We start from the raw sequence: 72089 nt of genomic DNA on the forward strand, positions 1-72089 counted from the left end.
TAGAACATATATATATAGAACATATATATAGATAGAACATATATATATAGAACATATATATAGATAGAACATATATATAGATAGAACATATATATATAGAACATATATATAGATAGAACATATATATAGAACATATATATAGATAGAACATATATATAGATAGAACATATATATAGATAGAACATATATATATATATAGAACATATAGATAGAACATATATATAGAACATATATATAGAACATATATATAGAACATATATATAGAACATATATATAGAACATATATATATATATATATATATATATATATATATACACACACTAGTTCAAGAAAAAAAAAAACATGTCTTTGAATGCAAAAGTATTTATTTCCTGGTAACAGAATCATAACATTGTGTTATAAACGCCCACTAATATCACCCATTTATAAGAAGTTGTCATTTCTCATGGAAAATTCTTGATTTAAAATTAAGAGATCCTATTTATAAAGCAGCTATAGACCCTGTCTTATTTATAGACTATTGTGGCAGAAATTATTTTTACACATTTTATGGATCATTACTCTCATAGCATTAATGTAACATTTTAAGTTGATTTTTCCTTTCTTTTCTTTTTGATTATAGACTAATACGTACCTTTTTGACAGAAACATAAAACTCAGGCAAGCATAAAGTAAAAAATAAAATTATTTCCCTATTCTAAAGCTCTCAACTACCTACAAAAGGTTTAATTGTTTTTCTTCTCACTGCAAGTACAGATTGGATTGCTATGGATTTCATAGATGTACATATTAAGAGTTACTATAAGACGTAAATTAAGATTTCTACAGATATTTATAGACATAGATTTAACAATGCCATTCTTACTCATGAACACTCACATACAACTGAGACACACTCAAAGATAAGTAATGATAAGTAATTTATGTATTTATGTTTTTAAGTAAGTGAGCAATGTTGTAAACTTTCTATTTAAGAAACATCTCAATGGCCATCGTCATCATGTTGAGAGTTCTAACAGATTAGAAACACTGAAATTTGAGAGTTTGTCAAGGTTGTCAATGACATATTAACAAATTTCGGTCTTAAATAGATCTTGAATTGATTGATAAGCCAAGAAACATATAAGATTATAAAGTAACATTTTCTACTAATCTTAACATAAATAGATCAAGTTAACATGAAAATATTTTTAAAACGTACCATCATAAGCCAGGCTTCATATTTTCCTTGAAGAAATGTTAACTGCCCTCGGGACATTTATATGCACACATTAGATATGGTTTGAATAATTTCAGAAAATATTTTAATGGCATGTCCTTTAATAACATCAGGAGGTACTTTCTTGAAAAGAACATGTAGTTAATATCTTTGAGCACCTAGATTTTTGTGTGCGTGTGGCTTAAAAAGTTCTTGGGAACCAAAGTTCTCACAAGCAACCAAAATTAGATATTCAGTAACATTCTAAGATTGTTTCTTAGTGACCAAGAAGTAGAAAATTTGGTATGTCTCATCATTAATGGGAAGAATGGTGAAAACAAAATTTGCTTCAAGGAGAAAAGTTATTTCAGCAGAGGTTGGCAGTAGGGGAGAACAGAGTCTCACTCTGTTGCGCAGACTAGAGTGCAGTGGTGCAGTCATGGCTCACTGCAGCCTCCAATTCCTGGACTCAAGTGATGAACTATTCATCACAGCCTCCCGAGTAGCTGGGACAACAGGCATGTGCCACCTTACCCGGCTAATTTTGCTTTACTTTGTTTTTGTTTTTGTAGAGACAGGGTCGCACTATGTTGCCCAGGCTAGTCTCAAACTCCTGGCCTCAAGTGATCCTTCTGCATGGGCCTCCCAAAGTGCTGGGATTACTGGTGTGAGCCACTGTGCCTGGCCCGATTCATGGAGATAAGTCCTTTAGAAGTGTAATGGCATTCTTGATCCACCTGATGTACATCATAAATTTATTAGAAGGTCTTATTACACTTTTCTAAATGTGAAAATGTTAAATTTCCCCCAGTTCAGCTATTTTGATTCTACATTTGACACATAAGACAAAAATATAGATTGGTTTCATATTCGGGTGTACAGGAAAGCTTATAGATTTAAGATGGGAGCACATTTAGAAATTTGGCTCCAAAATGTGCTTACGTCCTATGTCTACGTTCTTTCTTTTTTAAGCCTCCACAACATTGTACTCCATATTTTTTTGTGAATAATGATCTGTTTGTTGTGTATACAAGATGTATCATGTACAGTAGATATAAAATGGGAGATATTTATAATGAAAGGAAAATATCTTTTGATAGTTCTACACAAAGAAATATTTACGAAATGTGTTTCTGAAGAAAAATACATTGTTAATATTTATAGAGACATCAATTCATGCAGATTTCTAAGTTTGATTAACTTCATATCAATAAGCAAGCAGGGAGATGATGTGTGAAATTAGGAGATAAGTCACTTATATTTGCTATACCAGGATGATTTTTATTTGATTAGACTAATTTCAGGTATAGAAGTTCAGCTTCATCAGAGGAAGTATGCATGTGTAATAGTCTTCAATAAAAATCCAAATTCATCCTTACAAAGCAAGTATAATGTAAGTGGTCTATAGTTCATCAATTCTGGCCTTGATTAGTACAAATTAGATAATTCGTGTTACATATATTTGGCTTTTTTCTTAGTAGCATACTGTAAAAGTGGTACTTAGCATTGGTTCCTCTTTCTGCTAATTACGGAATATTGGACAGGCTCTGTCTCTACAAAAAAGCATTAATTCTTGAGGACAAGATCACGTTCATTCCAGCTTAATGCCCTGCATGTCAGAGAATATGGTTAAACATCAATATCCTGCCTCTTAATTGTCTTTCCTGTCTACCTAGATGAGGAATACCGTAAACATTGTTTCTTTTTTTATTTTTTGCAGAGACAGGGTCTGACCATGTTGGCCAAGCTACTCATGAACTCCTGGCCTCAAGTGATGCTCCCTCCTCAGCCTCCCAAAGTGCTGGGATTACAGGTGTGACCCACAGCGTGCCTGGCCAGGAAATATTGTTTCAATGCTTGACACTAAAGCAAATAGATGTGGTCCCTGTTAAGAGGAAATATTTGAGAATCAGAGCAGTGCATACACAGAGAAGGGTTCCCAGAGCATGCATGAAACACAATCCTGGAAAGAGGAAATGCACAATTTCCACAACCACCTGCAGAACATTCTTGCTCCTAATGTGGCTGTCTGTATCATTTTGCCCCTTGGGGATCCTTATATATCCAGTGCCTTTGAGGTTTTTTAAAATGCTATTTTATTTTAAATAAATTTTATTGTGTATATTTAAGGTTTACATCATGATGCTATGAGATAGTAAGATGGTTACTATAGTGAAGCAAACTAACATACCTATCATTAAGATGTTACTGTCACACAGTTAAAGTTTAATGACAAGATGAACTAAAATCTACTAATTTAACAAAATCTCTAATAAAATGCAATTTATTAACTGTAGACCTCGTGATGTACATTACATTTTTATACGTGTTAATTCTACATATCTGATTCTTTGTATCCTTTGAGCTACATCTCCACAGCCCTGCCCCTGATAACCACTGTTTTATTCTCTATTTCTGTATATTTGACCATTTTTTTTGTTTCATTGTTTGTTTTAGATTATACATAGGAGTGAGATAATGCAATATTTTCTTTCTGCATCTGGCTTATTTCCCTTAGCATATGGTCCTCCAGGTCCATTCACGCTGTTTCAAATGGAAAGATTGCCTTCTTTTTTAATGCTGAATTGATAGATACATAGATAGACATAGATATATTGATGAGAAACAGATAGATAGACACATAGGTAGATAGAAAGTTAGATTAGATACACAGATAGATAACAGATTAAACAGGTAGATAGATATAAATAGGTAGATAGCAGACAGAAAAATAGGTAGATAGATACATAGATTAGACAGGTAGATAGATTAGATAGGTTGATAGATATGATAAATATTATAGATATGATAGGTAGATAAGTGGGTAGATAGACGTAGATAAGATAGGTAGGTAGACAGATGATAGATACACACATAGATAGGTACATAGATGATAGATAAAGTATATGGATAAATAAATAGATGATAGATAGATAATAGATAGATGATAGATAGATAGGTAAGTAGATAGGTAGATACCAAATTTTCTTCAAGCATGCATCCATTGATGGACACTTAGGTTGGTTCCAGATCTTGGCTCTTGTGCTTAGTGCTGCAATGAACATGGGAATGCAGATATCTTTACAAGATGCTGATTTTCTCTCTTTTGGGTATATACCCAGCATATGGATTGTTGGATCATATGGTAGTTCTATTTTTAATTTCTTTAGCAACCTGCATACTGTTTTCCAGAATGGCTGCACCAATCTACATTCTTGCCAAAAGTGTGCAGGTGCTCCCTTTCCTCCATATCATCATCAACATTTGTTGTCTCTTGTCTTTTTGATAGTAACAATCGTTTTGCAGAGATCTGCCATTGTGCAATCCAAAAATGCACATAAGGATATTAGAGGCAGCATTTTGGGAGCTGGTACCATGTCAGGTAAAAATAAGGGCCACAATGCAAGACTTTCCAAAGAGTTCTCCACACAACCTGCACTCACAATGTACAGCATTGAACTGGGCAACATAGTGAGGCCCTGTCTCTACAAAAAAATAAAAAATATATATAACCTGGTGCGATGGCACATGCCTGTAGTCCCAGCTACTATAGAGTCTGAGGCAGGAGGATTGCTTGATCCCAGGAGGTCGAGGCTGCAGTAAGCTGTTATCACGCCACTGAACTCCAACCTGGGCAGCAGAATGAGACCCTGTCTCAAAACAAAATAAAACAAAAAGAACGTGCAGCATGCAGGAAAAAAATAAAGGTCTTATTGAAATATTTGCTGAGAAAATCTTACACATCCTATCCAATCCATGAAGAGCTCTTATGTTTACCAGGACAACTCTGGAAGCTCGAGAGTCAATAAACATGTCATAGCTTGAACTAACGCTTCCCAGAGCTATTTAGTTCAAAAATGCTGATCTTTTCTTGTCATTTCTAGTAACATCTATGAAGACCTGAAAACATTTTCAGAACCATTTATATTGCATTTATTAAACTTACAATTTAAGTCAATTAGGTTCAAATGAGATTAAAGCTGGTGAATTTTCTTTCTTCCCAATCCAATTTAAACAACATATGTCTGGAGTCTTTCTCTCAAATGTCATTAAACTGTAAATTATTTTACAACTTCTCTCCAGTGAATAAGTGAAAATATGAGTCCTGGAATTTGTATAATGTGCACATTTGGATGAATACTAATTTTTGAAATGTAGATGAAGTATTAAGATGAAACAATGAACACCTTTATATTTAGTATATCTACACTAATTTGTGTGCGTATATCTGTGAAAGTATTATATATACTTTATATAATATAGAAAATAATTGCTAGTAAATTCATAAGTTGCCTTATTTCCTTACAGTCCTACTTTGCCACCTCATTTCAATGTTCTTTTTAATCTTGTGTTTTTACAATGAAGGACCCAGTGTCTTAAAATATAGTAGGAAAACTGGAAATTCAAAAAGATTTTTTAATCATTGTTACATGCTATTGAATGGTTTCCAGAAAAATGTGTATATTGAAATCCGAACCCCCAAGACCTCATAGTGTGGCTGTATTTATAAATAGGGTCTTTAAAAAAGTGATTACGGTAAAATAAGGTCACCAGGGTGGGCCCTGATCCAATAAGACTGGTGTCCTTATAAGAAAACAAGATTGACTGGGCATGATAGCCCATGCCTGTTAACTCCAGCATTTGGGAAGGCTGAGGAGGCTGGATTGCTTGAGTCCAGGAGTTTGAAACCAGCCTGGGCAACATGGTGAAACTCCATCTCTACAAAAAATTAAAAAAGAAAAAAATTAGCTGGGCATGGTGGTGAAGCAAAGGTTGCACTGAGCCATGACAGTGCTACTGCACTCCAGCCTGGGGAACACAGTGAGAACCTGTATCCAAAAATAATAATAATAGGCCAGGTGCGGTGGCTCAAGCCTGTAATCCCAACACTTTGGGAGGCCAAGGTGGGTGGATCACTTGAGGTCAGTTTATGATTTGTTGTATATTTCAAAATAGAAGAGTGTATTTGAAACCTTCCTAACATAAAGTAGTGATAAAGGTTTGAGGTAACTGATATCCCAATTACCCAGATTTGAACATTACACCTTGTATGCCTGTATTAAATATCACAAGTACCCCATAATATGTACAACTATGATGTATCCATTAAAAATGTCTGCAATCCCAGCTACTTGGGAGGCTGAGGCAAGAGAATCACTTGAACCTGGGAGGCAGAGGTTGCAGTGAGCCAAGATAGCACCATTGCACTCCAGCCTGGGCAACAAGAGTGAAACTCTGTCTCAAAAAAAAATAATAATAATAAATTTTAAAAAGAGGAGATTAGGACATAGACACCACACACAGATGGATGATCATATAAGGACACAGAGAGAAGATGGTATCTGCGAGCCAAGGAGAGAGGCCTGACAAGGAACCAGCCCTGTGTACACCTTAATCTTAGCCTTCCAGCTGTGGGGAAATAAACATCTGTTGTTTAAGCACACTGGTCTGTGGAACTTTGTTACGGCAGCCCAAGCTGACTAATACTGTGGGTATAAAGAATTATATGAAAAAGAAAGTTATATCTGTCCTGTTCCACACTATGAGTTTTGTCTGACATGTGTAAATTCAATGTTTTTACATACATATCCGACTCTAAAATACATATGCCCCACAGACATTTTAATAATAAACATATATATATAGGTATATTTCTCTCTCATTAAATTTCATACATAAATAATAGTTACATTTTGTAGCCATTTCGATTTTTCACTTGTATTTTTCCAGGCATTTTGATCAGAATTTGGGGGAAGACATATCACACACAGTGATGTGTGAAATATTATTTTCATTGATATTGCCCATCTCAATATGAAAATGTGGTTATGATAATCAGGTGTTATAATTACAGGGGAGGGATTGTGACAACCTCATAGCCTTTAGAAACTAAGGATGTTAGTTAATTATATGCACTAATTAGCCAGATTGAGAAATAATCGTGAATTTATTCATACCAGCCTTTGGAAACATAAATTAGAGGAAATGGAAAGTATGAAGACAGTTAATACAATTCATTGGCCTTTAGTATCCAGAAGCCTCATGTGTGGAACACCTCCTAAAGAGTATGGCTTGTAGACTTAGAGCATACTGTTATTTCATCGCTGGAGGTAGAGATCACCAAGGAAAGGTATTTCTTCCTAAACAGTTCTTAACCAAACCATAGATAGATAGGTAGATAGATAGGCAGATAATAGGTAGTTGATAGATGAATAGATATAGAGAGATGGTAGATAGATGATAGATAGTAGATAGAAAGATGGTGGATAGATGAACTGACAAATATAGTTAGATGATAGACATAGATGATACATAGATATAGATAGATGACAGTAGATAATGACAGATAGATAGATAGATAGATAGATAGATAGATAGATAGATAGATAGATAGATGCTGATAATAGAACAGAGCCTATAAGAAACAGAGCCAGGCTTCAGAAAAAAAAATATTGCCCCTAAAGTATGCAGTGAATGAGTAGGGGATTGAGAAACAAATTCATTGAGAAGAGTAACTTTGCATTATTATTTTCCATGAATCACTTTTAAGAAAAAGATACACATAGGCTAAACTTTTTTTGGCAGCCAAACATTATTTGTTTTCTATTTTTGTTTTCTTCAGTACTTAGATTACCACATGATGAGAAGGATATACATAGGCTAAACTATTTTTCAGGCAGCCAGTGATTTTTTTTTTCAGTATTTAGATTACCATGTGAGAAGGACAGATAATCAGACTCACTGCCACTCAATTGTGGAAAAGTTCACATGTTGTGCTACATATTAGATACATGAATTTGCAATGAAGCTGAAGACATAAGTATAGAATGTTGTTGGTGTCTGAATGGACAGTAAGTCATAGGTGGTGGCATATTAACCAGTCGGATAGTTGTCAAAGCTAATGGTTTGCAAACACTGACTTCTAGAGATTCCTGAAAGTTTCAGCATAATAAAAGAAATGCCTATGAAATCTGTGAAAATGTTTAAAATGTAAGAAAGAGAAACAATCTATACAAAGATAAATGGGAAATGTACTCCTGTTAAAAAGACTTAGAAATGGAAATAGAAGAAACCTTAGATGGTTTTGAGTGACCAAAACAGAGAAAAGATAGACTTAGTGAAGCAAGAGAGAGAGAGAAGGGAGTGCAGGCCAGGGAACCATGGCTCATGCTTGCATCCCAGCATTTTGGGAAGCCGAGGCAGGAGAATCACTAGGGTTCAGGAGTTGGGGACCAGCCTGGGCAACATAGCAAGACCTTGTCTCTACTAAAAATTTTAATAATTAGCCATGTGTGGTGGTAGACACCTACAGTCCCACCCAAGGGGAGACTGAGACAAGAGGATCATTTGAGACTAAGAGGTAGAGGGTGCAGAGTGAGCCGTGATCACACCACTGTACTCCAGACTGAGCAACAGGGCAAGACTCTGTCTCAAAAAAAGGAGGGGTGGAGGGAAGGAGGAGGGAAGGAAGGAGAACAATGAGAGAGAGAAAAAGGAAGGGAGGAAAGAGGAAATGAGGGAAGAAAGGGAGGGGAGAAAGGAAGGAGAACAAAGAAAGGGAAGGATAAAGAGGAAGGAAGGAAGGGAGGAGGGAGGGAGGGAAGGAAAGAGGGAGGGAGGGAATGAAAGAAGCAAACAAGGAAGGAAAGGAGAGAGAGATGTGGCATAGTATGTAGAGAGTGAACACTCAGCTCTTATTAGTTCTTTCTAAAACTGCCAACCAACAGTGTCCCCCCACCTCAGCACGGGGGCCACCTAGTTCCACTGCCCTCTCTCAGTTCTCTTTCTGTCTCCATCTTCTGTCTGTCAAAGTTCTTTGACACCAGTGTGAGGAAATGTCCCTGATTGTCTTCACCCAACATGACCTATCTCTCCTTGCCAAACAGTTGCTACCATATTCATCTCTCATTTATCCTATGCCAAGAAACTTGGTCATTTGGTTTAATGGAAAGGGACATCGCAGAGCTTTACTTCTATCTATGATATGTGTTCATCAGAGAATTACAAAACTACTGTGAACATACACTTCCCATAAATAAATATACGGTACTTGCTATGTTCAGAAAATGTCCTATGCACTTTATAAATAATAATTTAGATGATTGTATATTTTTATCTTGTATTAATCATAGGTAGTTAAATCAACTTCATGACAGTTGAAAAGATCGAGTGATGTTAAATAACTAGATAATATATGTATACAATATTGCATATAAAAGTATACAAAACATACTTATATCTTATATGTAATTATTAATACTTTGTATTTAATATAATAGTAATACATTCCTGTGAAATAGAAATTCCAGAGCAATCATGGCTGACAGAGTTTATATGCTTGAGATACCAGAATGCCCACTGATATTTTATCAGCCAATTTCTAATTATGGGTATATAAGTGGGAGATAGCAATACATCACACAAGATCTGGGGTAAGCATTGTATTCATTATTGTGCCACTTAAAAGATATCTTCACCTTATAATCAAAATAAACATCTTTAAAGTATGGAAGGAGGGAGTGATGATTGAATTGTCTTACTGTGTTTTTAAAATAAAGTATTAATAAAATGTGACGTTCTTATGCCTAAGAGAGTAAACTGCTATTTACTGTTGAAGACAGAAGCCTTGAAATGACTTCTATTCAATGTAGACATACCACTAGCTACTTACACTTTAAGCATTGAGCATTTAAGCATCCATATGTCTGAGTGTAGCTGTTTTCTCAACACAGTAGTCCAAAAAACAAAGAAAGAAAAACCAAACCAACCCAAACTCTGACAGCACCGTAAGCATGTTACAGGTAAATGCTTATGTTTACAATGGCTACTTGGCATTTCAAAATGATTACAAATTGCACTGAACAAGCTAAGCACTAATTTTGCATTTCAGCGATCTGCCTTTCAGTATTTACATCATATCTAAAATAATTTATCAGAGATGGCTGAGTGGTTCTGCATGTCAGGTCCATGTGGGTCACTGGTTCACTTTTGAGTCATTTTTACTGGCAAGAAATTGCAGCTCTTAGAAATTTATGCTAGCACAGTATACAAGCAACATTAATTACCCTTCCTTAAGATTAACAATTTTTAGTTTATTATTAAGAAAGGTAATCAGATTACTGTAACCACTGACAAGCAATTAGTTCCAAACATTACATTTTTAGCATGTAGAATGAAGTTAACCCAGGGATATTTCTGTATTTAATGCAGCACAGTTTTATGATTTCCTTCAGCTCTTCACGTTTATCCAGATTTTCCATACTTGTAAACAGAGCATTTGCATACTGTCCCAAAATCAAACTACGTGTTAGTGAAAATAATTGGCCTGTTCACTACTTTTTTATATGACTGTTTTAATCATTCATCAAAGTGTGTGAATTTCACCAACTATAGCCAACTGCATATAATTTTATTGATTATTTATGTTGAGCTGTAAGTAAAAATGAGCAAGAGCTGTAGTCATCCAGACTTAGGACACAGAAACGTCAGAAAGAAGAGCTTTTCCAATTTCAATGCAGGAACTTCTTCTCTCAAACTTCAAGCTCTGCAGTTAGTGGATTACAACAGCAATAGCCTTTCTTCACTTTTTTGTGTCTGTTAGGTATTCATGTTAAACACAAGATAAATTATCATTTGATTAGTAGTTTATTCAGTACTTTCCGTTACCTCAAGATTCATGTTGTTTCATCCTAGCTCGGAAAATAAACAAACTGAGGTAGAATAAAGGGAACAAAAACAAGAAAGAAATGAAGTCAAGAGTGAATTTGAACAGAATGAAATGTGAAAAATGAAATGGAAAAGGGGAAGAAAAATATTCACTCTTTCCTCTGGGTTTTACAGAGAATGTGAATTTTAAAGCCACATACTAAAATGCCATCTGAAATAGTAAATACCAAATATTTTGTTCTCTTCAACTCACTTCCATTTGTTTCTTTATTCTTCAAAGTTGTCTTTCACCACAGTCTACCATACACAGAGGAAGGCCATTTCCACAGAGGTGCTCGGATTTTAAGGGCAGTAGAAATTTCCCTGATCTAAATTGGCCACACAGATGTCTGAGATGCCTGGGACATCAGTCATCCCTTGGCTTGAGAACTTGGAGGCTGTCATGTAGATGAGAATGTATTTCATGAAAATGAAAAAAAAATGCAAGAAACAAAAGATCTGGGTAGGTGATTGCTCAAGTTTATGTTTCTGGACACCTATTATTTCTACTTTTTGCAGAGAGAATAAACAAAGGAGAGAGAGAGAGGTCATCTGTGGATTGTAGCTTGGCCAGTGTCCATGAGTTCCACTTTGCCTATGATGTGATAAGGTATAGATAGAGAGATGGATAGATAGACAGACAGATAGATGATAGCTAAATAGACAGATGATAGATGGATAGATGATAGATAGTTGATAAATAATAGAGATAGACAGGTAAACAGACAGAGATGATAGCTAAACCGATGATAGATAGATGATAGATAGATGGATAGATATATGGTAGATAGGTAGGTGATATAGATAGATGATAGACAGATAGATAAATGATAGACTGATGATTGATAAATGACAGACTGATGATAGATAAATTATAGATGATAGATGGATAGATAGATGATAGATATAGATAAATAGATGATAGATGATGATAGATGACACATGGGGATAGATGATAGGTGGATGGATAGATATTTGATAGATAGATGATAGATAATAGATAGATGGATAGATGGCAGATAGATAGTAGATAGATGGCTAGATAGATGATAGACAGATGGTAGATGATAGATAATGGATAGGTAGATGATAGATGGATAGATAAATGGATAAATAGATGATAAACAGATAAGGCCAGGCGTAGTGGCTCACACCTGTAATCCCAGCACTTTGGGAGGCTGAGATGGGTGGATCACCTGAGGTCAGGAGTTTGAGACCAGCCTGGCCAACATGGTGAAACTCCGTCTCTACTGAAAATACAAAAATTAGCTGAGTGTGGTGGCACATGCCTGTAATCCTAGCTACTTGGGAGGCTGAGGCACAAGAATCGCTTGAACCTGGGAGGTGAAGGTTGCAGTGAACCAAGATTGTGTCACTGCACTCCAGCCTGGATGATGGAGTGAGACTCTGTCTCAAAAATAAACAAAAAACAAAAAAAGATAAACAGATGAGATAGATAGATACACATAGATATAGATAAATGTAGAGAGATAAATACAGATGCAGAGATAAATGAAGATAGATATAGATACAGGTATATATATATATATATATATATATATATAGACACGTGTGTGTGTGTGTGTGTGTCTTATAATGGTTCCACTCATCTAATTAAACCCTGATTGACACAATATTTATCTATTTATATTTAGCTAAACCTATACATAGAATATATATAATATTCATAGATCTATTGATTAAATATGTATAGATAAATATATATAACTGTGTGCAGTAATGGAATCAGCTTAATAATCAAATGTATCCATTTTGTAAATAAGCTTTTTCTAATCTAAAAATCTCATGAATGTTTTATTACCCAAAACTCTCCCCATTTATTTATCCAAACACTCTGTCATCAAAAGCTAATGCATGCCTAGTGTATACAACACCATCAGAGATATAATTATAGCTCTAATGAAGAAAACATGAACAATGCCCTCCAAAATCATATTTATTCATGAAGAGGATCATGATCAGACAATTAAGAAATTAGCTAAAAGAACTTTGGAAAGGCACATTTAAGGAAGCCTAATGGTTAGATAAATTGATTGCAACTGAGATCATTGAAAAACCTGAGCCTTTTACTTGACAATCAAGATAGAAACACTTAGGGAGAGAAGGTATAAAGGATATTCAAAGAGTAATACTCTATTACCATTTGTTCATTAAATGCCAGGCATCGCCATGTAATTTTTAATACATAGTTCACTCTTACACAAATACACTTTAGGATTCCCTATTTGAAGATGATGTTACAAAGGCATCACAGCTGGGAGTTCGTATGATTGACATGATTCATTTCCCAAGCTCCTCCCGTCTATTCATCCAATAAATATTTATGATTGCCTACGTTCCAAGAGAGTCCATCTGAGCATAGCCCAAAATGGTGGAGATTAGGCTGTGGAGACTATGCAGCTAGGTAGATTTGGGACAAAACACAGAGGTGCCTAGATTTACTGCCTGCATGGATTGACTACCATTGATTCTCCAAGTCCTGCTGAGCTGCCTGGACTTCATTCTTTATGTAAAGTAGAACAATTGATAGCTCCCTGTTAAGTGATCCTCTTCCAACAGGGTCGGTTTTTGAATAACGAAGAGGATCCTTATTCAAAGATCGTTCTGAATAAACAACTATGTTGTTTCTCTTGTGAATTGTTTTCTGGGGAAGTAGCAAATATCAAGTTTGATTTGAGAAGAATTGGAATGCCTACTATAATAACAGTCATGGGCAGAATAAAACATTAATTATACAAAGATGCAACCTTAGAAATGACAGCAGGTAGAGTTGGATTTAATGGAAAATTCTACAAACCTGTCCAGAAAGAGATTGTTGTCACATTATTTAAAATAAATGTATCAGGACAGAGAGACATATGTGCAATGTTTCAATTAGTGCAATGAGACTGGTATAAGCTGAAAGAGGATAGAGAATGACTCAACATTGTTAAGGAAAGAATGAGAGTAGAACACTGAGTTAGCACACAGACAGTTCTCTAAATATTTTATTTCCTCTAAGACAAAGAAAAACAAGACGATACTGAGCATGAGAAATGAAACTGCAGAAGTTTCTGTGTTCTCTTATTGGAGTCAAGAGAGTGTGCTTGTTTGCTCATGAGAAAAATACAGAGAGAAAGACTCGTGGTGAAATAAGAACATGAAAGTAATCCATAACCGGGTAAAGATTAAACTGTTTGATAAAAGTTGGCATATTTGATCTATTAAAATATGAGTCAGGCAAAGTCAAAATACAGATAATTCTCTCAGGTTGATCGATTAGAGATGAACCCCTCTTCTGGTGGGTTTCATGTTCTCAGTGAAGTATAAGGCATTGTCTTCAGGGAGAGGGCTTGAAGTTCCTCTAGTAAAAATATTTAAAGTGGAGAGAAAGACATTTGAAATACTCGTCTCCGAAGGACATTGTTACCCTAAGAAGATGAATGGATAAAGCAAATGTGGTATACACAAAGAGAACTAAAACCAGACACACCACATGATTATCTCAATCAAGTCAGAAAAGAGTTTCAATAAAATCCAACATTCCTTCAGGTAAAAAACTCTCAACAAACTGGGCATCAAAGGTACATACCTCAAAATAATAAGACCTATCTATGACAAACCCATAACCAACATCATACTAAATGGGCAAAAGCTGGAAACATTCCCCTTGAAAACCAGAAGAAAACAAGGATATCCTCTCTCAGTACTCTTATTCAACATAGTACTGAAAGTCCTGGCCAGAGCAATCAGGCAAGAGAGAAATAAAAGGCATCCAAATAGGAAGATACTAAGGTAAACTATCTCTGCCGATGATACGATTCTATAGCTAGAAACTATCCTAGACTCTGCCCAAAGGCTCCTAGACCGGATAAACAACTTCATCAAAGTTTCAGGACACAAAATCAGTGTACAAACATAAATAGCATCCTATGCATGAACAACATCCAAGCTGAGAGCCAAATCAAGAGCACAGTGCCATTCACAATGGCCACAGAAAGAACAAAATAACTAGGAAGACAGCTACCTAGGCAGGTGAAAGCTCTCTACAATGAGAATTAATAAACTCTGCTCAAAGAAATCAGAGATGACACAAACAAATGTACAAAACATTCCATGCTCATCGATTGGAAGAATCAATATTGCCAAAATGGTCATACTACCAAGAGCAATTTACAGATTCAATGCTATTGCTATCAAACTATCAATGACATTCTTCACAGAACCAGAAATAACTTTTAACGTTCATATAGAACCAAAAAACAGCCCGAATAGTCAAAGCAATCCTAAGCAAAAAGAACAAAGCTGGAGGCATCACATTACCTGACTTCAAACTAAACTACACAGCTACAGTAACTAAGACAGAACGCTACTGGTACAAGACAGACACATAGCCCAATGGAACAGGTTAGAGAACCCAGAAATAAAGCCGCACACCTACACCTATCTGATCTTCAGCAAAACTGACAATAACAAGCAATGGGGAAAGAATCCCCTATTCAATAAATGGTGCTGGGATAACTGCCTAGCCATAGGCAGAAGGTTGAAATTGGACCTCTATCATTCATTATATACAAAAATCAACTCAGGATGAATTAAAGACTGAAATGTAAAACCAAAAACAATAAAGGCTGTAGAAAAAAAACCTAGGAAATACCGTTCTGGACTTCAGCCCTAGCAAAGAATTCATGATAAAGACTCCAAAAGCAATGGAAACAAAAACAAAAATTGACAAGTGGGACGTAATCAAACTAAAGAGCTTCTGCACAGCAAAAGAAACTATCAACAGAATAAGCAGATAACCTACAGAATGAGATAAAATATTTGCAAACTATACATCCAACAAAGGTCCAATATCCAGAACCTATTTGACTGGCTTAAGAAAAAAAAAAAAAGGAACAAACAAATCAACAAGCAAAAAGCAAATAACTCCATTAAAAATGTGAAAGGGGGCCAGGTGCAGTGGCTCACACCTGTAATTCTAGCACTTTGGGAGGCCAAGGCGGGTGGACTGCCTTAGCTCAGGAGTTTGAGACCAGCCTGGCAGCCTGGGCAACATGGTGAAACTCCATCTCCACTAGAATACAAAAAATTAGCCAAGTGTGGTTGTGCATACCTGTAGTCCCTGCTACTCAAGAGGCTGAGGCAGGAGAATCGCTTGAACCTGGGAGGTAGAGGTTGTAGTGAACCGAGATCACGCCACTGCACTCCAGCCTGGGCGACAGAGTGAGACTCTGTCTCAAAAACAAACAAACAAACAACAACAACAACAACAAAACCATGCAAAGGACATGAACACTTTCTAAAAGAAAAACATACACATGGTCAACAAGCATGTGAAAAAATGCTCAGCATGACTAATCATTAGGGAAATGCAACTCAAAACCACAGTGAGAAACCATCTCACACCAGTCAGAATGGCTATGATTAAAAAATCAAAAAATAGGCCGGGTGTGGCGGCTCACACCTGTAATCCCAGCACTTTGGGAGGCCGAGACGGGCAGATCACAAGGTTAGGAGATCGAGACCATCCTGGCTAAAACAGTGAAACCCCATCTCTACTAAAAATACAAAACAAAAAATTAGCTGGGCATGGTGGCACATGCCTGTAGTCCCAGCTTCTTGGGAGGCTGAGGCAGGAGAATGGCATGAACCCGGGAGGCAGAGCTTGCAGTGAGCCAAGATAGTGCCACTGCACTCCAGCCTGGGCAACAGGGCCAGACTCCATCTCAAAAAAAAAAAATAAAATAAAATAAAAATAAAAATAAAACCATAATAGATGCTGGTGAGGGTGCAGAGGAAAGAGAATGCTCATACACCACTGGTGGGAATGTAAACGAGTTCAGCCACTGTTGAAGGCGGTCAGATTTCTCAACAAACTTAAATAGAACTACCATTCAACCCAGCAGACCCATTATTGGATATATATCCAAAGGAAAATCCATTACTCTACAGTAAAGATACATGCATGTGTATGTTCATTACAGCACTATTTACAATAGCAAAGACATGGAATCAACCTAGATGCCCATCAACAGTGGACTGGATAAGGAAACTGTGGTACATATACGCCATGGAATAGTGTACAGCCATTGATGAGAATGAGATCATGTCCTTTGCAGCAACATGGACGAAACTGGTAGCCATTATCCTAAGCGAATTAATCCAGGATTAGAAAACCAAATACTGCATGTTCTCACTTGTAAGTGGGAGCTAAACACTGCGTACACGTGACACAAAGAGAGGAACAATAGACACCAGGACCTACTTGAGGGTGGAGGGTGGGAGGAGGGTGAGGGTTGATTGAAAAACTTCCTGTAGGGTCTTATGCTGATTACCTGCGTGACAAAATTATCTGTACACCAAACCCCCACGCCACACAATTTACCCATGGAACAAACCAGCACATATAACCCTTGAACCTAAAAGTTGGAAAGAAGGCAAAGAAAAAAAAGAAAGAAAATGTGATATAGACCACATGCCATGGCTCATGCCAGTAATTCTAGTGCTTTGGGAGGGGGATTGTTTGAGGCCAGGAGTTGTAGGCTGTAGTGGCCCATGCTTTTGCCACTGCACTCCAGCCTGGGTGACAGAGCGAGATCGTGACCCCTCTCAAAAACAGGTCGGGCATGGTGGCTCATGCCTATAATCCCAGCACTTTGGGAGGCCAAAGCGGGCAGCTCAGTTGAAGTCAGGAGTTTGAGACCAGCCTGGCCAACATGGTGAAACCCTGTCTCTACTAAAAATACAAAAAATTAGTCGGGCATGGTGGCAGATGCCTGTAATCTCAGCTACTCAGGAGGCTGAGACAGGAGGATCACTTGAACCCAGGAGGCAGAGGTTGCAGTGAGCTGATATTGCACCAATACACTCCAGCCTGGGTGACAGAGTGAGAGGGCATCTAAAAAAGGAAGGAAGGAAGGAAGGAAGGAAGGAAAGAAGGAAGGAAGGAAGGAAGGAAGGAAGGAAGGAAGGAAGGAAGGGAAAATGGCATATTATATATATATACACAATGGGATACTATTCCACTGTAAAAAAGAATGAAATCATATATTTTGCAGCAACATGCATAGAACTGGAGGTCATTATCTTAAGTGAAACAATGCAGAAACGGAAACTCAAATACCACATATTCTCACTAATAAGAGGGAGCTAAATAATGTGTACACATGGACATAGAGAATGGAATAAGAGACATGGGAGGCTCAGAAGGGTGTAAGGGTAGGAGTAGAGAGATGGATGAGAAATCACTTAGTGGGTACCATATACATTATTCTGGTGATGGTTACACTAGAAGCGCAGACTGTGTCACTCAAATATATCCGTGTAGCAAAACTGCACTTGTACCCCTTATATTTATTCAAATATTTAAAAGAAAAATATTAGCATTTATGGAGAGTGGGAAGCCATTGGATAAACCTGTTTTTGCCTGTAAAGTGAGATCACTCTTCGTGATTATGTGTTTTGTATATTGTGTGTGTCTGTATTTTTGGCAACGTTGAAATATTCAAGTACAGTAAGAAATTGGTCAAATAACTGGTTTAACCAGATATATGGTTTATTCAGGCAACTAGGAGAGGAGAAGGGCAAAGAGGAAAATCATGTGCTCAAAGGAGTGATTTTAATGGAGGTCCCTGGATTTTAGGCTGAGTAAGAAGATAAACAGAAAGGACTTTTAAAAGAGAGAGAAACATTTGTAAAAATCAAGGAGAAGATGTATTGCTAATAGACCAGGAGAGAAGAAACAATGCGTAGGATTTCTGTTTCATTTCTAAATATTTTAAAAATAACTAAAAGAGCATAATTGATTGTTTGTAACACAAAAGATAAGTGCTTGAGAGGATGAACACCCCATTCTCCATGAGGTGATTATTATGCATTGCATATGTACATCAAAACACCTCATATACTCCATAAATAGATACACCTACTGTATTAGTCCATTTTCATACTGCTATGAAGAAATACCCAAGACTGGGTAATTTATAAAGAAAAAGACATTTAACGGAATCACAGCTCCACATGGCTGGGGAGGCCTCACAATCATGACGGAAGGCGAATGAGGAGCAAAGGCATGTCTTACATGGTGGCAGGCAAGAGAGCAGGTACAGGGGAACTCCCCTTTATAAAACCATCAGATCTCATGAGACTTATTCACTATCAGGAGAACAGCACGGGAAAGATGTGCCCCCATGATTCCATTACCTCTCACCAGGTCCCTCCCACAACATGTGGAAATTATGGGAGCTACAATTCAAGATGAGATTTGGGTGGGGACACAGCCAAACCCTATTGCCTACTATGTACCCACAAAAATAAAGAATAAAAATAAATAAATTTGAGCTTCTCAGGAAAAAAAGGTCAGTTAACTTGCTTTTACAACCTTAAATTTTCCCTTTCCCAAACCCTCATGAATTCATCCACAACCAATTTAATTGTCATTGCAGTTTCGTAGAAAATGGAAAAATGAGACCAGTTCTAAAATAAACATTTTTTAAACAAAATATAACCTTTCTTAAAAAGTCTATAAATTATAAAAAATGTCTACTCTCTGTGCCTGTGTATTAAATGAATCAACATATGTTCCTTGCTCAGCCCCAAGGACAATAGCAAGCTCTATTGCATTTGAGTTTCAAGATAAGCTGATGTGTGATTTAGAAAACCATCAGACCAACTCCTTTTATTTTATTTTGAATTAGAGAAGCAGGGGTGCAGCAGGGTGTCATAATTCTTTTTTTTTTTTTTTTCAAGACGGAGTCTCTCTCTGTGCCCCAGGCTGGAGTGCAGTGGCGTGATCTCGGCTCAGTGCCAGCTCCACCTCCTGGGTTCACGCCATTCTCCTGCCTCAGCCTCCCGAGTAGCTGGGACTACAGGCCCCTGCCACCACGCCCAGCTAATTTTTTTTTTTTTTTTTTTGGTATTTTTAATAGAGACAGGGTTTCACTGTGTTAGCCAGGATGGTCTCGATCTGCTGACCTCGTGATCCACCCATCTCAGCCTCCTAAAGTTCTGGGATTACAGGCGTGAGTCACCACGCCTGGCTCCACTTCAAATTCTTTTACTTTATAGCAGCATACTTCATGTTTTTTTTTTTTCCTGGAATCTGTGAATGATTAAATTAAAACACTGCTGTTTTGTTTGCTAGAATGAACATTTGGAAAGTGTCCTAAAATCATCACTACTTTCATTAGCATTCTAATAAGATATGAAGAAACACACATGCCTGCATGTGTGCGTGCACACACACACACAATCTAACAAGAAAATGTTTTAGAAAAAATATTTGTATTTCTTTGATTAGATTTAATATAGCCACTTGAAAATGTGAAAGATCTTTTATCTTTTTTTTTAAATTTATAGACTTTTGTATTTTCGTGTCTAAATAAAAGAATCTTGGTTGCTTCAAAACGGCATATAATCCAAAATAATTCTACTGAATTCAGAAAGAAAACTATATTTGTAAAAATATAATAATCTCCAACCCTGTGAATTCATCACATTGAAAATACCATTCCATTAGCTTCAGACATCCAATTTTAATTTTGTGAAGAAAGCTGTTTAATTAATTGCCACTTATTTTAATAAAAAATATTGAAAGTGGTTTTACAATTTTATTATTTTTACTTTTTAAAAAAATTCTCCATGTTTAAACTTTCACTTAGACTTGATTCTAAGATTCTTATGGATATTAATGCTTTAAAAGTTCATCTTTTTCCTCAAAGTTCAAGTTGTTTTTAGGAAAAGGTTTGGTTCCAATAACTTATGGGAACATGTTATCAAAAGCAAAAGCTTATTACACTGGGATTTCCGTTCTCTCCGTTGAATAAGAGAAATGATTCTTTTCTGCATACAACTAAAACTAATTCTCAAATACAGGTTAGCTTTAAAATTGTATATTCCATTAATCACTTGATATGTTAAAATAGTTTGTTAATAACAGCATCTTGACAAAAGAGATGTATCCTGTAGCTGTTCAAATACATGAAGCGACATAAGCTGATTGCTTTCTTTGGGAAGCTTAAAATGAACTCTCTTATTAAACATGAGTGTCAGAGTTTGATATTTCATTTCAGTGAATAGTCATCATGTCTGTCAAGAATGTTACATTTAGAGAAGAAAATTTTTAAGAAAAAAATATAATCTTTTTCCTGTTCCACATTTTAAAATATTTTACTATGTCAAAGTGAAAAAGAAATATACATCTTATTTATGTTTAACCAAAAAAAGGATTAATCCAAATCACCATGGGACAAGGATTTTTTTAATTTTGTGAAATTGCTAAGTAATGAAAGAACATACTGGGAAGAAAAACTATCTGAGAATAAAAAAATACATATAATATATATTTCAGATATACACTGTATATTTTGTAAGTATATTTGAGATATGCCTATATATGACTGTATATCATCATATATGTGAAATATACTTTGCTTAGTCTTGTTTTACCATTCTTCTTATTAAAAAGTGACATTGGCTGGGCATGGTGGCTCATGCCTCTAATCCCAGCCCTTTGGGAAGCCCAGGCAGGTGGATCACCTGAGGTCAGGAGTTTGAGACCAGCGTGGCCAACACGACGAAATTATGTCTCTACTAAAAATACAAAAATTAGCCAGGCATGGTGGCAGTCACCTGTAATCCCAGCTACTCGGGAAGCTGAGGCAGAAGAATCGCTTGAACCTGGGAGGTGGAGGTTGCAGTGAGCCAAGATTGCACCACTGCACTCCGGCTGGGGTGACCGAGTGAGACTCTGTCTTAAAAAAGAAAATAAAAGTGACATTGATACTAATACTACTATCAATATTAATAAAGTTGTAGTTCAAAGAGCTCGGTGACTTCACAGGAGAGGAGTCTTCCAGTTTGATAAGCAACTGCTTTCTTCTATTATGACTGCCGTTAAGGTAATAATGATCTGCACGTGTCTGCATCCTCTGCCCGGAAGAATCATCTACCTCATAGCTCCTGCTTGGTCAGCTTCTCCATTTCCTTTACATCTGCCCCAATTTCTCCTTGTGTTGATGCTGCAGCTCTCTCTCCTTACCCAGGACTCCTCCATGACTTGTTCCTCCTGACTGTTTCCTTAGCGTGTGTCCTCTTTAAATATACGGTCTATTCATTTCTTAGCATAATTGCTAGCATTCATCATCTGTCTCCAATGTCTAGAACAGCTATTTGAGGGGAGCAGGGATCTTGGTATCTTTTGTTTACTGGGGTTTCTGAGGCACCTAGAACACTGTTCAATAAAGCAGTATTTATCATCAATAATCATTGAATGGACAAACTGTAAAATTTTCCAAGAATGCACTTGTGAGTAAAGTAGGACATAAAGAGTATTTCAATCCACTCTGCCAATGTTAAATTCAGTGAACTGGAGACATAAACATGTTGAATGGAATATTAGCCTGCCTCTAGATATTTCTCATTTTGTTTCATCTGCAATACATTGTGTGTTAAAATGTGCTAATTTTTGTATACTTTTCACCTAGTGGTTTATGTTATTTCAATTGCTTGTTTAATAATAATGCATGTGGGATTTCCATTTGTATTGCTATATTAAATTTCAGTCCATTTATTATCATAAATAGATCAGTGGCCTCTGGTCTAAATAAATTGTGTCATGATTCCCTGTGTACAAGAAGCATTGATCTAGTTTTCGGATATAGAGTGCTGTCCCACATCATGGATTTGGGGATAACTGACTCTTGTGTTTTCTAATAAAATGGATATTTTGGTGTAAGCAGAAAAAACATATCTGAAGAGCAAAATTGATTACAATGCACATAATACATTGACATGTAGCATAGCGTAACATAATTTTATATACAATAAACCTTATTACTATCTTATTAGATTTGTTTTCAAATGTTTTAGCAATCCCCCAAATAAAATTTATACCTAGACTTTAAAAAAAAATAAACTCTTCTATAACACTGTTTTCCAAGGAGGATTTATTTAGTAAGTCAAGAACTATATAAAAAGTGTCTAAGAAAACTCAGCAGTATTAAATAATTTAAGAATTGTAAAATCATTACTGCACCTCAGATACTTCTAGATAAATGTGTTGTGGGTTTTTACTCTTTAAAGTTATTTTATTTATTTTATTTTTAGTGTTTCCATCCTTTGTGTGTCATCACAGATATTTACTCTCTAAGTTGAAATATATATGGTAGTGTACCACTTTTATCTAATAATTATATTCATACACACAATGCACCAACATTCCATATCATATTTAGAATAGTAAAAATTAAACTATAGCATTTTAAATAATGCTGCTTGGTGGTTCCTCGAGTGAAGACAGCATGGTTTATTTAACAGCTTCTTTCTTAAAACCCATGTATGCCTAGTGTTCCATTATTAAAACACTAAGCATGAGGGAGTTGTGTATATCTCACTGCTCAAGGTCATTGCCAAGGTCTGATTGCAAAAATTCAAAAGATCACAACTTCAGGCAGAAACAAGTTAATAGACATTGACCTTGCTCTCAGGTTACTTTGCCTCAGGCTCATGATTGATTTTATAGCAATATATTATACTGTAATCCCGAGTAGCTGGGATTACAGGCGTGGGCCACCATGCCCAGCTAATTTTGTATTTTTAGTAGAGAAAGGGTTTCACCATGTTGGCCAGGCTGGTCTTGAACTCCTGACCTCGAGTGATCTGCCCGCTTCAGCCTCCCAAAATGCTGAATTACAGGCATAAGCCACCATGCCTGGCCTGTTAGTTGCAATTTTATAAGTTTGTTAAAAGGATTTAAATAAATAATTCTTGTAAGGGCTAAGTGGATTACATAGCAGATTTTAAAGATTCAAAATAATCAACTATAATATTATTATTATATTGCTAATCTTTAAACCGTGTATGTATACCTCAATTTCTTGATTATGTAGACCATACTTTTGAACTTGTTGCTATAAAGATGTAGCCATTAACACATTCACTATTTTCATAGCTCCCTTTAATCCCCTCCCTCTGTTAGTATTTATATATTGTTGGGAAAGATATCATTTATACTCTCTGTATATCTATAATTATTTTAATTCTCTTCATAATTGAGTGAAAACATTCTGGTTTTCTTTCACACCCCATTAAACTCTCCCTGAATTGTTCAAAGCAGTTGAAAAATTTTACATTATATATAATCTAAGGTACTTTGAAAAATAGCATTCTTTTAGATAATATTTGCTATAGGTCAGAGATCTGTCTAAATACCCAGTAAGCTTAAGATCCATGCTTTGCTATCTTATTACATAAGGAGTTGTACAAGAAGATTTTTCAGTGGGCAAGGATCTGAGGAAGATACTAAAAAAATGTCCAGATGATTCTGTCAAGTAGATGTGTCTAGTCATCATTTAACCAAAACCCCCATGCACTGTTCTGTGAAGTCCCTCCGCAGATAGCTAAAATGCAATTCTATTTCGGTTCTCAAAGTGGGGATTTTGATATTTGTACAGGTGCATATTCTGCAACTATCCAAGAACCACAAGTGTTCGGTTAGCTGAGGATGAAATCTATTCAACTACAGTTGAGCTGGGCTGTGAGAAATGTTTCTGCCCACAGAATGCTTTTTAATTTAGTGACAAATTAATAGGTGAAAATTCACTTATGTATGTTTCTTCCTTGGGTATGCATCCTTCTTAATGCAATTAGGATTTAACCACCCAAGTCAATGATTGTGTTATCATTTTATCTTCAAAACTTGTATCTTCCAAACTTGTTCTGTTGCCCCTCGTCCCTTTTCGTATGGGTATTTTTGCTTCTTATAAATGAAATTAATTTCCATTAAAGCAGTTCCCAAGAAGACACCCTCATAAGAAGAAACAAATTTTCCTCTATTTTTCTATTTTGTATTCCTTTACATACAAAAAAGTATCTGGAATATAGTTAGGGAAATGCAGTAATTTGCATCTATACTTTTGCTTGATTGCTGAATTTTCAAATATTTATCTGTTCTATAAAATGTAAAGTGTTTCTATAGACCTTGCAGGTCCTACACAGCAATGGAGTGGTGAATTCGTGCATTTTCTAGCTTATTATCAGAAGAATATGCTATATCTGCTCATTCTTCCAGACTCCAGTGCCTTTGGATCTGTGGTAATACTCAATGACTTCATTGATATAAACATCTTATTTTTTTTTTTGTCTTCTTCCTTCCTTCCTTTGTTCTTTCCTTCCTTCCTCCCCTCTTCCTCCCTCTCTCCCTCCTTTCCTTCCTCCCTTCCTTCCTCTCTTCCTCCCTTTTTTCCTTCCTTCTTCCTCTCTTCCCACCTCTCCCTCTCTCCATTTTTCTTTCCTTTCTTCCTCCTTCCTTCCTCCCTTTCTTCCTGTGTCCCTCCCTTCCTTTCTCCTTTTCTTCCTCTTTCTTCCCTTCCTTCCTTTCTCCCTCCCTCCCTTCTTCCTTTCCTTACTTCTTTCCTCCTTTCTCTCTTTCCTTTATTTCTCCTTTCCTTCCTTCCTTCCTTTCTTGTCTCTCTGTCTCTCTGTCATTTTATCCCCTCTCTCAGTTTCCCAAGATTAAAATGCCACTGTGGATTTTTTTTAAATGTCACTTTAGATGTCTCCTCAATGTTCTCTATTCCTTTGAATACTGGGAAGAATACTTGCCATAATTTCCATCCATTAGACCAATAGGGTTATGGTTCTCCCGGTGACCTGCTAAATATCACTGGCTCAAGCACTTTCCAAATGTATCATTTTTTGTTTTGACAGAGACGAATTACTGTCTGAATATGCATTTTTTTTCAAGAGTCTTGCTCTGTCGTCCAGGCTGGAGTGCAGTGGCGCAATCTCAGCTCACTCCAACCTCCACCTCCTGGGCTCAAGCAATTCTCCTGCCTCAGCCTCCCAAGTAGCTGGGATTACAGGCTTGCACCACCACACCTGGCTAATTTTTGTATTTTTTAGTAGAGATGAGATTTTACCATGTTGGCCAGGATGGTCTTGAACTCCCGATCTCAGGGGATCCACCCGCCTCAGCCTCCCAAAGTGCTGGGATTGCAGGCGTGAGTCACTGCACCTGGCCTGGATATGCAACATCTTTTGACTAGCCTATGAAACTTGATCTAGTTTTCTTTTTGTCCCATTCTCTAAGAATAGTGATTCTTTCCCCAACTCTGACCATTTGAGTATTTTCTCTTTTTTTTCTTTTAGCTCTCAGCTACATCAGCGCTAAAGGCGGATTTTCTTGCTTCATTTCATTGGCACTCTTGAGTGTCGATATTAAAGACACTTGAAGAGAGCCATCATCAGAGGCAGAAGGAAAAGCAAACGTTGAACAAATGTCTGATCTGCTGGGTCTGATGATTTCCACTTTGTACCATTTCTATGAGCATCAACACTCTGAATCGTTTCACATTGTCATGCCCAAGCCTTCTCCCATTAAAGCCAGTGTACTTGTTCTGCTGAAGTCCCAGCGGCAGAGAGGAGCGTGTGTCACATGCATGCAAAGAAACACATACAACCATCCACAGGTTGCATTTCCAAGGCAGCTGCACATGCCCCCTGTAGAAGGCCACAATTTCTTATTTGACAAGATCACATAGACTCCCAATTCAACTGCAGGAGTGACTGTTTCCCATAAAATGGCCGGTGTTTGGCAGTGGTGCTACATCCCGATCTTCTCTCAGCACTTGAAGCCAGCTCCCTCTAACCCTGCAGTCATTGGCATCTGCAATGCATCAACTCACTTTCGATGGCTGGCCAGCTCCAGTGTGAGTTAGCACAGTAATTCGTCATTGATGAAAAACTTTCAATGTTGAAGTTTTGGTGAGGAAAGTCCTGCAAGAACAAATCTCCCTAAACTAGACATCTTGATATGTGTCTCTAAAATACATCTCTCTCTTAAAAAAATCAAAGCCCACCTACCTGTGTTCTCACATACCACTTTTTTGAACAGTACTACTCGTTATGTCCTCACTTCAAACTATTAAAAATAGATATTTATATAGATTTTCTCAAATTTCACCCTAAGCTCCTTCCTACTTTAGGGCATCGTTTGTGCTTATAACTTAGTACTTCCAAAACATCCAAAATATTTCTGCTCTAATTTGGGTAAACTTCCTTCTAGTTCACTCAGAAAATATTTACTTACATCACTCCACCAAAGTATTTTGCAACATAAATGGCCATGGTAGTCACTGAACAAGTCTTAAATCATCTAAAGAGGGTACAGGTATTCAAATACATACTGGTAATAAGCAAGTAAGAAGATTTCATGCCTTCTGCACTTCTGATTCACATAATGCTTTATACAGACATAGTAGCTGCTTTCTACCTTTTTCTGCCATGCATTTCCTATTCACTTTCTTGGCTTATGAAGTCACTGACCTTTGCTTGTGATGATAAATCACACTTCCTCTATGAAATATCTGGATTCGGGAATAACTAAGAATCTGCATGCATGCATTGCATGGGGTGAAGATTTTTCCCTTTCTGTTTTTTCAGAAATGAACTTGTAAGGAGCTTTGGAGAAGAGTTTTGAGGTTGGTTCTTCCTAATTGAGTTCAGAGGCTAGTTGTATTTGTGACTCAGGGGAATGCTACCAAAAACCAATAGTGGAAGAGTCTCTTCAAATCAGATTAATTTGACAGCCTCCCTCTGTGGTCATCTCTTTAAACAGTCACCTCATGCTTGCCCAAAGGGCTTAGGAAAAATAAAGCCATGGTTTTAGAATTGTGGGTTATATGCATGGCAAATAATACAGACTTGCCCTTAGCAGAACTAAGAACAGTTTCTCTGCTGTATCTGCAATGGTGACCCAGCATGAGCCCCTAATTTAGGAGCAGAATGTAATGGTTTGTTTTCTTGCTGCTGATAAAGATGTACCTGAGATTGAGTAATTTATCAAGAAAAAGAGGTTTAATGGACTCACAGTTCCATGTGGCTGGGGAGGCCTCATAATCATGGCAGAAGGCAAAAGGCACATCTCACATGGTGGCAGACCAGAGACAATGAGAGCCAAGTGAAAGGGGAAACCATTTATAAAACCATCAGACCTCGTGAGACTTATGCACTACCAGAGCAGTAAGGGGGAAATTGCCCCCATGATTCAATTACCTCCCACCAGGTTCCTCCCACAACACGTGGGAATTATGGGAGCTACAATTCAAGATGAGATTTGGGTGAGGACACAGCCAACCATATCACAGACACAGGGGGACCAGGTGTCCACCTGATGGAAAGTATAGTTTATGAGATCCATTCTGTCAGAGATGAAACGAGCATTTTTCCATCTCTGCAACAGATATTTATTCAAAACTTCTATTTGCCTCTCTCTGCTATCATTCCTGTGATTTCAATTTCATCTGTGCCTATTCTCCATTCTGTTGTCCCACATATTTTTTTTTTCTGGCGAAGGAAATTATGTTATAGTGAAATAAGATAGCATCTTGATGCCTGAAATTTACAGCTTTTACCATCACTCTGTCACCCCAAAGATGCCGGGCTTATGGAATGCTGAAAGAGTCCTCTGTGGATTCCAAGGTAAAGCCATCAGGGAGAAAGTATCTTTCAAACCTGTGCTGATTTTTCATAGAATGCTACATAGAATCCAGATGCTGTTCTTCTCACATGATCCTCACATGTTTATTAATCAAACGTGAGTAAGTAGAGGCCTTGTCTACTACTAGATGACCCACTTGCAGATTTTTGCCTCATCATGCTGTGTTCTAAATTCTGCATTCTTAGAAATATCATTATCCAAACTAGAAATCTTTCACTGTGAGATCCTACAGAGATCCATGGATCTACAAAGAAATATTGCCTGTTTTATCATCCCCACAGATCATCAGAAAAATAAGTATAACAAATTAAAATCCAGTGAAATAACAACAGAAGTGAGTGCATATGCTTATGAAAATATAAACACATAAATGGTCACTGCATCATTATTCACATTAGCCAAAAACTAGAAAAAACTCAAACGTCCATCAACAAGGCAGCATAAATAAATGTTTAACGAATTCATAAAATTGAATACAAGCAGTGAGAATAAATGAATATTAGAATGAAGGGACTCAAACAATTTACAATGACATGGACAAATGTCAAAAACATAATGCTGAATGAAATTAGCCAGACATAAAAGACACCTTCTACAGGGTTTTATTCACATAATATTCAAAACAGACAAAACACATTTATAATGGTAGGTATCAGAAGTGTGGTTACTATGGGGAAGTTACTAGAAGAGGAATGAAGAAGGTTTCTCAGGTGGTGATAGTGTTCTGTTTCTTGATTTGTCATGATTTTGTTTTATAGGATAAATTTGTGTTTTCAAAGAAAACGTTTGGGAACTTTTCCTTTGTGAAATATTTATTGCATGGTACACTTAGGATTTGTGCACACTTTCCTGTAATTATGCTATAATTTAAAAGTTTACTTAAAAAATTAAGTATGAAAGAGAAACTTATGAAGTGTAGCAACCTAAAGCTCTCAACTCACTTACTTAGAGTAACTACATGTATTAGTCTGTTCTTATGCTGCTTATAAAGACATGCCAGAGAGACTGGGTAATTTATAAAGAAAGATGTTTAATGGACTTACAGTTCCACATGGCTGGGGAGGCCTCACAATCACAGTGGAAGGTGAATGAGGAGCAAAGGCATGTCTTACATGGCAGCAGGCAAGAGAGCATGTGCAGGGGAACTCCCATTTATAAAACCATCAGATCTTGTGTGACTTATTCACTACCACAAGAACAGTATGGGGGAAACTGCACCCACGATTCATTTATCTCCACCTGGCCCCACCCTTAACACATGGGAATTATTACAATTCAAGGTGAGATTTGGGTGGGGACACAGCCACCGCATATTACTACAACAGACACGTGATTCTTGCATGGGATTAAACATGTTCCCTAAGACAAACAGATAATATTCCCATAATAATTGCATATCCTTATTAAACACCATCAGCAACTTCAGGAGGAGTGGAATAAGACTCCTAACATGGTGGGATTGGTGGATGTGCCAGTCTCATTTTCTGAGACTTTGGAAGCTTGGTTCCATTCTAGAGTCTGTATCTGGGACTACAAGTGTGGTTCAAGCTTCATGTCTCTGAAACTCCATAAAAGCCTGGCCCCTGGTGCAATAGTCTGCACCTACTTTTTTCCTTGCCTCTACCAGGGAACCCCTAAACTCAAGTTTCTGTCTTTCTGTGAAGCACTTCTAATTCTTGTTATCAAAAAGAACCAGCTTGGATCATCTCTGCCTTCTTCTAGACAAAACCCAGCTATATTGGGGCTTCATCCGCACCAATATGATTGCATTACAGTTGGCCCTTTGGTAACTCAGGGGTTAGGAGGGCTGACAGACAAAAATCTGTAGATAGCTTTTGGTTTATTTTTAAATTGTAGATTCAGGGGATACATATGATGATTGGCTACATGGATATATTTTGTATATTGGGGTTTGGACTTCTATTGAATCTGCCACCCAAATAGTGAACATAGTACCCAATGGGTAGTTTTTCATCACTTATCCCCCACCCTCACTCTCCCTTTTTGGAATCTTCAGGGTCTATTCTTCCCATCTTTATGTCCACATGTGCCCATTTTTTTAGCTCCTATTTGTAAGTGAGAATGTACAGTGAGAATATGCAGTATTTAATTTTCTGTTTCTGCATTAACTCACTTAGAATAACGATCTCCAGCTGCATCCATGATGCTGTAAAGGGCACGATTTCATCCTTTTAATGGCTGTGTAATATTCCATAGTGTATATGTACCATATTTTCTTTATGCAACCCACTGTTAATAGACCCTGAGGTTGATTCCATATCTTTGCTATTGTAAGTAGGACTGAAATGAACATACTAGTGCAGGTGTCTTTTTGATAAAACAATTACTTTTCTTTTGGGTAGTTACCCAGTAGTGTGATTGCTGGGTCAACTGGCAGTTCTAGAAAATCTATGTAAAATTTTTGCACCTCCAAAACTTTATTAATAACCTATTGTTGACTGGAAGCCTCACTCATAACTTAAACATCAACTAACACATATTTTGTATGTGATATGCATCATACACTGTATTCTTACAATGAACTAGAGAAAAGATTATGTTACTAAGAAAATCATAAAGAAGAGAAAATATACCTACTATTCATTAAGTGGAAGTGGATCACCATAAAGGTTTTCATCTTCATCATCTTCACATTGAGTAGGCTGAGGAGGAGAAGGAAGAGGAGTTGGTCTTGCTGTCTCAACGGTGGCAGAGGAGAACGAAAACCCATGTTTTAAGTGGACCCACACAGTTCAGACCTGTGTTGTCCAAGGGTCAACTGTACTGTGGCTCTTCTGATCACAGGAAATGATTGCCTTGTTTTGTTAGTGTCTCCGTGATGTTTTTCGGTCTCCCCTTTTTTATTTCTTTAAGCAGGAAAAGAACATTCGAGAGTAAACCACTGTCAGGCCTCTGAGCCTAAGCTAAGCCATCATATCCCCTGTGACCTACACGTATACATCCAGATGGCCTGAAGTAACTGAAGAATGACAAAAGAAGTGAAAAATGGCCTGTTCCTGCCTTAACTGATGACATTACCTTGTGAAATTCCTTCTCCTGGCTCATCCTGGCTCAAAAGCTCCCCCGCTGAGCACCTTGTGACCCTGACTCTGCCCGCCAGAGAAGAACCCCCCTTTTGACTGTACTTTTCCTTTATCTACCCAAATCTTATAAAACGGCCCCACCCCTATCTCCCTTCTCTGACTCTCTTTTCAGACTCACCAGCCTGCATCCAGGTGAAATAAACAGCCTTGTTGCTCACACAAAGCCCGTTTAGTGGTCTCTTCACACGGACGCGTGTGAAAATCACTGCATCCTCTTGATGGAGTTTTAGTCCTAAGTCCTATTTGAGGTTTTGTCCAAGCACTTTTGATTCATATGGACCTCATGCTGTGTTCATTAAGAGTATGCCACCATGCCACATGGGCACAGTGTCTGATTTATTTCTCCCTTATGGAAAGTGACAGTATTATGTTAAATCACTGCCAAGTGGGAACTTATGATGTAGACGGTCATATCAATTATTTTTTAAATGTAAAAAGGAACATCAACCCATATTATAAATGGAAAAAGAAAGGAAAAATAAGAGAAAAATATTTCTTACAGATGTATTCAGAATATCACATAATACCCCTTTTTTCCCATTTAAATAATTTAAAGTGTTTATATTATTTTAAAGAAAAAAATTACCTTGTTCTTCATTCAGACAATTATGATATTTAAGATTTACTGTTTGCTAAATTAACTAATTTGTTATTAACTGGTTGATCTACAGGAAGCCATTTTCATAAGGGCATCGCTGCTATGACTACCTTGTTTCTAACAGAAAGTTTTTGGTCATGGTGACTGTCAGGCCTCTGAGCCCAAGCCAAGCCATCGCATCCCCTGTGACTTGCACGTATACACCCAGATGGCCTGAAGTAACTGAAAAATCACAAAAGAAGTGAATATGCCCTGCCCCACCTTAACTGATGACATTCCACCATAAAAGAAGTGTAAATGGCCGGTCCTTACCTTAAGTGATGACATTACCTTGTGAAAGTCCTTTTCCTGGCTCACCCTGGCTCAAAAAGCACCCCCACTGAGCACCTTGCAACCCCCACTCCTGCCCACCAGAGAACAAACCCCCTTTGACTGTAATTTTCCTTTACCTATCCAAATCCTATAAAACAGCCCCAATCTTATCTCCCTTTGCTGACTCTCTTTTCGGACTCAGCCCACCTGCACCCAGGTGAAATAAACAGCTTTATTGCTTACACAAAGCCTGTTTGGTGGTCTTTTCACATGGACACGCATGAAATTTGGTGCCGTGACTCGGATCGGGGGACCTCCCTTGGGAGATCAATCCCCTGACCTCCTGCTCTTTGTTCCCTGAGAAAGATCCACCTACCACCTCAGGTCCTCAGACCCACCAGCCCAAGAAACATGTCACCAGTTTCAAATCCGGTAAGTGGCCTCTTTTTACTCTCTTCTCCAACTTCCCTCACTACCCCTCAACCCCTTCTCCTTCACCCTTAGCGACAAGTCCCGCTTTACTAGGGGGCAAGTACCCCCCAATTGCTTATTTCCACACCCCGACCTCTTACCTCTGCACCCCGATCCCTTATTTCCATGCCCCAACCCCTTCTCTGCTTTTCTGGAGGGCAAGAACCCCCCACCCCTTCTCCGTGTCTCTACTCCTTTTCTCTGGGCTTGCCTCCTTCACTATGGGCAAGCTTCCACCTTCCATTTCTCCTTCTTCTCCCTTAGCCTGTGTTCTTAAGAACTTAAAACCACTTCAACTCTCACCTGACCTAAAATCTAAGCGTCTTATTTTCTTCTGCAATGCCGCTTGACCCCAATACAAACTCGACAGTAGTTCCAAATAGCTGGAAATTGGAAAATGGCACTTTCAATTTTTCCATCCTACAAGATCTAAATAATTCTTGTCGTAAAATAGGCAAATGGTCTGAGGTGGCTGATGTCCAGGCATTCTTTTACACATCAGTCCCTTTCTAGTCTCTGTGCCCAATGCAACTCATCCCAAATCTTCCTTCTTTCCCTCCTGCCTGTCCCCTCAGTCCCAACCCCAAGCATCGCTGAGTCTTTCCAATCTTCCTTTTCTACAGACCCATCTGACTTCTCCCCTCCTCGTCAGGCCGAGCTAGGTCCCAATTCTTCCTCAGCTTCTGCTCCTCCACCCTATAATCCTTTTATCACCTCCCCTCCTCACACCGGGTCCGGCTTACAGCTTTGTTCCATGACTAGCCCTCCCCAACCTGCCCAGCAATTTATTCTTAAAAAGGTGGCTGGAGCTAAAGGGATAGTCAAGGTTAATACTCCTTTTTCTTTATCCCAAATCAGATAGCATTTAAGGCTCTTTTTCACCAAATATAAAAAATCCAGCCCAGTTCATGGCTTGTTTGGCAGCAACCCTGGGACGCTTTACAGCCGTAGACCCTATAAGGTCAAAAGGCCGTCTTACTCTCAGTATACATTTTATTACCCAATCCACTCCTGACTTTAAATAAAACTCCAAAACTTAAATTCCAGCCCTCAAACTCCACAACAGGACTTAATTAACCTCGCCTTCAAGGTGTACAGTAATAGAAAAAAGTTGAAATTCCTTGCCTCCACTGTGAGACAAACCCCAGCCACATCTCCAGCACACAAGAACTTCCAAACGCCTGAACTTCAGCAGCCAGGCATTCCTCCAGGCCTGCCTCCCCCAGGAGCTTGCTACAAGTGCCAGAAATCTGGCCACCAGGCCAAGGAATGCCCGCAGCCGGGGATTCCTCTTAAGCCATGTCCCATCTCTGTGGGAACCCACTGAAAATCGGACTGTTCAACTCACCTGGCAGCCACTCCCAGAGCCTCTGGGACTCTGGCCCAAGGCTCTCTGACTGACTCCTTCCCAGATCTTCTCGGCTTAGCAGGTGAAGACTGACACCACCCAATCACCTCAGAAGCCTACAGGACCATCACAGACCTTACTGTTTTAGCCTAGCCCTCATGTCTGCGTGCAGCAGCTGCAGCTGCTTTAATACTTTTAGAGGCCCTAAAAATCACAAACTATGCTCAACTCACTCTCTACATTTCTCATAACTTTCAAAATCTATTTTTTTCCTCATACCTGACAGATATTCTTTCTGCTCCCTGGCTCCTTCAGCTGTACTCACTCTTTGTTAAGTCCCACAATTACCATTGTTCCTGGCCCGAACTTCAATCCGGCCTCCCACATTATTCCTGATACCACACCTGACCCCCATAACTGTATCTCTCTGATCCACCTGACATTCACCCCATTTCCCCATATTTCCTTCTTTCCTGTTCCTCACCTGGATCACGCTTAATTCGTTGATGGCAGTTCCACCAGGTCTAATCGCCACACAGCAAAGGCAGGCTATGCTACAGTACAAGCCACTAGCCCGCCTCTTTGAACCTCTCATTTCCTTTCCATCGTGGAAATCTAGCCTCAAGGAAATAACTTCTCAGTGTTCCATCTGCTATTCTACTACTCCTCAGGGATTATTCAGGCCCCCTCCCTTCCCTACACATCAAGCTTGAAGATTTGCCCCCACCCAGGACTGGCAAATTAGCTTTACTCAACATGCCCCGAGTCAGAAAACTAAAATATCTTAGTCTGGGTAGACACTTTCACTGGATGGGTAGAGGCCTTTCCTACAGGGTCTGAGATGGCCACCGCAGTCATTTCTTCCCTTCTGTCAGACACAATTCCTCAGTTTAGCCTTCCCACCTCTATACAGTCTGGTAACAGACCAGCCTTTATTAGTCAAATCAGCCAAGCAGTTCTTCAGGCTCTTAGTATTCAGTGACAGACTAATGGTCTATTAAAAACACACCTCACCAAGCTCAGCCACCAACTTAAAAGGGACTGGACAATACTTTTACCACTTTCATTTCTCAGAATTCAGGCCTGTCCTCGGAATACTACAAGGTACAGCCCATTTAAGCTCCTGTATAGATGCTCCTTTTTATTAGGCCCCAGTCTCATTCCAGACACCAGACCAACTTAGACTGTGCCCCCAAAAAACTTGTCAACCCTACTATCTTCTGTCTAGTCATACTCCTATTCACCGTTCTCAACTACTCATACATGCCCTGCTCTTGTTTACACTGCCGGTTTACACTGTTTCTCCAAGCCAGCACAGCTGATATCTCCTCGTGCTATCCCCAAACTACCACTCTTAGCTCTTGAAGTAAATAAATAATCTTTGCTGGCAGGACTATGCTGAATCTCCTTAGGCTAATCAGATGTCCCAGGTCCTCCCAATTCTTAGACCTTTTATACCTGTTTTTCTCTTTCTCTTATTCCATTTAGTTTTTCAATTCATACAAAACCATATCCAGGCCATCACCAATCATTCTACACGACGAATGTTTCTTCTAACAACCCCACAATATCACCCCTTACCACAAAATCTTCCTTCAGCTTAATCTCTCCCACTCTAGGTTCCCACGCTGCCCCTAATACCGCTTGAAGCAGCCCTGAGAAACATAGCCCATTCTCTCTCCATACCACCCCCCAAAAATTTTCGCTGCCCCAACACTCCAACACTATTTTGTCGTATTTTTTTATTAATATAAGAAGGCAGGAATGTCAGGCGTCTGAGCCCAAGCCAAGCCATCGCATCCCCTGTGACTTGCACGTATACGCCCAGATGACCTGAAGTAACTGAAGAATCACAAAAGAAGTGAATATGCCCTGCCCCACCTTAACTGAGGACATTACCTTGTGAAAGTCCTTTTCCTGGCTCAAAAAGCACCCCCACTGAGCACCTTGCAACCCCCACTCCTGCCCACCAGAGAACAAACCCTCTTTGACTGTAATTTTCCTTTACTTATCCAAATCCTATAAAACGGCCCCACTCTTATCTCCCTTTGCTGACTCTTTTCGGGCTCAGCCCACCTGCACCCAGATGAAATAAACAGCTTTATTGCTCACACAAAGCCTGTTTGGGGGTCTTTTCACATGGACGCGCATGAAATTTGGTGCCGTGACTCGGATAGAGGGACCCCCCTTGGGAGATCAATCCCCCGTCCTCCTGCTCTTTGCTCCCTGAGAAAGATCCACCTACGACCTCAGGTCCTCAGACCAACCAGCCCAAGAAATATCTCACCAATTTCAAATCCAGTAAACAGCCTCTTTTTACTCTCTTCTCCAACTTCCCTCACTACCCCTCAACCCCTTCTCCTTCACCCTTAGCGGCAAGTCCTGCTTTCCTGGGGCAGGGGCAAGTACCCCCAATGGCTTATTTCTGCACCCTGATGTCATCTCTGTGCCCCAATCCCTTATTTCCATGCCCCAACCCCTTCTCTGCTTTTCTGGAGGGCAAGAACCCCCCACCCCTTCTCCGTGTCTCTACTCTTTTTCTCTGGGCTTCCCTCCTTCACTATGGGCAAGCTTCCACCTTCCAATCCTCCTTCTTCTCCCTTAGCCTGTGTTCTTAAGAACTTAAAACCTCTTCGACTCTCACCTGACCTAAAATCTAAGCATCTTACTTTCTTCTGCAATGCCGCTTGACCCCAATACAAACTCGACAGTAGTTCCAAATAGCTGGAAATTGGAAAATGGCACTTTCAATTTTTCCATCCTACAAGATCTAAATAATTCTTGTCGTAAAATAGGCAAATGGTCTGAGGTGGCTGATGTTCAGGCATTCTTTTACACATCAGTCCCTTTCTAGTCTCTGTGCCCAATGCAACTCGTCCCAAATCTTCCTTCTTTCCCTCCCACCTGTCCCCTCAGTCCCAACCCCAAGCATCGCTGAGTCTTTCCAATCTTCCTTTTCTACAGACCCATCTGACTTCTCCCCTCCTCGTCAGGCCGAGCTAGGTCCCAATTCTTCCTCAGCCTCTGCTCCTCCACCCTATAATCCTTTTATCACCTCCCCTCCTCACACCGGGTCCGGCTTACAGCTTTGTTCCATGACTAGCCCTCCCCAACCTGCCCAGCAATTTATTCTTAAAAAGGTGGCTGGAGCTAAAGGGATAGTCAAGGTTAATACTCCTTTTTCTTTATCCCAAATCAGATAGCGTTTAAGGCTCTTTTTCACCAAATATAAAAAATCCAGCCCAGTTCATGGCTTGTTTGGCAGCAACCCTGGGACGCTTTACAGCCGTAGACCCTATAAGGTCAAAAGGCCGTCTTATTCTCAGTATACATTTTATTACCCAATCCGCTCCTGACTTTAAATAAAACTCCAAAACTTAAATTCCAGCCCTCAAACTCCACAACAGGACTTAATTAACTTCGCCTTCAAGGTGTACAGTAATAGAAAAAAGTTGAAATTCCTTGCCTCCACTGTGAGACAAACCCCAGCCACATCTCCAGCACACAAGAACTTCCAAACGCCTGAACTTCAGCAGCCAGGCATTCCTCCAGGCCTGCCTCCCCCAGGAGCTTGCTACAAGTGCCAGAAATCTGGCCACCAGGCCAAGGAATGCCCGCAGCCCGGGATTCCTCCTGAGCCATGTCCCATCTCTGTGGGAACCCACTGAAAATCGGACTGTTCAACTCACCTGGCAGCCACTCCCAGAGCCTCTGGGACTCTGGCCCAAGGCTCTCTGACTCCTTCCCAGATCTTCTCGGCTTAGCAGGTGAAGACTGACACCGCCCAATCACCTCAGAAGCCTACAGGACCATCACAGACCTTACTGTTTTAGCCTAGCCCTCATGACTGCGTGCAGCAGCTGCAGCTGCTTTAATACTTTTAGAGGCCCTAAAAATCACAAACTATGCTCAACTCACTCTCTACATTTCTCATAACTTTCAAAATCTATTTTTTTCCTCATACCTGACAGATATTCTTTCTGCTCCCTGGCTCCTTCAGCTGTACTCACTCTTTGTTAAGTCCTACAATTACCATTGTTCCTGGCCCGGACTTCAATCCGGCCTCCCACATTATTCCTGATACCACACCTGACCCCCATGACTGTATCTCTCTGATCCACCTGACACTCACCCCATTTCTCCATATTTCCTTCTTTCGTTCCTCACCTGGATCACGCTTAATTCGTTGATGGCAGTTCCACCAGGTCTAATCGCCACACACCAGCAAAGACAGGCTATGCTATAGTACAAGCCACTAGCCCGCCTCTTTGAACCTCTCATTTCCTTTCCATCGTGGAAATCTAGCCTCAAGGAAATAACTTCTCAGTGTTCCATCTGCTATTCTACTACTCCTCAGGGATTCTTCAGGCCCCCTCCCTTCCCTACACATCAAGCTTGAAGATTTGCCCCTGCCCAGGACTGGCAAATTAGCTTTACTCAACATGCCCCGAGTCAGAAAACTAAAATATCTTAGTCTGGGTAGACACTTTCACTGGATGGGTAGAGGCCTTTCCTACAGGGTCTGAGATGGCCACCGCAGTCATTTCTTCCCTTCTGTCAGACACAATTCCTCAGTTTAGCCTTCCCACCTCTATACAGTCTGGTAACAGACCAGCCTTTATTAGTCAAATCAGCCAAGCAGTTCTTCAGGCTCTTAGTATTCAGTGACAGACTAATGGTCTATTAAAAACACACCTCACCAAGCTCAGCCACCAACTTAAAAGGGACTGGACAATACTTTTACCACTTTCATTTCTCAGAATTCAGGCCTGTCCTCGGAATACTACAAGGTACAGCCCATTTAAGCTCCTGTATAGATGCTCCTTTTTATTAGGCCCCAGTCTCATTCCAGACACCAGACCAACTTAGACTGTGCCCCCAAAAAACTTGTCAACCCTACTATCTTCTGTCTAGTCATACTCCTATTCACCGTTCTCAACTACTCATACATGCCCTGCTCTTGTTTACACTGCCGGTTTACACTGTTTCTCCAAGCCAGCACAGCTGATATCTCCTCGTGCTATCCCCAAACTACCACTCTTAGCTCTTGAAGTAAATAAATAATCTTTGCTGGCAGGACTATGCTGAATCTCCTTAGGCTAATCAGATGTCCCAGGTCCTCCCAATTCTTAGACCTTTTATACCTGTTTTTCTCCTGCTCTTATTCCATTTAGTTTTTCAGTTCATACAAAACCATATCCAGGCCATCACCAATCATTCTACACGACGAATGTTTCTTCTAACAACCCCACAATATCACCCCTTACCACAAAATCTTCCTTCAGCTTAATCTCTCCCACTCTAGGTTCCCACGCTGCCCCTAATACCGCTTGAAGCAGCCCTGAGAAACATAGCCCATTCTCTCTCCATACCACCCCCCAAAAATTTTCGCCGCCCCAACACTCCAACACTATTTTGTTGTATTTTTTTATTAATATAAGAAGGCAGGAATGTCAGGCATCTGAGCCCAAGCCAAGCCATCGCATCCCCTGTGACTTGCACGTTTAAGCCCAGATGGCCTGAAGTAACTGAAGAATCACAAAAGAAAATATGCCCTGCCCCACCTTAACTGATGACATTCCACCACAAAAGAAGTGTAAATGGCCGGTCCTTGCCTTAACTGATGACATTGTCTTGTGAAATTCCTTCTCCTGGCTCATCCTGGCTCAAAAAGCACCCCCACTGAGCACCTTGCCACCCCCACTCCTGCCCGCCAGAGAACAAACCCCCTTTGACTGTAATTTTCCCTTATCTACCCAAATCCTATAAAACAGCCCCACCCTTATCTCCCTTAGCTGACTCTCTTTTCGGACTCAGCCCACCTGCACCCAGGTGAAATAAACAGCTTTATTGATCACACAAAGCCTGTTTGGTGGTCTTTTCACATGGACGCGCATGAAAGTGACCACGATATAAAGCTCCTTACTAATTTAGTACCAGCATGTCATGGGTTTGTGTCTGCAAACAAACATCACTAAGCTCCATGAGAGACACAAAAGAAAAATCCCGCGCAAATAATTAAAATGCTCCACCACACCTTGTATAAAAAGTGTTCAGCTGATGCCAATGTCATGGATCATTTTCAATCACAAATATATTAGAATAAACAAGGTAAACACCCAGTATCAGAATCCTATGATTAAGGAAGCACTTTCCTTAGTGTCTTTAAAAAATAAATAAACATAAGAAAAAAAGAGAAACAGTTGCTTTTGTAAAATAAATCCACTGGATGACCGGCAATTCGTTGGTTAAATTTTGAAATCTGGTAGCGAAAAGTCAACGTAGCAGCTAAAAGGGGATGATAAATATAAGCATTTGCATAATGAAAATGTTTATTTCTTATTTAAAAGACTATATTGTGTTTCCATGGAAACACTAATGTTCTCATTCAACTGCACCAGGGAGGCAAATTTTATTTGCATCATTTTAATCTTTCCTAGTTTTTCTTTTTATTTTTTCCTGAATGCCTTCTAATTTAGTCAAGTGTTGCCAGAATTTAAAACTTTTTGATTTCCAAACTATCTCAATTGTTAACCTGATGAAATTTTACCTGCAGTTTTGACATCCCAGAATATGGCAACAAGAGCTCAGCATGATAAAGTAATGAACATTTTAGTGACACAATTGAAACCTTTACAATCTAAATATACACCAAATAAGATTTTTTTGAAAAAATACGGAAATAGCTTATCTAAAGAAAAATTGAACTGAAGCTTATTTAGTGACATTCAGATGATGACGTTTACTAATACTTTAAATTGTTACTATTCTCAGTTTGTTATTTATCCGTCATACTATTCAGATACTTTTATTTGTTTTCAATCTTATAAATGTTTATTTCAAGCAAATGAATAAGGGTCCCCGGAAACTGAAGTACTATCTATCGTGGATTAAATATCCACAGCCCCTACTCCATGACTGACTCTCTCTCACTCTCTCTCTCTCTGTATCTCTCTCTCCATGTTGTCGTGAACCCTGAAAATGTGAGACAAGTCTCAATTAATTTAGAAAGTTTATTTTGCCAAGGATGAAGACTTGTGCTAGTGATATATTCTCAGTTGGTCCTGATGACATGTGCCCAAGGTGGTCAGAGCACAGTTTCATTGTACACATTTTAGAGATACATGAGACATCAATCAGCATGGTTCGCTCTGGAAAGTCGGGCTAACTCGCCAAAGGTGAGACAACTTGAAGTCGGAGGGGGCTTCCAGGTCATAGGTAGATAAGAGACAAATATTTGCATTCTTTTGTGTTTCTGATTGGCCTCTCCAAAGGAGGCAATCACATATGCATTTATCTCAGTGAGTAGAGGGGTGACTTTGAATGGAATGGGAGGCAGGTTTGCCCTAAGCAGTTCCCAGCTAGACTTTTCCCTATAGCTTAGTCATTTTAAGGGCCCAAGATATTTTCCTTTCACATTGCATTCATTTTTTGTCTGTCACTTACCTTCGAAAGAATTCTAACTAATCCTGATGCCACCAGGCATGAAGACATTGTTATCAAGTAGTTGGGAATAATCAAGAGAACATTTAAACATTCGATGAGAGACAGTCCCTCAACCACATAGTGTACAGAAAATGATGCTGTTATCTTTCCCTGCAAAGAAGTTGTCCTCCATGTGAAGACAGAGCTAACATGCAAATCCATCTCATCCAGTGTGAGAAAACGGTCCTAATAGTCAGAAAAACATGTTTTATTAGCAAGGAGGTAGGAGGTATCCACTCTGCTTCAAGGATTAATAATTAATCACATTTCTCTATTTCCATGCCAACATTGAGAAATTATTTCGCCCGATACAGTTTTCTTGAATTGATACTACTTCTTTTGTAATTTTATTTTAGAAAAACAGGCTAACTTTTAAAATTTATTTTAAAGGTAAATATCACAGAAAAATATTACAGGTTCATTATATAAATAAAATTTTAAAAATCAACATTTTCACAAAGCAGTTACTTTTGTAAAATTAACATATTGGATCACTTGCAAGTCATTGCTTAAATTTTGAAATTTTTTTTTTTTTTTTTTTTTTTTTTTTTTTTTGAGACAGAGTCTGGCTCTGTTGCCTAGGCTGGAGTGCAGCGGTGCAATCTCAGCTCACTGCAAGCTCCGCCACCCAGGTTCACACCATTCTCCTGCCTCAGCCTCCTGAGTAGCTGGGACTACAGGCGCCTGCCACCATGCCCGGCTAATTTTTTTTTGTATTTTTAGTAGAGACGGGGTTTCACCGTGGTCTCGATCTCCTGACCTCGTGATCCGCGCGCCTCGGCCTCCCAAAGTGCGGAGATTACAAGCGTGAGCCACCGCGCCCGGCCTTAAATTTTGAAATTTGGTAGCAAGAAAACAATACAACACATATCCATAATATCCTATATAGAATATATAAGAAAGATATGGTTTACATGACCAAAAGATTTTTAAGACAATATCAATAGCTAATGTTTCTTCAAACAGGCAATAATCATTCACAGTTCTGTACACCTACACAAAAAGCTATAAAGAGTTATTGTTCTATTATCTCAGCAATTGGTACTATTTAAGTTAGGTGCCAACTGCCCCACGTATACTCCTAATGACCAAACACAAAGCAAGATTCAGCTGAGCCGAGTGTCTGATCCCTCTCTTTCCATATAGAATACAATGTATAATATAATAAATATATATTATATTATGCATATATAATAAATGTGTATATAATTACATTTACGAATTTGTAATGTGCTTGTGTGTGTACATTCTGCATTTCGTATTTTAGGCTCCTTTTCTTTCAAGTGATGAATGTGAACTACAAGAAATATGAGATGGGAGGTCCCACCAAAACTAAGAGTAAAATAACATTTCTTCAGGAATTTAACTTTTTGCATTGCACAGTGAATATGTTTTGTTTGACCCACAGTACACACATGCAATTTTACTTAAATAGTACCAATTGCTGAGATAATAGGACAATGACTCCTTATAGATTTTTGTGTAGGTGTATAGCACTGTGAATGATTATTGCCTGCTTAAAGAAACATTAGCTATTGATATTGTCTTAAAAATCTTTTGGTCACGTAAACCATGTCTTTCCTTCTTTGTCCATTTCAGAACTTGGAGTAGCTGCATACCATCGCAGAATCCAATTAGCTTTCATAGTGTTAATTACCTGAGAATATATCATCCCATCATTTACCTTCACACCTTTGATATTGCTAGTAACACCTTTATAAAAAAAGAGTTTCTAGAAATCGGTACAGTCTTTTTCCCGATCTTAGTTTTTCTTTAAATGATTAATGAAATAAAATAATATGAATTTATTTTGAATAAGAAAGGATTTTTAAAATAACAAGCCTATCATTGTGGCAGAAAATATTTCCACCCATCTATTTCTCTCTTTTTGGAAAAGATCGCGATGAATGTCCTGAAATACAGATTCAACAACAGCGTATGGTTAGTGTCTGTACATGTTAAAGAGGCAAAATGATGATACTTTGGAGCATGAACTGTTTCATAGCCTTTTCTCCTCTAAATAAGGTTAACTAGCAGTGGTAAGGATGCTGCCAGTTCCAACAGTCTAAACCTGACCAAGCAGCCTTGAGTTTTTCTTAGGGCTAGGTGCCAACTGCCCCATGTATTCTCCTAATGAGCAAACACAAAGCAAATTTCAGCTGAGCTGAGTGTCTGATCCCTCTCTTTCATGGCCAAGCCCAAGAGATAGGAATAGACAGGCATGGATGTATTGGTCCTCACCCAGATGCTAAAGCAGGACCTGGTGTGACAGTTACAGAGTCCGTGGCTACCAATCCAGGTAGAGTTAGGGTTCAAAATACCAACTTTTAACTCCAAGTCGATGCTATGACTCTCACTGGACACCAAGAAGAATACCTGTTCGTGTTTCGTGGGCCTTCTGTTCATCAAGGATTGCCATAACCCATCCTCTGTGATGTGCCTGAGGGAGCCAAAGGAGATTTATTTTTCTTCTCCTCCCCCTCCTTTCTTTTCCTCTTCAATCTTCTTTCCTTCCTTCTTTCCTTTCATCCTTCCCTCCTTCCTTCCTTCTTCCATTTCTTCCTTCCCTTTTCCCTTCCTCCCTCCCTCCTTCCCTTCCTTCTTTTATTCTTTCCTTCTTTCCTTCTTCCTTCTTCACTTCACTTCTTCTTTTGTTATTTCCTTCCTTCTTTTCTTCTTCCTTCTTTCCTGTCTCCCCCTTCCTTTATTCCTTCCTTCCTTCCTACTTTCTTTTTTCCTCCCTCTTTTTTCCTTTCTTTCCTTCCCTCCCTTCCCTCCCTCCCTTCCTCCCTCTCTCCATCCCTCCCCCTTCCTTCCTTTTATTTCCTTCCTTTCTTCTTTCTTTCCTCCCTCCCTGCTTTCTTTTCCTTCCTTCCCTCCCTCCCTCTCTCTCTTTCTTCTTCCCTTCCTTCCTTTCTTCCCTTCCTTCCATCCGTCCTTCCTTTATTTCCTTTCTTCCTCTCTTCCTTCCTTCTTCTTTGTCTCTCTCTGTTTTTTTTTTAATTTTCCATTCACTGAATTGAGCTCTGCCTATACAGTTGAAGCTATGAAATATTAAATTACCACTAGGTTATGTGGCAATGGCTAGTCTGGGAGGGATATAGACAATATAGAAATTCTGTGTGTAACATTATGCCAAAATGTTACAGTAAGATTTAAATTGCTTTGTAATGTACCTCCTTGCCCTGTAATTTTTTGGTCTGCTACTTTTTAATTGTGTGCTAGTGGGATTTTATTTTTTGTTATTAAAACAGATCCAGGATTTTCCTTACCAGCATTTTATTAAAATTAAGGCTAGCTAATATTTACATGCCTTATTCTGGTTGTTTTAACTATGTTGAATCATTTAATGCTTACAACATTATGACACAGGATTACTGCACTTTTACAAGAGGAGACTGGCCCAGAGAGATTAAATAAGTCATCCAAAATCACACCTTAGGGACAAACCTAGGGTAACAATACAGAGCTAGAAATCCAGAGCTCATATTCTATTCCAGTATACTACATATACCCCATTGGTGCATTAAAGATAAATGCCAGGCCAGGAGCTGTGGCTCATGCCTGTAATTCCAGCACTTTGGGAGGCCGAGGTGGGCGGATCACCTGAGGTCAGGAGTTTGAGACCAGCCTAGCTAACATGGTAAAACCCCATCTCTAATAAAAATACAAAAATTAGTGGGGCTTGGTGGTGGGCACCTGTAATCCCAGCTACTCAGGAGGCTGAGGCAGGAGAATCGCTTGAACCCAGGAGGTGGAAGTTGCAGTGAGCCGAGATCACGCCATTGCACTCCAGCCTGGGCAACAGAGTGAGACTCTGTCTCAAAAAAGAAAAAAAAAAAAGATAAATAGCAACATATAAATTTTAATGCAGGTGCTGACACCAAATTTATGTACACATCCTTATATGTATGTGTGTAGACAGAGTGATGGATAGGTAGGTAGTTATATTAGATATCCATAGATATTAGATGGATCATAGAAGGATAAATAATAGACATAGTTACAGGTAGATAGATGATAGAAGGATAGATGATAGGTAGATAGATAGATAATCAGTGGTTATGAACTTTTTAACACTTTAACTCACTTAAAAATTATTGATGACCACCCCAAATATTTCTTTATGTTGGGGTATATTACTTGATATTTATCGTATTAGATATTACAATTGAAAAATATAAATGTATTAACTCATAAGCCAAAATATTACTATTCCTTGCTATCATTCAAAACATTTTAATAACAATAACTATATTTTCATTTTTATTTATTTTTTTATTTTTAGATGGAGTTTCACTCTTGTTGCCCATGCTGGAGTACAGTGGCACGATCTTGGCTCACTGCAACCTCCACCTCCCGGGTTCAATTGATTCTCCTGCCTCAGCCTCCCGAGTAGCTGGGATTACAGGCATCTGCCACCACTCCCAGCTAATTTTTGTATCTTTAGTAGAGACAGGGTTTCACCATGTTGGCCAGGCTGGTCTCAAACTCCTGATCTCAGGTGATCCACCAGCCTCAGGCCTCCCAAATTGCTGGGATTACAGGCGTGAGCCACTGCGCCCCACCTGACAATACTATATTTTCTAAAATTAGAAAATGTAGCAGTAAGATTGGTGTTACTAAGGGAGGAGACCACCCCCCATATCGTCTTATGCCCAATTTCTGCCTCCAAAGAAAGAAGTAAAAACTAAAAGGCAGAAATGAAATCCACAAGCAGACAACCCGGTGCCACACCCTGGGCCTGGTAGTTAAAGATCGACCCCTGACCTAATTGGTTATCTTATCTACAGATTACAGACATTGTATAGAAAAGCACTGTGAAAATCCCTATCCTGTTTTGTTCCGATCTAATTACCAGTGCATGCAGCCCCCAGTCACGTACCCCCTGTTTGCTCAATCAATCACGACCCTCTCACGTGCACCCTTTTAGAGTTGTGAGCCCTTAAAAGGGACGGAAATTGCTCACTCGGGGAGCTCGGCTCTTGAGACAGGAGTCTTGCTGACACTCCTGGCTGAATAAACCTGCAACAAACACATTTCACGTGGTATTGGTTTGATAGCTTTTTATCACTAAAGCGTATTCTCGGAATTTGTCCTCATCCTTATATTTCTCTGATAACTAGAAAGTTTTAAGTGAAAAGTAGTGAAGCAATTTTCTCCAATTACCTGAAACTGTCTTAGACTTCTCTGAATATTTTGCCTAAAGTAGTGATTATTGCCTATTTTGTGCAGGCATGTAAAGGAAGCAATTTGGTGTACACGTTGAGCCATCTAATTGCAAGCCCCAGGAAATAAGAGCATTATGATTATGTTGCAGTGTGCACTTTGGATTTCCTCTATTATTTTCCATTTATTCTTTTCCACATTATTGTTCTGGCCATTGGATTCCTTATAGACTTGCAGAAAGTTTTAATTATCTAAATATTTTTTCTTTGTTGTGATGTTTTGACATTGCAAACATATTTCTTCAATTAATCAATTCTTTTATTTTTACCCACATATTTTATATTTCTATAATAAAAATATTTATCAATTTTCTTGTCCTCTGCACTTTCAAAAAACAAAAATGTTTTCACAACCCTAAACGACATACATGCTTTCTACATTTTCTTCTATTCTTTATTATTGTGCATGTTGATTTATCTTTCTAGAATCTAACTTCGTATATGGAAACAAAGAAAGAAACACTATTATTTATTGCATATCTAGAGTTAGTTTTCCTGATGTCATATACTAAATGGTCAGTCTTTTGGCATTGATCCATGACACCAACTGAATTGTATATGACATTCCCATAAAGCCATAATCCTATAGATTTCTGTGCTAGTCTACTAGTCTATTTATATCTTTGCACCACTAACAAGTTGCTTTAACAATATACATGGCTTTGTAAAATATTTCTCTGGTAAGGCATTCAGCCCTGTTCATTCTTATTTATCAAGAGTGGCTCACCTACTATGCCCTTTTTTGTGGTCCATACACATTTCAGAAAATTTCTGTAGAATTTCTTGAAATAATCAACGGGAATTTTCATTGATATTGCTTTAATAGTATAGAGTACACTTGTAGGAGAATTGAATGCATTAGTGATGATTTTTAAGATATAAATTCATCTTTATCAGTTTAATTGTTTCATCTATTTGACCTTGTATGTTCTTTAGATCAATTAATTCTCAATGTTCTAATGCCTTTAAACTGATACTGCAATGAATGTTATTTGTATTATACTTAGAACACCATTATTGTGGAGCAGAAAAATGCTAATGAGTTTAAGTTAATCTTACAAATCTTATCTAGTATTCTTGCTAAGCTCTCTTACTAAATCTAAGTCATATCTTTTTTTTTTCTTGCAGATAATCACATCTTCTGCAACTAATGGAAGTTTTAACTCTTCCTTTTTGATCTTTACTCAACTAGTTCATTTTTTCTTTCTTTATACTATTGACCGGGACTGGTAACATTGTAATATACAGCGATGATTTTATCTGTGTGTATATTATGAAATATGAGTATATATGAAATATGTCAGTTGACATATATATGTGTATGTGTATATATATATATACATATATATATATATATATAAAATTCCAATATGGCAAACACCTTTCACATAAAAGTCATGCCCATGCATATTTATGCCTACATATGAATAACGTGTAGCAGAATCAAGTTGAGAGGAATGGATAGAATCATAATTGGGTAGACCTTGAAAATCAGAAAACTCAGAAGCCATAAAGGAAAAAAACATGATTTATATAACTACATAAAACCTAATTAAAAGTCTATCCATGCCCAAAGACTCCAAACTAAACTGAAAACCAAATATCATACCCTATTAAGAGTAAGCAAACATTTTTCTGTAAAGGGTCAGATAATGCTGTTAATATTTTGGAATTTCCAAACCATATAGTCTCTACAGCCACTAATCGCCATGTTATCCACTTGAAAATAGCCATAAACACTAGGTAGGACTGTGTACTAAGAAAACTTTGTTTACCAAAGAGTGGTCTAGTTTGATGACTCCTAACTTAGAATAAAATGTTTGCAATTTTTATAATAGGTAAAGGCCAAATAACATTATTATTTTAGAAAATTTTACAAATCTATCCAATAAAATCTGCCAATAAAAATTGTCAGACGGTATGACTGAGGTATATATCCATCCTTCTGGTATATGAACACTCCATTCTTGAAATACATGTAGGAATTCACAGACAGTATTTGTTTCAGTTTCCCAATAGGGTGGGTGTCAAGAAACATGAGCCTAGAACAGTTATTATAGTCTTTTTATTTCCTTTTTCTCATATTTGCTATTGGCTACTGTTTTGTTTAAATTACCCTGATAAAATCTGCCTTGGTTACCAAAACCTAAAATGTTTAATCTTGGAGGTGATAATTTTAGCATTGAAATTAAAAAGCAGCCCCTGTATCATGAAAACAATTTTACAGTTTATTTGGTGTTCATTTTTCAAATGTGGAATAAACGTGAATTAGTCTTTTACAGAGACCAAGCAGAGAGAAAATTTCCATCAATATACTGGCTACAAATTGCAAGTGAGAATGAAAACCCCACATTTCTGTTGAAGGCCTCAGAAGGCAACTTCCAAGTCAGGGATTTTCTGTGTTTAGTTCTTTGACACAAAATTTATTTTTCTCCATTTTTTCCCTTTGACCTAAAATTTTCTAAGACTGCGAATTTGCCATTTGGTTACGACGTAAATGAACCGTTCAGCAGATGGCTAAAAAGACACATCATTTACATATGCTATTTCTCTGTACATATAAGGAGTCCAAGTCTTGTTACAAGCAATTACGAGAAATAAAAAAAAAAGGACTGAATTGACAGATATTGTCAAAATCCTTTTTCCTCCAGACTCTATTTATTCTTTTAATATATATTCCACTTGGTTGGTTAGAGTTTAGTCATTTCGCTTTGTTCCTTTATGAAATAAAGTTAAGAATATACAAATAAAGAAAAAAAAGAAAAAAGAAAAAGGAGGCTTATTATTAACTAAATTATGTGGGCAGACACTGAAAAATATATGATCATCTAATTTCTCAAAGCTACAAGTGTAATAATTAATGAAACGGTATGATAATAATTATTATTATTTTAAGGATAGGGTTTCACTCTACCTCCCAGGCTGCAGTGTAGTGGCATAATCACAGCTCACTGAAGCATCGACCTCCTGGGCTCAAGTGACCCTCCCACCTCAGCATCCTGAGTAGCTGGAACGACAGGCATGCACCACCACACGTAGCTAATTTTTAAAAATTAGTATGATGTAAAAACTCAACCTATCCATATAACATGCATTTACTATAGTGCTTTTTATAATGTACTATTTAATTCTAATACATTGCACTCTGCTTACTATATGAAACAAGTTTTATCCAAAACTTAATTCTTTTTGCAGAGATTTAAATGTCACAGAATCAGTCCAATTAGCAAGTTGATTTTTAAATGAGAAAAATCTAAACAAGGAGTAAGGAAGAAAGAGGGAAAGAGGAAGGGAAGGAAAGAAAGAAGGAGGCAAGAAAGGAGGGAAGGGAGGAAGGGAGGAAGGATGGAAGGGAGGGAGGGAGGAAGGAAGGGGAGGGAGGGAGGGAAGTGGAGGGGAGGGGAGGGATGGAAGAAGGAAGGAAGGAAGGAATGAAAGAAGGGAGTGAGGGAGGAAAGAAGGAAGGAAGGAAGGGAGAAAGGAAAGAAAGAAGAGAGGAAAGAAGGGAGGGAGGGAATATGGGGAGGGAGGGAGGGAAGGGGAGGGGAAGGGATGGAGGGAAGAAGGAAAAAAGGAAAGAAGGAAGGAAGGAAAGGAGGAAGGGAGGAAGGGAGGGAGAAAGGGAGGAAGAGAGGAAGGGAAGGAAGGAGGGAGAGAAAGTAGGAGGTTACTGGGAGCGTCATTATGTAAGTTCAAATTTGTTTTCTTTGGAGCGTAAGTAAAATAAAACCACAAATGCAACACTGTCCAGTAACTAAAAATATGCTTTTACCATTGTTATCCATAGGAAACAGAAGTGATTAATGGCATCTTCCTTTCAACATGAAGAAAGAGGATGGTTTTCACAGTCCAGGTTGTGCCCCATCAGGAAGACATCTGAAACTCTTTCCATTCAAGCCGGCAGATTTCTGGGCTTAGATGATCTTTTAAAGTTGCTTGCCTGTCCTGATTCTGGGCATGGTGAGAACAGCTATAAATACCTAGTTTTAAAAAATGCAAATGCATGCTCCAGTTTTAAAGATCCCTTTTCTGCTAGTAGGCTATTGAAGACAGAGAGTTTATTTGATCATCTTTGGAATTTATGATTCCATCCTGCTAATTGCCCTATTTTTGATGTATCTAATAAAACTGTGATGCATAAAAGATTGCTGAATACCAGAGAGTTGTAAATAACTTATTTTAGTGCTGGCAGTGAAAGAAATGAACTTTGGAAAGTGATATCAAACTAGATTTAAGTAGGAGGGCTGAAAAATAAACTCCAGCAGCTTGGTATTGGCTGACTCTTGAAGAGGGAGATCTGTGATGCAGAGATAGAGCTGGAGTTTCAGTGAGGAGCTCATTACATTACAGATTAAGGTGCCTTAAAGCGACCCTGCTTTCAGCTGCCCTGAGATGTGGTCTTCTACGTTCTTGAGTAAAATAAGTTCTAAGACCACCAGAGTAGGAAGACAGGACAGATAGATGCTGCCTGCCTCCCAGACAAAATGAAGTTCATAGGTTCTCTTATAACATCACGTTTGACTATGTGGTTTAATGGCCAACATCTTTTTTCTAGTAGTGAGAATAAACTACAGCCCTTAAAAGTAAAAATATAGCCAAATGGCACAGGACACCTCCAATGGACACGTGCAACAAAAAAGAGGCATTACATATACTTCAGAAGACTCTAATCTGTAAAATTAAATGTTTGTGGCAGGCAGTCTTCAGAGCTCTCTGTTGTGTTTCGGGATATTTAGGAACGGTACAGGGACTGTATAGAGAGGCCAATGTGAAGGCTTCCCCTTCAAGAAACAACAACAAAAAAGGAGCCATCTACTTAAAAACATGCCATTGACTCTGAAAATTCATTGTAAACGCTGACCCATGAGCACCCTCACATCTCTAGTTCTTCAAATCTGCCCTTCACAGATAGGGACTATGTTTATCGCTCTTGGTAACACGTTCATGGGAGTTCTCCCATACACAATGACACAATGACAACTGAACAAAATCTTAGCTTTTTTTTCCCACGTTCTTCTTGTTGTTGATATCCTTGTTGTTGTAAGGAGTAGTAATCAGATATTTGGTAGAATGACCCTTGTGAAAGGAAAAATATCTTGGGCCCTTTCAAGCTGGGAAGTGCTCAGAGCAACCTGCCTCCCATTCTATTCAAAGTCACCCCTCTGCTCACTGAGATAGATGCACTTCTGATTGCCTTCTTTAGAAAGGCTTATCGGAAACTCATAACAATTCAACTGTTTTGTCTTTCACCCACCTGTGACCTGGAAGCCTCCTCCCTGCTTTGAGTTGTCCCCACCTTTTCTGGACAGAACCAATGTACTTCTTACATATATTGATTGATGGCTCATGTCTCGTTAAAATGTATGAAACCAAACTGTGCCCCGACCACCTTGGGCACATGTCGTCACGACTTCCTGAGGCTGTGTCACAGATGCGCGTCATCAACCTTGGCAAAATAAACTTTCTAAAGTAACTGAGACCTGTCTCAGATTTCAGGGTTCACACACTCAGTTGGGCTTCGTCTGATTTTGTTTTCTCACGATTGGACCTGAGTTATGGGTTTTGAGAAGAGGCCCACAGAGGTGGAAGAAGTAATATATGCGTGCTTTGTATAATACCTGTTATTTGCCATACTTCCCTATTATGTTTTTACCTTAATATATGTCTTAGCCAGGCATGGTGGCTAAGCACTTTGAGAGGCTGAGGTGGGAGGACTGCTTGATGTGAGGAATTCAAGAACAACCTGGGCAGCATAGTAAGACCCTGACTCTACAAAAATAAGAAAAATAAAATAAAATTAGCTGTGTGTGGTGGCACACGCTGGTGTTCCCAGCTACTCTGGGGGTTGGGGCAGATGGATTGCTTAAGCCCAGGAGGTCAAGGCTGCAGCGAGCTATAATGACACCACTGCACTCCAGCCTGGGCAATACAGCAAGATGCTGATCTCTAAAAATACATATCTTGGGAGGCTGGGGCAGAAGCATTGCTTAAACCCGGGAGATCAAGGCTGCAGTGAGCTATAATTGCACCACTGCACTCCAACCTGGGCAACACAGCAAGACCCCAATCTTTAAAGCTGTATATCTTGATGTATAGATATTTATATAACAACGATTTTAATAATATGAAGAGCTTCAATTTGTTTGGGAGGATATTTAGAAAACTTAATCTCTGGGTATACCCTGATTCTGTGATACCAAAAGGCAAGCCAAATCAGAGGTGCTGGGAATATTTTCTGAGCTCTAAGACAAACAGAATTCAAATTCAGACTTCTGATTTCAGGTTTTGGATTTGGATGGCCCATCATAGTTCTTTGATATTTGTTTATGCTACAAATAATGAATAGATATCAGATGAGAACTATATAGGCAAGTAGATAATTGATAAGGAGTTATTTTTAAGTATGAGAGTTCCATTTGGATAATGCAAAAGTAAACGTTTGATTTATAAATAAGTACATTTCTAGATGAAGGAATGTAATAATATTTTCATCCTAATTTTTGTTTGACATAATAAAGGTTTTAGAAAATGATACAATTAAAAGTTGTACTTTTTAAAGAAATGATATAAAATGAAGAACATTAAAATGACTAACGAATTATCAATATTTGGCTGTGTTTACTACTTAGAAGTCTACCAGACTAAAAAAATGGTTCCTAAATCACTCTTTTAAAAAAGCATGTAGGCAAATTTAGTCTTCCGGAAAGAGTTTGTTATAGTAGAAGATAGAACAGATACAATATAGTCATGGATAAAATTTTCTAAAATGCTTTACTGTTTGTTTTTAATATAGTTCAACTATTTAGTCCAATAAATCTATTAAGATTATATAAAGTTAGGTTAACTCTATTTTCTCCTCTATAAAACAGAGATTAAGGAAAACTCTTAAATATATCATATAACAATATAAATATCATAGGATTGTTTTCTCCCTTAATAATAACACTTTCTGTTTGCAATCATTTTCCCCAAAGGAAGCCTGTCTACTGGATTAATGATCATTACTTCATGAGTTTAAAAATAATAATAATTTTGTTCAGTTCCTACTATCAGCAGAGAAGCACTTATGAAAAAGAAAAAGGAATATTGATGGATACATAGTGTGGCCAACAATTGGTGCAGAGATGTTTTATAGAAAGGCTTTATAAACTGTGAAAGAAACTGCATAATTTTTAGAGACTGAAAATATATGTGTTAATTCTTCCTCATGAGAGTATTTCTAGTTTGCTGACACTAAAATTGTTGTTAGGGAGGAATGCTCTATCAATTCAGAGAACACAGACTCTTCCAATATATCGGACAACAGATAAAGTGACTGTGTCTCCCCTGCAGGAGGAGAGCTCATATGGATGATGTGTAAATGAAGCAAACAGAAGACAACTAAGCAATGCACATTTTGTTTCATCCTCTGATGCTGGAGGGCATGGGAGGTTGAGGGAAAATGACCTACCTATCCAAATTAAATGGCAGAGGAGCTCTGGGTTTTATCTCTCTTGGATGTTCCTTGTCTTCCAAGGTGTGACGGTTACTTTGTTTGTTTGTTTGTTTGTTTGTTTTTGAGACGGAGTCTCGCTCTGTCGCCCAGGCTGGAGTGCAGTGTCACGATCTCGGCTCACTGCAAGCTCTGCCTCCCGGGTTCACGCCATTCTCCTGCCTCAGCCTCCCTAATAGCTGGGACTACAGGAAACCGCCACGGCGCCCGGCTAATTTTTTTGTATTTTTTAGTGGAGACGGGGTTTCACCGTGTTAGCCAGGATGGTCTCGATCTCCTGACCTCGTGATCCGCCCACCTCGGCCTCCCCAAGTGCTGGGATTACAGGTGTGAGCCACCGCACCCAGCCTGTAATGGTTACTTTTAAGTGGCAACTTCAACTGAATTAAAGCTTATCCAGCTAGCTGGTGAAGCATTATTTCTGGGAGTGTCTGTGAAGGTGTTCCCAGAAGAGACTGGCATTTGAATCGGTAGACTGAGCTAATACTATCCACTGTCATCCAATCGGAACAGGAACATCTAATCTGTTGAGATCCTGGATAGAACAAAAACACACAGGAAAGACAAATTTGCTCGCTTTCTTCTGGAGTGGAGACAACCTTCTTCTCTTGCTCTTGGACATTGGAACTCCAGATTCTTCGGACTTTGTATTCTGGGACCTGCAGCAACCTCCATCCCCACCAGATTATCAGACCAAGAATTACACCATCAGCTTCCCTGGTTCTGAGGCTTTGGGGCTTGGACTGAACCACAGCACTGGCTTCCCTGGCTCTCTAGCTTGCAGACTGGCCATTGTGGGACTTCTCAGCCCCTATAATCCTGTGAGCCTATTCTTCTCATAAATCTCTATCTCTGCACCAGTGTTCTATCTCTGCAAGAGAGAAAGTTGGGTGCGGGGGCGCAGAAAGAGAGAGAGTCAGAGAAAGAGAGGGAGAGAGGGAAAGAGGAGAAGGTGAAGGAAAGGAGAAAGAGGGAGAGAGAGGTGGGGAAAGAAAAATGATAGAGAGGAGAGAGAGAAGAGAATATAAGATATAGAAAGAAACAGAAATGAAAAAGAAGAGAGAGAGTAACAGAGACAGAGGGAGAGAGGGAAAGAGAAGAGAGAGAGGAAATCAGGAGAGAGAGGATAAGAGGGAGGGTGGTAGAGAAAAGAAAGTAAAAGAGAGGGAGAGAGAAAAAGACAGACAGGAGAGAGCGAGAAAAAAAAGAGAGAAAGAGAATAGAGGGTAAATTGGGACTGAGATTGGGGTTTCCATTTTTCTCCTGTCCATCTTTGATAATCCCATGACCTTGAAAATCCTTGATCCACCACATCTATTAAGAGTCAAAGAGACATCTCCAGCAAAGTAGATGTTGCTGACCAAGGCTTAGAGAAGATGGAGTGATTGGTTTTCTTTTGATGAAGTGTGTGTGTGCATGTGTATGTGTATGTGTATGTGTATGTGTGTGTGTATGTGTGTGTGTGTTCACAGGTACTCAACTGCCCTTAGTGCAAAAAGTGCACTAAGGATTGGCTGAGATTGGATGCCAGTCATAGAAACCCATTTAAGGAAACCGATGGGTGTGTTTATATCTGAACCCGTTGCTCACACTTGGCCCAGAATGTATCCCAGGGTAGAAAAGCTCACAGAAATTTGGCAGTGAATTGTCCATTTTTCAAATGGTCTTCAGTGCTCATTGCTACACCATGGCTCTGCTAATCAAACAGAGCTGATTGAATGTCTTATTTTGTGTAATTATCAAATCTACTTTTCCTAGGGCATGATGAAAAGTCTATGCTGCTTCAAAAATAACAGCAGTGGTAACAAATCTAATCACTTTACTGTTTCATTTTTAAAGCATCAGTATATAATGGCCCCATCTGCCACCTGGTTTTAGTTACCTTGGTTTAAAAAGTCTGTGGAAATTAAGTATGCTCATTGAGTTAAAAATAAGTTTTCTTATATTGTTTACTAACTTCTATGGGTATCAGAATATTTTGGGCACTTTGTCAACTCAAAATTGAGGTATATATGCACTCGCTTTGGAAAAAAAGTTTCTTATTTACTGAATTAATGTAAACATTCAAATGTTTTGCAAAAGCTACTAGTGTATTGTTTAAGTTACTATCAGATCACATAAAATAGGTTAGAAAATAGACATCTATCTACAGTTATGGAGAAGATTAATAATGGTAAACACATAATTTATTTTAACATTTAATTTCTTAAAGTAGAAGCTTATATACTCGCAATCTCAATTTTGTATATATTTGAATCAGAGCACAACAAATAAAATTAATTAAATATGACTTTAGGAATCACTTGCTTAGTAATTTAAAATTTATGCTCTATAAAGATATTCTATAAAGAAGAAAGTTTGAAAATGAAAACTCAGGAGTTTTAAACACTATTAAAAGAAATAGTTTCAAGTTACAATTGTTTTTATAATGCTTCTCAAATTTTTCTCGGCAGTTGCACAAACCCCATTATTACAACTACTTATGTTAGACTTATTTTGCAAAATCAGGATATAAAAATTGTCCTGATTGTTCAGAATGAAGTATTCCAGTCAGAATCCAACCACAACTAATTACTCTTTATGGATCAATATTATTTTCCTCCAATTATAAAATAAAGATAATGAATAAAATGGTCTCTAAAGTACATATCATTTCCCAAATTCTACCATATGGCAAGGTAGAGATACATTTGTTTGCTTTAGAAAATAGGTCTTTCCAATACTGATGTAAACTTGACTTAGACATTTAAAATGCAATGAAGATTGTTATCTATGCCTTTGATGTGTGAAGATGTGAATTCAAACTGTTTAATTGGTCTAAAATCAATAACCCTAATGAATTAGAATTAAATAACTAAATCAGAGAGTTGTCCCCATCGATGAAGATTTTCCATTCCATTGGAACACAGTCCCATGTTTCCTCTTTATTATCCACAGTTCAACATTCACTCATCCATGAAGTGTAGTGTAGTATTTCTGAATCACAGAATTCACTATCCCCATCAATTTAGGTTGGCATCTGTTAGGGTTTTGCCAACTAAACAGAAGCTGCTGTAGGTACTTCAAGGAAGAAAGGTTTCCCTGCAGGGAAACAGAGAATTTCATCCCTTGGAAGAGAAGAAAGAAGTTTACCCTGAAGCTAAGGCAGATTTAAAACTCAGTGGCAGCTTCTAGCAGCACAAACTTGACAATTCATACTCATCCTCTGCTCATGCATCTGACCTCAGAGGCCCTGCAGAAACAAAAAATCCATCCTCTCTTCTACCATGAAAATCTCTCACCTGGAACTTTATCTGATGAAGGCAGTTCCTATTGTTATTTTATGTGGTATCGGGTAGGAAAGATAAGTTGACAATAGAAAATTCAGCGCAGAGGTTGTCGGGTTATCTGTTTAATATTAGAGAAACATCCGTTGGTGTCCCAACAACGCACCATTTGGGCATTTGAACATTCTGTGGCAAGATGTCCTACCAAAGCTTGGATGCAAGTATCCTTAGACACCTTGCACGGAGGGGAAATCACATCAGAAGAAACTTAAAGAAACAAAAAGCAAACAAACAAAAAAACCCCCAGGAAATTGGAGATGAAAAAAAGGCAAAGAGTCAACAGAGACGAGAGAGAGAAAGAATGTCATGCTGCATGTTTCTCATACCCAAACCTCCGAAAAGATATGACTCATATCTGTTATTTTAACTCTGGGAGCTGCAGTCAAAATCCAGCATCACCCAGAATCTGTGCTCACCAAACATCTGAGCCATGAAATGCTATGTAGTTCATGCTGATGCAGAGATGAAATGAGATTTTTAATCTAATGAATACACTATTGCCTTCAAAATAATTATTAACTTAAAATATTAACTCTGCTATAGAGAAGTTTAGCTTCCAGAAAACTCTTTAACACTGCTAACATAATACATGTGCTCATGAGTTCGTAAATGTAATTTTACAATTTTTAAAAACAGCCACATTTTTATATTTCACAGGAGATACTACATCTTTTTCTAATTGAAAACTGTTGTAGATCCGTTGTAGAAATCTTGGAGAGTGTGAGATAGTGTAATTAAGAAGGCGAAATATTACCAAAATCTTTATTCGGAATGGTGCATTTAGTGTGCTCCAGTGTCTGTTTTATTTGTATAACAATGTATATGGAATATTTTTACCTCGTCACTTTTCTAAAAGTTAATAAAAATGTAAAATTTATGTTTGTTTATATCTCTTTATGAGTAGATTTCACAACAGATGCCCTTATATTTTAAAACATCTATTTTATTTAATGGTTTGTATATATTTTATCTTGTTTAAAATGAACTTTGGCAAGGCATGGTGACTCACACCTGTAATCCCAGCACTTGAGGAGGCCAAGACAGGAAAATCCCTTGAGTTCAGAAGTTTGAGACAAGCCTGGGAAACATAGTGAGACCCTGTTTCTACAAAACAGAGAGAGAGAAAGAGACAGAGAGAAATTAGCCAAATGTGGTGGTGTGCCCCTGTAGTCCCAGCTACTTGGGAAGCTGAGGTGGAAGGATTGCTTGAGCCATGAGGCTGAGGTTGCAGTGAGCTGTGATCACACCACTGTACTCCATCCAGCCCGGGCAAGAGAGCAAGACCCAGTCTCAAAAAATGTATACATAATACAATAAAATAAAATAAATAAAATAAACCTTTCTTTTTATAGATCATATGCATATCATTCACAGATTCTTCTAAATATCTTAAATTTATTCATTGTATTTATATTATGAATTCACTGACATTTTAACATATTATATATTATATTGTTTTGATGTGGAAGGACAATGGAAGCAATAGTATTTCTAATACGATCTAATTTTAATTTCTAATACGGTAATAATTTAAAGAAACTCTTTGCCTCAGTCTGTAATCGTTTCTTAACCTTGTGTTACATGCTTTCATTTAAAAAATAAAAATAAGGCCAGGCGTGGTGGCTCATACCTGTAATACCAGCACTTTGGGAGGCCAAGGTGGCTGGATCACGAGGTCAGGAGATCGAGACCATCCTGGCTAACACAGTGAAACCCTGTCTCTACTAAAGATACAAAAAATTAGCTGGGCGTGGTGGTGGGTGCCTGTAGTCCCAGCTACTCGGAGGCCGAGGCAGGAGAATGGCGTGAACCCGGGAGGCAGAGCTTGCAGTGAGCCGAGATCGTGCCACTGCACTCCAGCCTGGGCAACAGAGTGAGACTCCGTCTCAAAAAAAATAATAATAATAAATAAATAAATAAAAAATAAAAATAAATCTCCTTGAAGATTATTGAAGCATGACCAAACCCATGCACATTCTAGTGAATGCATTGCAATAGCTTCCAAGCCTCTCTTTCTTTGCGTCATCTGTACTTGGGCTGTTAATTTGCCAATTATCATCCCTTGCCTGTGGACTATAACTTAGCAAATGGTTAAACGTGTGATCTATTTTAAAAACTGGCAATACCTATAAGTTAATTCATCATTGGCATAATGTTATTCCATCCATTGCCAAGCAGAAATGTGTGTGTGTGTGTGTGTGTGTAGTTTCTTTTCTTTTAATTTGAGCTATACTTTTAAAATTGCATGATACATTTTTGGGACATAATTATTAATCCCAAATTAATGATTTCAAAGAATGACCATCAGTTCCGGGAAGAGCAGGGTGGCCTGCTTTAGCTAATAAATAGTTTTCCTTCTCCATGGAATAACAATTATTAGTGAGTTCAATTAATTTGCAAATAGATCTTGTTCAATATGACATTTTTATTTTTAAAAGTTGTTTTAACGCAAAAATGATTTTGATACTCAGTGTTTTTAAAGATAAGAAACTATTATTTAAGTTGACAATTAGTGGCTGATACCACATATCATGTCTTCAAATGTTGGAATTATATTTTCTCTTTATTATATGCATCAACAAATAAAACTACTTTAAATGACTTTTTAATTGTCTTGTGTGCATATATATGCTATAGATATCTATAGATATGTTTCATTCATGAATATTATATTTTTGGTAAAAATATCGAAGTGGCTTAGATGTTTTAATCACAAGCAAACTTCAACTCAATATAAAAACAATTGAAGTTGGAAACATCGTGAATCACTTTTTGGCATTGAAAATATGTTTTTGAGAAATGTCCTAATGTTTAAACTCTTGATGAAAGAAAATATGGATGAAAACTAAAACGATTTCCAAAGCAAAACTGTGTAAGAACCTAGAGGGATTCTTATACAGTTATTCACAAACCAGCCTAACGTCTTTAAGGTAAGAAAGCTCTTATATCTCACGGAAGACAAGAGTGTTGAAAACCCCAAGTTGTGGCTAGTCAGCAAGTCCTGAATTATGCCTTTGAGGGTAATCACATGCAATTATAACTATTTTAGATTGGGCACACAGATGAACTAAGAAGTAGCGATAGAGACTTATTACTTCTAATTTTAAAAAGCATAGTGTTTTTTTCATTTTTTGTTTTTTTGTTTGTTTTTGAGACAGAGTCTCACTCTGTTGCTCAGGCTGGAGTGCAGTGGCGTGTTCTCAGCTCACTTCAACCTCCGCCTCCCAGGTTCAAGTGATTCTCGTGCCTCAGCCTCTCAAATAGCTGGAATTACAAGTGCTCGCCACCATGCCTGGCTAATCTTGTATTTTTAGTAAAGGTGGGGTTTCACCATGTTGGCCAGGCTGGTCTCAAACTCCTGGTCTCAAGTGATCCACCAACCTCGGCATCCCAAAGTGTTGGGATTATAGGCGTTAGCCACTGCGTGTGGCCAGAATGAAATTTAATTATGGAATTTTGGAAGTCTCAGTCAGAAGTGTGAGTCTAACCTCATGGAAAGTGTGAAAATGCCTGGCAATTGTTTTTGTTTAAAAAAAAATGTGTTCTGTTCCTTGGTCATATTGCCTGTGGAATACTATTAATATTTCTGAATAAATTAGCTAATTGAACACATTCTTTGATTTTTAACAACATGTGTCCTTATCAGGATTAAATGTGTTTAAGAAATCTGGGTGAGGAAAGTTATGAATGAAATTATACAAGGAAGGAAAAGAACAAGCCTACAAAATGTCTTAAATCCAATTTTACTTAGCAACATAACCCATGTTGTAACCAACTGATGGGTTCTTCCTGCCCTCTGCAGAAAGAAAGATCACAGCACTGCAGTAAAAAAAGAATTTAGCCCAGCGCAGTCACTTATGCCTGTAATCCCAGCAGTTTGGAATGCCGAGGTGGGTGGATCACTTGAGGTCAAGAATTTGAGACCAGCCTGGCCAACGTGGTGAAAATCCGACTTTCCTAAAATTACGAAAAAAAAGTTAGCCAGACGTGGTGGTGGATACTTGTAATGCCAGCTACTTGGGAGGCAGAGGCTGTAGTCAGCCGAGATTGCACCACTGCACTCCAGCCTGGGTGACAGAGCAAAACTCCGTCTCAAGAAAAAAAAAAAAAAAAAAGATTTTAACGAAGCAAGGGCCAGCCAGCCACGATGCCATGTCATGTAGGAGATGGAGTTATTATTCAAATCAATCTCATCAAAGACTCTTCGGTTGGCGGTTTTTCAAAGGCAGTTTGGGTGATGGGGTGGTGGTAGGTAGGAAATGCGTGCTTGCTGCTGATTGGTTGGGTTGCAGATGAAATCACAATGGGTCAAAGTGGTCCTCTTGAGCTGAATCACTCTTGAGCAGGCCCACAGGAGTGGTCTGGTCCAAGTGGGTCCACCTGGGTCCGGGTAGAGCCAGGTGTCAGCCATGCCAAAAAAAAAAAAAACCTGAAAAGAGATCTCAAAAGGCCAATATTAGGTTCTACATTAGTGATGTTATCTGCAGGACCTGGGGAATAATGGCTGGCAATCCTTTGTGTCTATACCTTAGCAGAATTCAGGCTCTTCTCCTCTCCCTAGCATGAAGGTGGATCTCTCATTAGCTTTACAAAGGTGGTTGAGCTGTGGGAAAGTCCCATTATTTAATCTGCAACCTAAAAGTCTTCCAAAATTAGCTATGCCTAAACCCAGGAATAATGAGGGTAGCTTGTAAGCGAAAGGCAAGAAGAGGGTGCGTTAGATCAGGATTTTTTAACTGTCATAATTTTCTCATTGATAACAGTTTTTGCAAAGGGGTTTCAAAGTAATGAGGGCTGCAGACGGTGGGAGTCTAAGCTTCCTGGGGCACTCTGTCGGAAAATGGAAGAAAGCTGCAGATTGGCATGTGTATCACTTCCTAAGCACACTGTGCGTGCTCACTTCCCAAATGTAAGGAGCGGGACACTGTGCCTGCAGGCGGCCCACCTTAAGGGAAGAATCATGGGAAAGATGCCAGCCTATAAAGTCCTAGGATTAGGGTTGTATTAGTCCGTCTCCACACTGCTGATTAAGACATACCCAAGACTGGGTAATTTATAAGGAAAAAGAGGTTTAATGGACTCACAGATCCACGTGGCTGGAGAGGCCTCACAATCATGGCAGAAAGTGAAAGGTACATCTCACACGTGGCAGACAAGAGAAGAGAAACTGTGCAGGGAAACTCCCCTTTACAAAACCTTCAGATCTCCTGAGACTTATTCACTACCATAAGAACAGCATGGGAAAGACCCACCCCCATGATTTTATTACCTCCCACCGGGTCCCTCCCACATGTGGGAATTGTGGGAGCTACAGTTGAAGATGAGATTTGGGTGGGGACACAGTCAAACCATACCAAAGTTTAAACATCGCACTTGTTCTCCAAGTCGCCCACTTGAGTCTCTTCCAAGCATACTTTCCTTTCTTTCATGATCTAAGGCCTTTTAAAATAAACTTCCATTCCTGCTCTGAAACTTGCTTTGTTCTCCTTTTCTGCTTTATGCCTGTCAGTTGAATTCTTTCTTCTGAGGAAGCAGGAATTGATGTTGCTGCAGATTCGTACAGATACGCTGCCAGTAACCCGAATACCTTCCACCAGTAACACTATGGGTCTAGAAAGATAATATAATTTTGAACCACATTGACACATTTCAGAAAAAGGCATCTCATTACCTCAATGATAAGTACATCGAGGAATTAACTTCAATGTCAAGAGAGTAAGGACAGTGATTTTATAATTTTTACTACCTTCAGCTATACTCAACTTCAACCACTTTTCTTTCACGTTGAAAAACATTATTGAGGCCACCTCAGAATCTTAATGTATGCTGGGAAAACAGATCTTATTTATAGTGCTGCAAAGGTATTAGGGCTGGAAAAGTGAATGAGTTCTGTAAGGTTCAGGGCCAAAATTGCTGACAAAGCCCCCTCTGTCTTCTTCAGTCCACAAAGCATATCCTTCCTTCCAGGAGATGACAAACATGGCAGCACTCAGTACTGACAGTAATTATCTGTCTCTGGCACATGGCACCAACAATGAGAGATGAAACACTCTGATAACTGGCTTGGGAACAAGGAACACTTCTTGCAAGAGAAGCAAAATGATTCTTCCCTGCAACGTGGGAATTGGCATGAGTCCCTCCACTTTCAGAGAGCTTGTTCCAAGCAGGAAGGGAGAAATCAGTGAAGGGTATAAGGTCTGCTTTCTTCATAATCTGTCATTTCATTGGCGAAAGGTTTAGCTTGGAACAGAGTCTGATTTTAGTTTTGGTTGTGTGTTTGCCGGTGATTACCCCACAGTAGGAGGTCTCACACATTAGTGATAAAAACTTCATCTCAAGGACGCCAGGCAATTCACACATCATGGCTAATAAAAATAAAATATTGAAGACATGCTCAGAAAAGTGACTTAAATGAGTATTTACACAGCTATCCCACAGATGCTCTGTGTGAATTAGGTGAGTACAAACAAGATGGCTAACACCATTTCTTTTTTCAGAAAGCAAGCCAACAGGAGTCCCATGCAAGCATTGTATTCATTGTGCTGTAAGCTAGATCCAAGTGCTTTACAATTCATTTTCAGTGAAATACAGTTGTCCACCTATCAAAACTTCTAAAACTTCTCTGCCCAAGCATTTCAAAGTGAGTCCTATTTCACCAACTCAATTCAGAAAGAAAGACGAGCTCAGCTCTGAAATGTTTATGAAGTCTCCGTTATACAGTTGTATGAATGAATGTATTTGATTCATGTATTCATGTATGTGTCAAATGAACAGAAAAAGCAACAACTCTTGCCTCCTCCTGCCATAAAAAGAAACTTTGTAAAGAAGCTTTCATCATGTAAGCTATTCCATCCAAAATCATCTGCTCTTGCATAACATGTTATATCGTTTTGTTTTAAACCTGGATCTAAGAAAAGTGATATCTCAAAAATACCATAGAGAGAATGCCCAGGTGTCTAGAGTTTTATAAACTTTACCCTATACTCACTTAAAATTTCTTATATAGCAACATCATCACTTTCTTAAATATATTATTCAATTCCCATGTTAATTAATAGCATTAGGTTATCCACTCTTTTATAGATACCTGATTTTAAAGTCCTCACAAGCTGAAGTTCCCATGTTCTTATTCATAATAGAACAAAGAAAGCTTCTCTAGCTAAGATTGTCATTTTATTCAACACATAATTATACTTGAGGGAAAATAAAAAGACTGCATTTGAACTATTTTAAAGCAATTCATGAAAAGTTACTATGTCAGGGCATCGTTCCTCATTATCCTATGCAATACTGGCAAAACTGTTTCTATGGATTAACTGACACAAAGTCACTTTTGTAAACAATGATAGGTGAATATTTTCAAATCAGTTATGCATAAACACACAAATCAAAACAAAGTCACATTCCATGTCTTTAGGGAGGATCATCCCGTAACCAAAATTAGATATATGACCTTCTATGATATCTTCAAACATCTCAGTGGTTAATGTTACTCAATATCCCATAATATATAAGCCACAGTCATCCCCCTCAACACACACACACACTTATATTTACATATAGTCTGTCCTTTATATCTGTGACTTCCACACCCACAAATTCAACCAACCTTGGATTGAAAATATTTGAAATATATGTAAAACAATACAAATACGTAAGGAGTTCATGCAACTCAATAGCATAAAAACAAATAATTGGATTAAACAAATGGGCAACAGATCTGAGTAGACATTTCTCAAAAGAAGACATGTAGTTAAAGAAAACAATGCTCAACATCACTAATCATTTAGTGATTTAGAGGAAATAAGGAACACGGGATGTACTGCTTTACCCGAAGAGTCCATCTTAAATGACACCAACAGTAATTCAGATTAGTCATATTTGCTGGAATATAAATGATGCATTAACCTTTTTTGGGAATGATAATCTTTCTTGGGGATGACAGTCCTAAGCCATCCACTTCCAGAAATATGGCTCAGCAATGGAGCCCGGTATCTTTTCATGATAAATAGAAATACCAAAGTTAGGCCCATAGCCCATAGAACGCCTATAACCCAAGACGGCACTCTTTGATATAGTTGTCAGAAGTGTAAGGCATTAGAGAAAGAAAACATGAGACATTGAGTACAGGAATGAACACCTTCCCCTCTTGGAGAGTGGGCAAAACAAACAAATTCAGATTATAGGTTGTGCACCCCTAATTTGAATATCTGAAATCTGAAATGCTCCAAAATCCTAAACTTTTTGTGCACGGAGATGACACCACACATGGAAAATCCCACCCCGACCTCATGTGATGGGTCACAGTCAAAATACACGTGCACAACACACAGTTTATTCGGTGTCCTTAGGGAGGAAAGACACCAGTCCCCCCAACCCCCGCAGCTCCCATCAGCTGCAATCTATCTTTTTCATGCACGCCACACTCCCCATGCAAGCATACCCACAAAGGGTAATAAAAGGACATGTGGGCCGGGCTCAGTGGCTCACGCCTATAATCCCAGCACTTTGGGAGGCCGAGGTGGGTGGATCACCTCAGATTAGGTGTTCGAGACCAGCCTGGCCAACATGGCGAAACCCTGTCTCTGCTAAAAATATAAACATTAGCCAGGCGTGGTGGCATGCGCCTGCAGTCCCAGCTACTCGGGGGGCTGAGGCAGGAAAATCACTTGAACCTGGGAGGCAGCAGTTGCAGTGAGCCAAGATCACACCATTGTACTCCAGACTAGGCGACAGAGCGAGACTCAATCTCAAAAAATAAAAATAAAAAATTTGGGTGTGGTGGCACATGCCTGTAGTCCCAGCTACTTGGGAGGCTGAGGCATGAGAATTATTTGAATCCAGGAGGTGAGATCGCACCACTGAACTCCAGCCTGGGTGACAGAGCGAGACTCCATCTCAAAAAAAAAAAAAAAAAAGGAGGACATGTGTGCAGCTGTATGCACCAATGGCAGATTCCCCGAGTTGTCCCACAGGAGGCCAAGACCTACGTGCATTCCTCTCTGTGGGTTTTTTGCCTGCTTATTTTCTGCTCTGTGGTGTAAAGATATTGTTAAAAAATTTCAAAAAGGCCTGCAGATTCCCCTATGGGTAACAGTGATAAGAAAAAGAGGACGTGTTTATGTGTATCTATGGCACCAAAAGTCAAGCACTTGGAGAAACTGGACAGTGGTGTTAGTGTGAATCGTCTTACAGAAGAGTATGATGTTGGAATGACCACCATTTACGTTTTCTTCTCATTAAAACAAAATACAGTGTACGGTTATCTTTTATCCAAAACACAGAATCGCAGGTGGACACTGGAAATGTTGCCATTGTCGGTTGCTTCTGTTGTTTAACAGCAGACACAGGTGTTCTGGTGGTGCTACTGTGAAACTTATTTACCCTGAACACATTCATATGTCACTGTATTAATGCTATGTTACATTTTTTACTGTTAAATACTCATTTGTGCATAAGTGTAATAAAAGTATTGCTTATATCAGCAGTCCCCAACCTTTTTGGCACCAGGGACCAGTTTTATGAAAGACAATTTTTCCATGGTTGGAGGGGGCGGGGTATGGTTTTGGGATGAAACTGTTTCACCTCAGGTCATTAGGCACCAGGTTCTCATATGGAGCATGCAACCTAGATCCCTCACATGTGCAGCTGACAATAGGGTTTGGGAGACTCTGATAATGCTGCTGATCTTACAGCAGGTGAAGCTCAGGCGGTAATGCTCGCCGGCCCACCACTCACCTCCTGCTGTGTGGCCAGGTTCCTAACAGGCCACCGACCAGTACCTGCCCTCGGCCCAGGGATTGAGGAGCCCTGGCTTATATGCAGCTTATACATTTAGAGTAAGGAATGACAGTGATGCCGGACAACCACAAATTGTCCACATGGGTGGCTGAGATAGTGACATCTTTGCTCTCTGATGGTTCCGTGTACATAAATGTTTCATGCACAAAATTCGTTTTAAAACATTGTATAAAATTACCTTCAAGCTATGTGTATTAGATGAACGTGAAACATTAATAAATGTTGTGTTCAGACTTGAGTCCCATTCCTAAAATATCTCATTGTGAATATGCAGATATTCCAAAAAATTTAAAAATTCATATATCTCAAATTACTATTTCTTTCCATATAGATTTCCACCCTACTTCATATATATCTATATGAATATGAAGTACCATATATATATGTACGTAGGATGGAAATATTAAAGTAGAATGGGAGGCTTGTGGACATCTAGATTATTTATAATTGTTTATATTTCTAGGACACCAGTGATTGTATGACGAAAAGCTATAGCTTTTCAGGATTGAAAGACCCTTCTACTACATTAAAATGGGAAGAGAAATGTGTCTGGATATATTTGTATTTGTTTTTACAAAATGGTATTTTACTATATACATTGCTTTGAAATTTTATTCTTCGGAAAATGACCATTTTTTCAATCCTTCATTTTTTCATTTTATGTAATTTTTCCATTCATTTTTCATTTTAAAAAATTTATATATATATGACATGTGAAATATGTGGTTTATTTAGCCATTAAATGATTGCATTATTTTTCAACAGAAAAGAAAAATAAACACCAAAATTGTTTTCCAAAAGCATAATAAGACACCTTTTTTAGTATTATTTGAGCCCACCAATAAAAACAGCAGTTTATTTAATAGCATCACTCAGAGAAGTAAGTTTTTAAAAACCAGTCAGTAGTTAAGAAGTCATTTTTAATTTTAATATTTTCCAAGTGAGCTTGTGCCATAGTTTTTAATTGAAATGAAGTTTTAGTTCAGGCATTTATTATTTATTAGATTTTAGTGCTCACTATAAATCATTGTAATAATGGAGCAAGAGAGAACAGAAAATTCCTCATTATGGACTTTCACAGGACACATTTAAACTCTTTTACCTCTATATTATTTAACATCTATTACCAAGAGTAATTCTGAAATGCAATCCACCTATTATAGCAACTACACCAACTGACATTTAAATTTGTTCAGTTTCTCCTAAAAATAGTAAAAGAGAACACTGACTCATGGGGCAATTTTAGAATGTTCATTAGGGGCTGTCCAGCCAGGAAGCACAGAGCCCCACTGATGGGTACGAGAAGACAGAAAATGGAGCCAATTAATTACCAGGAAAGGTAATGGTATAATAGCACTGCAAAAGGGGAGAATTCCGCCTCATTCTGCATTCGGTCATTGAGATTCATGGGGAAGCCTCATGTCAAATTTAGATTGGGCAAGTTACGGGAAAGCTATACAAAGAGAAAAGGAAGAATTTTTTTTCCCTTGGTTAAGTCGAGGTGTCAGTCAAATGAGCAGAATGTGAGCAATGCTGAAGGAATTATAAGAGACTCCCTGTGCAGTTGCTCAGTCTCAGCTGTTTTGGCATTTGGGGCTGGATGGTCCTTGGTAGGGTAGAGGCTGTCCTTTGCATGCTTGAATGCTTAGCACATCCCTGGCCTTACTCCTTGGATATCGATGGCACCGTTCCCCAGTTTAGGCAACTGAAAATGCCTCCAAATATCTCCTAAGGGGCCAAATAACCCCAGTGGAGGACCAGTCAATGGAAAGATGGAGCATGGAGCTTTAAATCTATAGGACAAATGACAATGCATAATGCATACATCCAGGGTATTTGTAGGATATGCATAATCTATTATTCTGTCTATAAGGGATACTGTGCAGATCCATTTGTATTCATAATTAATACAATATTTTCTGACGTAATTAATCAATAAGCAAGTCCTGATTATTTGTTTTGATATTCAAAGTTCTAAAGTAACATCACTTTCTTTCTTTCTTTCTTTCTTTCTTTCTCTTCTTTCTCTTCACTTTTTTCCTTCCTTCCTTTCTTCCTTCCTTCCTTCCTTCCTTCCTTCTTTCCTTCCTTCCTTCCTTCTTTCCCTCTCTTCCTCCCTCCCTCCCTCCCTCCTTCCTTCCTTCCCTCCCTCCCTCCTTCTTTCCGTCCTTCCTTCCTTCTTTCCTTCTTTTTTTTCAAGACAGAATCTTGCTGTGTCACCCAGGCTGGAGTGCAGTGGTGATCACTGCAGCCTCAAACTCCTGGGCTCAAGCAATTCTCCTGCCTCAACCTCCCAAGTAGCTGGAACTACAGGCATGCACCACCCCACCCAGATAATTTTTGAAAATCTTTTGTAGACATTGGGCCTTGCTATGTTGCCTAGGTGGGTCTTGCACTCTTGGCCTTGAGCCATTATCCAGCCTTGGCCTCCCAAAGTGCTGGGATTACAGGCATGAGCTACCACACCTTGCCAAAAGTAACATCTATTTCTAAAGTGAGCCTTATTCAAGACCCAATTTTCTTTTTCTAATTGGTGGCATATTCCAGAAACAGTGGTCAAAATATTGTCATTTTCTGTCCCATACTTTATATACAGATACATACACATATTATTATTATTATTATTATTTGAGACAGAGTCTTGCTCTGTCACCCAGGCTGGAGTGCAGTAGCATGATCTCGGCTCACTGCAACCTCCACTTCCCAGGCTCAAGCAATTCTCCTGCCTCAGCCTCCCAAGTAGCTGGGCTTACAGATGCGCATCACAACACCTGGCTATTTTTTGTATTTTTAGTAGAGATGGGGCCAGGCTGGTCTCGAACCCCTGACCTCAAGTCGTCCGCCCACCTCAGCCTCCTAAAGTGCTGGGATTACAGGCATGAGATGCCACACCTGGTCCCTACTTCATATATTTTTAACTTAAATATTAAGATGCAATTTTAAAATATAGAGGTAAAGTATTGATGCTTTCATCACAATGACTAATACGTGAGAAAAGTCTTGTTGATTTTTAAAATGATACCCAGTATGGATTACTGATATTGTTATGGAATGCATTTTGCTCCATCCCCAAAATATATATGTCGAAGTTCTAACTCCCAATGTGATTGGATTTGGAGATAGGGCCTTTAAAGAGGTGATTAGAGAAAAATGAGTTCCCCAGGGTGGACCCTAATCCCATAGAATGGATATAGGGTCCTTATGAGAAGAGGAGATTAAGACACAGACACACACAGACGGACAACCATGTGAGGACACAGGGAGAAGATGGCATCTCCAAGCCAAGGAGACAGGCCCCAGGAGGAACCAGCCCTGCCCACACCTGGATCTCAGTCTTCCAGCCTGCAGAATGTGAGATAATAAATGTCTGTTGTTTAAACCAACCAGTCTGTGTTATTTTGTTATGCCTGCTCTAGCCCTAAACTAACATTTACACGTTCTGCATTACAAAAGCTCTTTGATAAGTAATCTTGGCACTTAAGCTTACAATTTATAATAAAAAGGAATAAAAGGGCATATGATTTTTTTGCTGAGATATTGATTATATCTTGTCCACCTTTGACTTCTATGAAATGGATAAAGCCTAGGAATAAAGAACTTTTATTGTTAATATTATCTTAAATTTTAGTTTATCTGTGTTAATTCATGATCGCAGTAGATACCGCAAATACTTTTTCTTCACATTCACAACCGTAATATTTCCTCATATTATCATTGCATTTTCTAAAGTTGTTGCCATTTCTTTAATGCCCTTTATTAATCATGTTCAGACTGTGTTCCTGTCTTTAGTTAGCTATTTTTAAATCTAGTTGACACAATGCCAGACAATCGTATTTCAACACTGTAATAGAAAAAGACTTCAGCTACAGATTGAAATAAAACCTTCATTGACTTAAGCTCTTTCTGTGTTTATGAATTCTGCCCATAAATGGTTTAGAAAACAAATGTCTATACGTGTTACGGATTTCATTTTTACACATCAGCTGCTTGCCATGGTAAGTCAATAGGGAGTTCTTTTCACCTTGAAAACAGGTAAATGAGTGCAAATTTGGACTTCTCTAGAAGAGAACCACTACATTTCAGGAACAATAAGAAGACTGAAAGAGAATTAACATAGTGTTTATTATACAGTATTTATTTTAGAAGCAAAATTAAAAATCTAACATTTTCCAAAATATCCATGTAGTGCTAAATATTATCATAAAGTACATAAAGGAGCACATTATCAGAATTGTGACACAGAAGAGAAAACGGTAGTTTCCAAATCACAATCCTAGAAACTTTCCATTTTAGAAACAGGATGTGAGAGAGGAAACTAGTAGTTATAAAACTGAAATGCTTTATGAATACCTATAGAAGTTTCCAGTCAAGAATATTTCATGTTGGCTAGACATGGTAGCTTACAACTCTAATCCCAATATCTTGGGAGGCTGAGGAGCGGGGATTACTTGAGGCCAGGAGTTTGAGGCTGCAGTAGGCTGGGATCACATCACTGCACTCCAGCCTGGAAGACAGAATGA

This window comes from Symphalangus syndactylus, chromosome X (genome assembly GCF_028878055.3).
Source record: "Symphalangus syndactylus isolate Jambi chromosome X, NHGRI_mSymSyn1-v2.1_pri, whole genome shotgun sequence".
In the NCBI taxonomy this organism is placed as follows: Eukaryota; Metazoa; Chordata; class Mammalia; order Primates; family Hylobatidae; genus Symphalangus; species Symphalangus syndactylus.